The sequence below is a fragment of the Amblyomma maculatum genome, chromosome 11 (assembly GCF_055883805.1).
Source record: "Amblyomma maculatum isolate TAMU_Amacu chromosome 11, ASM5588380v1, whole genome shotgun sequence".
NCBI lineage: Eukaryota > Metazoa > Arthropoda > Arachnida > Ixodida > Ixodidae > Amblyomma > Amblyomma maculatum.
Window position 1 is genome coordinate 27254024 of NC_139354.1, and position 72089 is coordinate 27326112.

The 72089-nt window shown below is 46.0% G+C and overlaps 2 protein-coding genes and 1 non-coding gene across 3 annotated transcripts in view; 1 reads left to right on the top strand and 2 right to left on the bottom strand.

Moving 5' to 3' along the window:
- Positions 1 to 35659: 35659 nt before the first annotated feature.
- On the top strand, positions 35660 to 35733 carry TRNAT-AGU (transfer RNA threonine (anticodon AGU)). The gene has a single exon. It is a non-coding gene; the product is annotated as a tRNA-Thr (tRNA).
- A 16123-nt stretch (positions 35734 to 51856) lies between these two features.
- Positions 51857 to 58494, bottom strand: LOC146173224 (uncharacterized). Its single transcript, XM_084583222.1, has 3 exons — positions 58417 to 58494; positions 53795 to 54566; positions 51857 to 52501 (listed from the first exon to the last, which is right to left on the bottom strand). Exons 2-3 carry the CDS (start codon positions 54562 to 54564, stop codon positions 52042 to 52044), a joined length of 1230 nt encoding a protein of 409 aa, XP_084439348.1. The 5' UTR covers positions 54565 to 54566; positions 58417 to 58494; the 3' UTR covers positions 51857 to 52041.
- An 8110-nt stretch (positions 58495 to 66604) lies between these two features.
- LOC146173225 (uncharacterized) overlaps positions 66605 to 72089 on the bottom strand; it is a 6859-nt gene continuing 1374 nt past the window's right edge. Inside the window, exons 2-3 of the mRNA XM_084583368.1 lie at positions 68705 to 69486; positions 66605 to 67155 (exon numbers count right to left, since the gene is read on the bottom strand). Coding sequence (XP_084439494.1) covers positions 66687 to 67155; positions 68705 to 69474 — 1239 coding nt within the window. The 5' untranslated portion in view covers positions 69475 to 69486 and the 3' untranslated portion in view covers positions 66605 to 66686. The remainder of the gene's footprint in view (positions 67156 to 68704; positions 69487 to 72089) is intronic.

Here is a 72089-nt window from a genome sequence, read left to right on the forward strand (position 1 = left end):
CGACGAGAATTATCGCCGAATACTCGAATAGGATTTTATTTATGGCGCTGAATTTGCCACACGGCATAAAAGGTGGTGGTAGAGTCACAGGAATGTGTGGAGTGCAGCCATGTGCAAGAAGTCACACAAACTGCGTGCATAAATGTTGTTTGTTGTCCATAAGTGGAAATGAGAATCATTACTTGGGGAAAGTCCAGCTTTTTGTAAAATGGTGTTGCGCATATGCGAAGTTCCTGGGCATGTCCATATTAGATGCCGTACTGTGGTGTCGCAAGCCGGTTCATCGCAGTGTGGGCATTTGTCGGGAACTGGAATAGTAGTACTTTGCCACTGGTGTCGAACGGCGGGCGTAAGAGCCACTCCGACCCTCAGCCGTCTCAGAGATACCTCCTCCACCCTTGTTAGATTGGGGGGAAGGGGGTACGTACACGGGGGAATTAGAGCACGTGTACGCTGCCTGAGGGATGCTGATGATGTCAAATGGGTCAGAAGTGGATCCGGTGGCAAGGAATCATGAATGGGTTGTGACACATCTTTTGCATGAGGAAGCACGTCTGCTGTTATGGTATTCAAATTTTTGTTGTCTTGAACCCAGTGAATGGTTATAGTCACTGGGTAACGGTGACAAGCAGCATGTATAGTCTGTGCGACCCTAAGAGTGCCATGGACTTTCTTTAAATGTTTTAAGGCTTCTTTAGAGTGAGTCATTATGAGTACTTGTTTAAACGTAGGGTCGGCAGGTAACGCTTCTATGGCGTTTAAGATAGCTTGCAGTTCGAATGCAAGAGTTGATTTGGCGTCGGTAAGGTAACTTTGATTGGTGTTCAGGTGAGGGTGGGTTGGGCTTATAAAAGCAACTGAACCTGAAACTGAACTGAGGGTTGCAGCCCAGGTTGGAGAATGGCTGCGAAAACGCCCGTGTGCTATAAGGGTACACGTAATGGCTAAGCTTCTGTAGGACTCCACTATGGAACATTAACGAAATACTCGAATAGGAGCAAAATTTAAATTCGAGCGCTAAAGACACAGTACAACAAGTCGGGCAGACAGTACTGATATAAATAAGCCCTGCCGACTTTAAGCAACCACTTCGTGTGTATGCGTTTTCTTTTTGAAACAATATGACTAGTTTGCGACTTTTCTTATTAATACAAGCATCTGTTTTCACGTGTGTTCTGGGCTCTGCGGATTGCGAATTCGTGATAACGTTAGCCAACGCTAATAATACCGAGGCAATGCACTTTACAAGAGGCTGTCGACTGGACCTCGTATGTCAGCATTCTTGCCAGGCAGTCATCCTTTATTTTTAGACTGACTAGATTTGTTCGAATTCATTTTTTCTTCCTATTTTTGTTTCATCTCTTCTTTCTGCTAATGTGAGACTGCTAGAAATTTCGCGCCCGCGGGTTGTTACAGTCACCTCTCTCCTTTGTGCGTCTGAGACAAACGTACGTTGACCTGTTCGTCATCGTTTATGTCCTCGTTGCCTGCATATCTGTCTATGCACCTTTTTTCTCCTTCTGTCTTTTTTTTTTAATTTTTTCTTCCTTCTTTCATGCTTCGCTCTCGAGTCGCAGCAATTATAGTTGCGACGCCAAAAAGAAAGAAAGAAAGTCTCTTTGCGGATGACCACCGGGCGCGTGGTTCTAATTCCGTCTGCGAACGTCTGACATGGGATATATGCGCTATGAAACTTGATTGGCCCGTGGTAAAATGGTTCAACAAAGGCTATGCATATCGTGTCGGTTTCGAGGAAGCTTTTAAAAGTGTATCTTTGAGTTGTATGCGTGTTGCTCAAAGGTTGCAATTTATAGCGGCTATTGTATTATTACTAAAGAAATAAATTGTTTTGTAGGGTCTGCTACGGGTTTTCTTACCAGGACGCAGCTGTTACTATTCAATACAGTATGTAAGGAACTCAATGCAAATTGTTTTTCCGTTCGACTGACGTTGAATTTCCGCTAGATAAGGCGTATTAATGGAATGCAGCTGAATCTCAATTGCCGCTCTATTTGTCTTTTCTTATCTGTTTGAACACGGTGGACAATGTGTAATGGTCACTCAATTAAATAAATACTAAATAAATACCGAGTCACATTATTATCAAAGGTTTCTATCTATCTGACTGAACTGAACATTAATTTCAGCTCATAAAGAAATTTCGCAAGCGTTACGTACTGGAGCAAGTCGCAGCCTTTGTAACGGTTAGGCGCTCCACTTTGCGAAAAGACAACTGCGAACTCGCGGCTTCTTTCAACAAATCGGCTATCTTTATTTTTTTTATTTTTTGTCTTTGTTTCGTTATCCTCACTCTTTTTTTCGTTTCTATTCTTTCTATTCTACCTTTCTACCTAGATATTCTTTCCTGCTTTCTTCTTTGGTACCCGGACAAGTCGGTCTGCTTGTAAACACCCGTCCTCCTCCCAAGTTGACACGCGTCGCGTCCGCCAAGAGCCACTTAAGAGCTGTCTTTGTTTCCGTCGGTGTATCGCAGCACCTCCCCCCCCCCCCCCCCCCCCCTAACCCTCCAACACACACACACGACCGTTCTCAACAGAACAAGTATCATACAGACCTCGCTGCCAACCTCGTGTTTCAGTAGGGGGGGGGGGGGGGGGGGGGGGGATTTTCCGCAGGAACACGAGTGTTTCCCAACCACGGCACGCGACTGGGTGGAAATTCACCGCATCGATTCCGCTGTTCAAGCCCTGCCGACAATCGCTTTGCCTTCGAGTGGCCGGGGGTGTAATAAGCACCAGCTCGGTAGCTTTCCGATAGGAAACAATGAGTGCCGTTGTAACAAAGGACAGAAAGGGAATCGAAGCCCCCGTAGTGAATAAATGGGGGCTATAGTGGGCGCGTGTTTTGTTGTCACATCCGCTGCGCGAGCGAGATAGGTGACAGTCTTCGGTGACGGCGCGTTCCGAGAGATTAACCGATCAAGAGGAGGAGTCGAAAGAGTCGACAGCCGTGGACAACACGTTCTTTAATATACAAGTGGACAGACGGAGACAGGCAGATGGGGAAATTGCTGAGCTGTCAGACAGTGTGCTCGACAAACAGGAGATCTGCTGGGACAACCCGCTAATACGTGCGTCGAAGCAAACAAACTCTTGGAGAGTCCATCATGATGATTCTTTCATTTCGTCTTCATTTAGTGCCTTGCCACTCTTCAATCCCAACATTTACGCTATATCCTCTTCAGACCCCTTGTCAGAGCCGGCAACTGGCAGTGCTGGCTGGATATCAGCATTGACATTACATACGCCAGATACTAATAGCAAATGGGTGAGCAAGTATAGTTGAGTCAAACATTGGGACGCGACTGTCTTTGACACGTGCTGGAGATCACCGAAGCGAAATCCAGCGTCAAATGTCACTCCGTTAGCTGTTTGAGATTAGTTATACCATAACACGCGACTTCTCCCAATGGAACGTTAGAAAGTGCAGCGTTTAAGTCTACTAGCCAGAAGCTGTCTTAAATTCCTGTAAAACCTAGGTGGCTGAGAAGCGTATTAACATTTTTGTTCACCCCATCCGTCCCATAATAGATATGGGCTGCTATTCCTACGAAATATTTCATCATACCTTAGTACAGAAAAAGATACGCATGCTAGGCAAGCAGGTGGCTTTGTCTAGTCACTACGTATATATGTCGGTAAGAGGAAAGACGACCGGGGAAGGGGAGACGTTGGAGAATGCAGATAACAAAATAAACATTATTCGCCTCAGCAGCGAGACGCATGTGTTCGTTAATGTCGTCCGTAAATAACGGATCACTCTTGTGCCACACGCCCTCCACGTGAACGAGAAATCACATTGCAGGCACGCGGAATGGAACGCCCCTGACGAATTCAGGGCACAGAACGGCGCTACAGTGCGACTTTACACTGCGGAGTTCGGAGAATGTTCCGGGAGAAACAAATGTTGAGTTGGTCTTAAAGGACGCACTGCACGTCACAGCTTGGCTCGAGCGATTCAGTACTCCACGCAGCAGAGCCGTTGCTGGTCGCCTTTGCTGTGAGCGGAAGGAAAAAGAAAAAAGGGGTCCTTGAGCGCTAACGTATATACATTTGCGGTTTGAAACCAGATCGATGGACTGCAAGGCGCAAGGTGATTGAAAGTTGTTAGATATTACACGGGAAGTGGTTGCCGGTCACCCGGGCGTCCTTCGAGAAGTCAGCTTAAAAACGCTATCTTTGTATCTAACTATTCCATACTTCCAGTTTCTTTAAACGGTTTGCTAACGAGGAGCGAAGGTTGGTTAAGTAGCGCTATCGGTAATAAATGGAGGCTTTAAAGATCAGTTATTCGTTTTCCTGGGCATTCCGATATTTAAATCATTAACGAAGTGTCTAGAAAAGAAGGCTAACGTGGACGTCACGGCGCAGAGTCACGACGCAGGTTGGTACTTGACGCATACAGTAAAAATGTACCGTTAGCAGAGGTGGGCAACCTCATGAGGTTTCGACCTCATGAGGTCGACCTCAACCTCAAAATGACCTCAACCTCACGGAGTGAGGTGAGGTTGAGGTGAGGTCGGTGACAGCTCGAAATGTTTTGAGTGAGGTCACGAAATTGGACCTCAACCTCACGCGTGAGTTTGAGGTTGAGTGAGGTCGTCATTGTGTGAGGTCGAAATTGTGAGGTCCAGGCTTTTTGCTGTTGCCGCGGCTTTCTTCGAAGAGCGCCCCTTTTGACGTGGAGCTCGAGCGTACTGATGCGGTGTGCCAGCCGGCTCTCGGTGTTTGGTTACCCCCCGTTCGGACGACCGGATGCCGCAGCCCCTGCCCAGCTTTCGGCATTCCACCGTAACGAGGACGCTTCCCTCTATTCTTCTTGGAAGGAGATATATTTTTTTTGTTTACTTCACGAACTCCTCATGCCCCCCGCCCGCCACCCCCGTTTCCTCTGACTTGTTTTTGCCGATGCTTGCCGCCGGCTCAAACACCCAGGAGCGTGCAAAGCACATAACTCACGTTGACCCGCGGTGCTTTTGTCGGATGCCGCAAAGAAACAAGCAAACTAAAAAGTGAAGCAAACTGTCTTTGCGCAGACGGCGCGGAGCAGGACTGTTTGTCGTGTGCATGCCCGTTTCCAGGCGCTAACGTCACGGCTGCTGCCTTACATTCGATAAAGGACCCCGCTGTACATTACACGGAAACTTAACAGAAAATGGTGCAGCGAAATTGTTAGAGGACGTGATACTGACAGATAAAAAAAAAAGGAAAACATGAACAAACCAGGAAAACCGGCACAATACCATCTGAGCATTTTATCGAAGTCCTCCCTTTCGAATTATATGTCATCGTTCTATATCCAGGTCCTGTAAATTTATATTCTTGTATTCTCCAAAACAACCTCTCTTTGGTCTTGTGCTGCTTGTTCCTTCTAACAGATTCACAGGTGGCCCCGAACAACTGCAATGGGATTAAGGTGTTAGCGTTCCGTATATAACCAACATAGCGGTAAAACATGCAAGAGGATGAAACGGACGGCACAGCTTATAAGACGCAGTGGTATACAGGAAAGAAGCCTGCACATGTTAACTATTTGCCGAGATAGAAGAGAAGAAAAAAATATATGGGGCTTGCATACAGTGAAGCCCATTGAAAAAAAAAAAAATGATTTCGCTCCGCTAAGCCCCTTGTTTCTCTCTCAAATTCTAGTGAAATCAAACAATGCAGGAGAAAGGAGGAGAGTAAGGGATTCTTAACTTCATAATATCAGGTTTCTCTTGAAATCTCTCATTCAGGCGCAGAAAAAAAAAAGAGAGAAAAGCGTTCTCCTGCATGTTTTTATGAGCTAGAAAGTATTGAGGTGGTTTCCGGCTCGACATTTTGGTGTCTAGACGGACGAATTGGTGTAGCGAACTGAGCGTGTCTCTTTTGTGTGTCGTGACGCTGGGGCTACGTCGACCCGGCCTTCACTTGGTAGCGTGCAGAGACTCGGGGTTGAAGAAGGACTGAATCTTCGAAGTTGGTAAAATATGTACAAGCAGGTTTACTGGCACTTTGAGAAGACTTATTTACAATATTTACACGAAAAAGAAGGGTACATCAGCAAAATGGCAAGCGTTAAGAGTTCATAGCGAGAAGTGACTGGATGAGCCGTTTACCCAGGGCCCAGAGCGACATTTCGTGCTCTGCAGCGTCCTTAAAACCCCCTATGTCCAGCCCCTCTCTGAAGATGCTGACCAACCAAATCCAGGGCACGCCCCTCAGGTATCGGCATCCAATCGAACACATCACTGCACTGATGGTCTGAAGCACTGACTGGTCCGGCATTCATTCGTTGGGCGTGATCACTTGTTGGCGGGAAAAGCTTGGGAACGGCGAGGAGAGGAGGTACATTTCTATTCTTCAGCAAAGAAACCACAGGCTGGTTCTGACAAGTGGTTTTACTTCTCAGAAACCCGAGTGCACGTGGCGCCGCATCCGCTCCCAGCATTGTCCGTTTTCGACAATTGCAAATCTTTCCTGCATTCCTGGGAAATCACTTAATGGCTGTATGCGTCATGCTCCTTTCTTGTCCTGCACGTCAGCGGACATGTCACTCTGTCGTCTCCTTTGAAAAGTAGACATTCCTCACTGGACGATAGCCCTTCTCGACTGGAAGGGTGAACAAAAGAAAGCACTTCCTGCTATTTCCCGCAGGGGGACGTTTCTTTGTGTTTTTCCAGACGTTCTCTTGACAGGGTCAATTTGGCATTTGCAGGTTGTCCACAAAGCAAAACAGGCTTACAAAACAGGATTCCTGGAAACAGGCTCACTTAGAGCCATTGGACCATCACCACATATTCACAATACTTTTCCATGCCCACAGGCGAACAATAGAGCGCGCAAATGCGGATGCACGGTCGTAACAGCCTCCTCCCCCGCCAGAAGAGTCACGGAGGGCAGCAGTCGCCGCTGCTGCATGAAGAGACGACTTAATGGCCTGCACGTGAACGCTTGAAGCTCGCTGTTGCTTGTCGCGTTGTCTTGATTGTTGAAGGCCAAATTGCTCGAGCTGTCTGAAACTCAACCACATGTCGAAGCAAGCACTCGGCTCCCGTCTGAAGAGACCAGGTCAAAAGAAAACTGCCATTGTTGTTCGAGAAAAGCCCACTCTCAAGACGTTCAGGACCCACGTATTCCTAGAAAACCAAACGTGCTGCTTTACATAGTCACACATATACAAGCGCACGAAAAAAAAAAAAAACCTGTTTATCAATTTGGATACATGGTGAGGAACATCTCGGACCGCTTAGAAAGAGCGGCTAAGCGCGTCCGCATTCCCATTTAACTTCCCCTTTTTGTATCTTATTTCAAAATTGTACTGCTGTAAAATCAAGCTCCACCTAAGAAGGCGACTGTTCTTCGATGTCGCAGTTTGCAGCCAAGCCAGGGGACAATGGTCCGTCTCTACGGTGAATTTGGCCCCTCCAAGATAGCACTGCAATTTTTGAATGGCCCATACAATGCAAGCGCATTCTTTCTCTGACGCGCAATAAGCCCTCTCTCTAGAACTCAGTTTTCTGCTCAAGTAGAGCACGGGGTGCTCATTACCGTCGTCATCTCTCTGGCAGAGAACAGCACCTAACCCTCGATCACTGGCATCACACTGGACCGTGAATTCTCGGCCATAGTCTGGAGCTCGCAATACCGGACGGCTAATCAGCACAGCCTTCAGGTTTACGAAGGAGGCTTCCTTTTGTTCGTCCCAGACTACATTTGTCGGTTCTGTCTTGCGGAGAGCGTCGGTCAGAGGGCTAGCCAAAGCTGAATAGTTAGGGATGTAGTGATTGTAGTACCCAGTCAGACCTAGGAATGCTCGAATTTCCGTCTTCGTGCTCGGCCGCGGGTAGTCTGCTACCGCAGAAATCTTAATCTCGCTGGGTTTCCTGAAACCTTGACCTACATTGTGACCCAAGTAGTCCACGGTCGCCCTTGCCAGGCAACATTTCTCGGCCTTTACGGTTAGTCCAGCTTGACGCAAAAGGCTCAGTACAGCTCTTAGATGTACCATATGGTCCGCCCATGAGTCGGAAAAAACCGCAATGTCATCTAAATAAGGCACCGCGAATGTTTCACACCCATTTAAAACCCTATCCATGAGTCGGGAAAAACAAAATGGAGCATTTTTGAGCCCGAAACTCATCATTGTTGGCTGGTAGCTGCCCGTCGGAGTGACGAAAGCCGCGTATCTGCTGGCGCGTTCAGTGAGCGGTACTTGCCAGTATCCTCGAGTAAGGTCCAGCGTAGTCACATATGCCGCTCTACTGACCTGTTCTACTCTCTCCTCAATATTCGGAATAGGATACACTTGATCCCTGGTGAGAGAATTTAGCTTTCGGTAGTCTACCACAGGCCTAGGGTCTTTACCTGGAGCTTCTACTAAGATCATAGGCGAAGCATATCCGCTTTCCGAGGGTTTTATTACTCCCAATTCCAGCATGCGAGTTACTTCCCTATCCAGAATTTCTCTTTGCCTTGGAGAAAATCGGTAGCACCTTGATCGCACTGGCACGTCTGAAGTCAGCTCAATATCGTGCTCAGTCAAATCAGTTCTGCCTGGCCTGTCCACGAAGCAGGCCTCAAACTCTGTTATTAGCTCGCCCAGATCGGACAGCTGGGATTTCTTTAGTTCTCCTCTCTGCTCCGTCTTTTTGTGAAGCTCCTGAGCGTTGCTTCCTTTTCCGCTGAGGCAAATCAAGTTATCCCCCATCTCCTCGGGAAGGTTTAACGTTAGATTTACCACGGCTTCCTTCTGCACATAAGGCTTCATAAGATTGCAATGATAAATGCGCACTGCTTTACGCCTATCGGGGATTTTCACTGCGTAGTTAGTGTCAGAAAGCTCTGCAACGACTTTAGCAGGTCCTTCCCACTGTACTTCGAGCTTATTCTTGGGATCATTGGCTTGCTCCATAGCTAAGTCCTCTCGGGTTCCACTTAAAAGTCTCGTGAGATTACTAGACACTGGCGGCAAGAGGTTACTCTCAAGAACGTCCTCATTCCGCGTCTCATCAAGCTCACTTTCAAGTTGACATATCTGAGATGCCTCGCTCTCAAAGTTTTCTAACCTGCTATCTTCCGCATTTACCACTGTTTTAACTGCCGTTTCCTCCGCTGTGGATTTTTCTGGAATGAGCAGTGTAGCTAGTTCTCGCGCCTTTGAACGTGTTAAGGCTTGCACAACTCTGTCTCCGAAAAGGATGCCCCTCTTTCGCAGTAGCATGTCCGATTTGTTGGAGAACAAATACGGATAGCACTTAGGAAGCTTTCCTGAAACGGCAGCCTCGGTTGTTAACTTGCCGAAAGGGCCCTCGATGACCACGTTCGCGATTGGCAAGCACACACTCTGTTCCTCCACTACCTGGCGGATCCACGCACACTGTCCTGTATAGTCGGTAGGCGACACATACGCCGGATGGACAACATCCATCGTTGCGGCCGAATCGCGCAGTACCTTGCAAGGCTTCCCGTTGACTACTAGGTCATGCAGGTAGGGTTCTAAAAGCTGCATATTTTCATCGCAGTCACTGACATACGAGAAAGCAAACTTTTCTTTCCGGCAGTTGACGGCAATGTGACCCTGCTCATTACACCTAAAGCATGTGAGCGGCTTCCTAGCCTCAAGCTTATTCTTTGTGTTCATCGCATTGGTCACTTCCCCACTTTTCTCACTGCCGTCCTTTCTAGGGCGTTTGCCTGAAGAAGCCTTCCTTTCTTCGTTTGCAAATCTAGCAAAGTGCCTTTTCTGACGGTTATTCACACTCAACTTGGGATTGCGGGGCCTATCCACTGCTGGGTTGCTGAATTGTCGGCGCGAAGCATACTCCTCAATAAGTTCGGCAGCTTCAGTTGCCGACTTAATTTCGCCTCGGTCCTGTAACCAATTTCTTTCTTTTTCTGGGAGGCAGCTATAAAACTGCTCCAAAAGAATTCGCTCGACTACAGCGTCCCTATCACTGTAGGAATCAGTGCTCTTTAGCCACTCGCCCAAATTAACTCTTAAATTGTACAGGAATTCAGGGTAACTCTCGTCCCTGGACTTAGTAGCGTTCCGAAAACGTTGTCTGAACGCCTCGGCGCTAAGCCTATACTTTCTCAGAAGGCAAGCTTTGACCTTCTCGTAGTTGTCCGCGTCCTCCTTGCTTAGCCGCGCGACAACCTCCGCTGCCTCGCAGGGCAGAACCGTCAATAATCTCTGAGACCAAGTGTCTCGCTGGAAGGACAGTTTTTCGCAGGTTCGCTCAAAGTTAGCCAGATACAGACCGATATCCCCTGATATCACATATGGCTGCATGTACTTTGACATCTTGAAATCTGCCTCCTTGTTGAGACGAGGTACCGCTAGCTGGGGACAATCGCCCGACCTCTTGCTCAACTCTAGTTCTAATTTCCGGAGCTCAATTTCTTGGTCCAGCTTTTTTGCTTCTCTTTCAAGCTTCTCACGTTCATGCTCCCTTTCCTCTTTTTCCCTCTCAAGTTCACGCTCCCTTTCCTCTTTTTCCCGCTCTTTCTGCTGTCTGAGCTGTTCCTTTTTTTGCCCGATGAGGTTCCATGCTTCACTGAGCTCCTCATCATCGGTTCCCAGATCAGTGATTGCCTTTATAATCAAGGGTTTTCGTGCCAAACCACTTGTATCAATTCCCAATTCCTCACACAATAGCAACAGGTCCGGTTTCTGCAGCTTTTGTAGGTCCATGATCGCTCCGAGTGTCGGCTACTTCCAAAACAACAGTGCAAACTACCAAACCTAAAGGCGTTTCCACACTCTCTTTACCAGTTCTAAAATCTAACCCTGTTCTAGAACCTGGTCCACATCAGAAGAAAAGCCAAGCACTCACCCACACATGCGATCGATGTTCCGAGCTGCCCTCTTGTTGGCCGATTGTTGCGCCTGCTTGTTGCTTGAGATGCCACCTCCGATCACAAGATGTGGCTTGTAGATTCTGATCCACCTCGAATCACCAGATGTTGTAGCTTGTAGATCCAGATCCCACCTCCAGTCATCAGATGTTGTGGCTTGTAGATTCAGATCCCAACGCTGGTCACCAGTGTTGGGGCTTTATCCCACCGCTGCCACCAGTTGTCGTGACGCTGGGGCTACGTCGACCCGGCCTTCACTTGGTAGCGTGCAGAGACTCGGGGTTGAAGAAGGACTGAATCTTCGAAGTTGGTAAAATATGTACAAGCAGGTTTACTGGCACTTTGAGAAGACTTATTTACAATATTTACACGAAAAAGAAGGGTACATCAGCAAAATGGCAAGCGTTAAGAGTTCATAGCGAGAAGTGACTGGATGAGCCGTTTACCCAGGGCCCAGAGCGACATTTCGTGCTCTGCAGCGTCCTTAAAACCCCCTATGTCCAGCCCCTCTCTGAAGATGCTGACCAACCAAATCCAGGGCACGCCCCTCAGGTATCGGCATCCAATCGAACACATCACTGCACTGATGGTCTGAAGCACTGACTGGTCCGGCATTCATTCGTTGGGCGTGATCACTTGTTGGCGGGAAAAGCTTGGGAACGGCGAGGAGAGGAGGTACATTTCTATTCTTCAGCAAAGAAACCACAGGCTGGTTCTGACAAGTGGTTTTACTTCTCAGAAACCCGAGTGCACGTGGCGCCGCATCCGCTCCCAGCATTGTCCGTTTTCGACAATTGCAAATCTTTCCTGCATTCCTGGGAAATCACTTAATGGCTGTATGCGTCATGCTCCTTTCTTGTCCTGCACGTCAGCGGACATGTCACTCTGTCGTCTCCTTTGAAAAGTAGACATTCCTCACTGGACGATAGCCCTTCTCGACTGGAAGGGTGAACAAAAGAAAGCACTTCCTGCTATTTCCCGCAGGGGGACGTTTCTTTGTGTTTTTCCAGACGTTCTCTTGACAGGGTCAATTTGGCATTTGCAGGTTGTCCACAAAGCAAAACAGGCTTACAAAACAGGATTCCTGGAAACAGGCTCACTTAGAGCCATTGGACCATCACCACATATTCACAATACTTTTCCATGCCCACAGGCGAACAATAGAGCGCGCAAATGCGGATGCACGGTCGTAACATGTGCTCCCGTCTGCTCCAGACGGACAAATCAATCGGATGAAAATTTTTGTGGCCAGATGTCGGAATAATTTTTTCAGACATTTGTCTTTTTCTTTAAAAATCAATTTAGATATACGTGAATGAACCCAATTACATGCTAGCACTGAGGAATGCAGTACTAAGTCGATGTCTCAAACCTTCTATACGCTCTGGGAAGCGCAGTTCTCTTCTGTTTTTAGTGTGCGACATTTGTTATTACTTTCGTCAACATGGTATTTCTTTATATATATTTTCTTGTATGTCAATTAAGTTCGTACACTGTCGAAAAGAGAACAGGCTTCTTCCCTCACATTAGGCTCTTTCTTTGGCATCTTTTCAGAGGCCCATAGCACAACCCTCCTTTCCACTTACCGGCGCGGTCATTTAGTTTTTCTCTTTTTGCAAGTATTGAAAAGCGCGATGCAGTCTCTGGAAGCGGAGCCGACACACATACCCCACAGCCTTTGGTGTGTATTGGTGACAGTTCGGCATTCACTGCATGAGCAAAACCAGATGCCATGGAGACGGACGGCGAAGGGAGGAGCGCGCGCACAGCAGGGGGCGCTGTCCTTCCGGGCTGCTTGCTCGCCTCCTTTCTGTTGTTCTTGTCTTTATTTTACGTTTATGTGCTGTAACTATACGACACTAATGGGGAAACGGTTTCTCTAGACTCACGTACGGTGCATGCGGCGAAGCAGCTTCGTAGACAGCACCGTGCAATTTATTAGTTTAGTCTTCAAAGGAAAACAGAAGCTCGTCTCAGAATTGTTGGCGAAATGGCATCCAGTATTCAGTTCAGACGCAGAAGTATTTATATCATGTGTGTGTGCGCGTGTGCGTGTGCGTGTGCGTGTGCGTGTGTGTGTGTTTTAGGCGGGTGGGAGTTGGACATTTTGCTCCGGCGGAATTTGACGGGCGAGCCGATGTTCGCGACAGCAAAGTGGTTCACGTTTAACCCTTTTTCCTAGCAGTTCCGACCCTTGTATTTTTTTTTTTAATGTAAGCGTGGTGTTCGAAAAAGCAATTACGCCGATTCTTGCTATACGCCACGGGATCACAGAATTATAAACAAACGTCCAGGAGTGGCCGGTCGGGACCTCTTAAGATAAACAGCATTCCTCTTGGAAATTTTCTGAAGGTTTATTCGGCGTTGGCCGAGTTTTATGATTAATTGGTGTTTTACTGTTTTTTGCTCTTTTGTTTGTTTTGTTGAGGATTTAGTCTTCACAAGTCGTTTCATGAGTGGCTATTATGGAAAATTTGTGCCCGTTAATATGACATCCGTTAATATGGAGGACCCGAATTATGGACAGTTTTCTGGGGCGAAGGTTTTTCAATGTATTTATGCCTCGTTAATATAGAAACTCGCTCTCTGAACAATGGACAGGGGATGAATGCACACAGCCTATTCGGCCCATGTATTTTTGTCTCGTTAATATGGACATCGTTTGAAAAAACCAGGGGAGTCCGAACGCAAGTTAAAGAAGGGTGCGCAGGCCGGGAACCTATGCGACAGCCGATACGGTCGATGCCTGAACGTGTCCTGTGGAGTTGGAAAGAACCAAAGCGGGCGTGTCGTCGTTTTAGGACGAGGGGGGGGGGGGGGGGGGGGGAAGAGCGGAAAGTAAGGGAGGAGGAGGAGGAGAAAAGGAGGGTGGATGGCAGGGATCGTACACAGCAAACCGAGGGTCAGCTAACTAAGAAAGTCTCCAAAAGGAGGGAACCGGGAGATATCTGGGTGCAGCGGCAGCGCCGTAACTAAAGGCCGCGGTCGGGAAAATAGCAACATGTGGTCGCAATAAATTCTGCTGAACGTGAACAGAAGAGAGGCCCGTAAAAGCGTAAGAAAGAAATAAGAAGAAGGAAGACAAGCGCCAAAATTGGGGGTGGGAACTGAAGTTTTTCTATCCCAGAACACAAAGTGTGTTCCATGAAGCCGTTAACGCTTTTCGGTCAGGGTTAAGACACACTCACGAAGTAGAGCGACAAAAGAAAGGCGACGAGCACGCAATCAGGACCGGGCGTCGCGTCCTGGAGGCCCTTCCTTCTCATGCTCCTGGTTTTCGTCACTGTTGCGCTGCCGAACTACCACATTTTGCAACACAGCGATCCGCATGTCGGCTTCGCCTTGAGTCAACGATGCGGCCTTGACAAGGTCTGTGCTCTTCGTAGTCAGCTAGCCGTCGTTCTAAAATGTACTTCAGCTTGCAGTGTTTGTTTCATAGGAACACATACAAACGGCACTGGAAAGGGCTGTTTGATAGCCCTCTGTATAGTAGCTTGCCAACTTGACTCCCTCAATTCCTTACAGAAACAGTACAAGGCAAGAAAGAGAATCAGAAGAACGGAAAGTCAGGGAGGTTAACTAGGAAAAAAGAGTGCAAAGAAGCAGGAGCCTGTAACCCTCAACTTTAGTCTGACTTTTGGCATGGCGGGAGTTAAACGCAAAAGAATGGAGCTGAACTTAGGCGCGAAGCGGGAAATCTGTAAACACAAGCGGCAAAAGCCATCTCAGTCAATCCAAGCCATGAAAGACTGGACCCAAGTTCAACTAGGCCTCAGCCTCGCCAGGTCGACGGTATACCATCTTAAGAGAACTTCTTGTTGGGCTAGTTGGTGTCTATTCATTATAAGTTAAAGGCGCCAAAACAACACGCACACACACAAGAAAAGAAGAACGGTCGCTCTGTCCCGTTCTTTTTTTCTTGTGTGTGTGCATGTTGTTTTGGCGCCTTTATAATGTATACCATCTATATATACTACAGGACTCCGATACCTCAACGTCGGCATCGCAACGAAAGCCACAGTCCGACAGCGCCCAGTACAGTTCGAAGAAATGGAGTCAGCCTTGTTAATGTGGTTCGGGAATGTGCACGCGAATGTTGCTGTCGTGAGCGACGAAATGCTTCAAACGAAGGCTCGCTGCCTCGGCAACATTATGAGTGCTTCTTCTCCTCCGTCTTGATAGGTTTTACCTGTGATGACTTACAGAATCTTAGTTCAGTAAAAGAGAGGGATGTTTACTGAGAAATATTATTCTACGCTCTGTCTAGGCGTTACTGACTTCAGCTACTCAAGAGGATGGCTGACAAGGTTTAAGAACAGACATGACGTTTCGGGTCGACGGATCTATGGAGAAGAGGGTAGCATCGATATCTCGGCTGTGTTTATATACCCAAATTAATTGAAACAGTAGCCGTTAATTATAAATTTTTTCTCAGTTATATACTTTTCGTTTTTATTCAGAGTCGCTTTATGGACAGCTTTGGTCGGAAACCAAAGCGTCCGTACTAACGAGGCACGAATGTATTCCTATTTTTTCCTAATTTAATGTATTCTATCGCAAAACAATGTACAGTGTATTAAAAAAAAAGCTCGGCAATCATCAATTTTTTTTTCGAATTAAGAAAAAGAGCAAGGATGGAAGCTTGGGCGAGTTGGTGTCGGTTTTCTTCCCTCATAGCGCTAAACAGACAGGGACACATCCAGACATACTGGACGGGCGATAAAAAAAAGCGCCCGTCCCGTGTGTCTCGCTGTGTCCCTGTCTGTTTAGCGCTATGTGGCAAGAAAAGAAAAAGAGCATATCGTCATTGTTGTCGTCGTCACTAGGGTCAACAGCATTTGGCTTTTCAGTTTATAGTAAGAACTGGCTTGTTTTATTTCTAATACGAATCTTATTCACGTGGGTCAGATGAGATAAACTCTTTGTATTGCATTATAGGAACGTTGTACCCATATAGGCCTTAAATTGAAACCGACCACAAAAGGGTAGGCGAGGAGGGGGAGAGGATTGCCACTTTAGCTAGTGTAGAGTTGGACATGTAGTGTCCGGAGTTTTTCTGCTTTTATCCGGGATATTAATTGTTGTATAAAATTGGGAGTAAAATACAGCCTTCATACGACAAAATTCTGGCTGCCTATATGCCCTAGGATTACCGAGAAATGTATATTAGCTTTAAGTTGCGGTTTAATTTAATGATTCTTTTTTTTTGAGGTCGAGCGCCCGACCTCAACCTCACATTTTGAGTTTGAGGTGAGGTTGAGTGAGGTCGCCAATGGTCACCTGAAAAGTGAGGTGAGGTCGCCTGGGGGACCTCAACCTCAATTGATGAGGTTGAGGTTGAGTGAGGTCGCCAAATATTTTTTGAGTTTGAGGTGAGGTCGGGGTTTTTGAGGTCAAATGCCCACCTCTGACCGTTAGACGCACGTGACTTAGCGGGAGAGAGAAAAAAAAGAAAGAAATACGCGGCCTTGTGGACTATAGGACAACGTATTCAGTTCGGTATGTTGCGAGGAGGGCTTGGGGAAAACACTCTTGCATGCCTTTTCCAGTGTATATAGAAATTGTAAATTCAGGAAGTAACTTTGAAACACTTTAAATATTATTTCGGCGTCCATGTCATATAACACGACATTTATTAAGAAAGGCCGTGCTACGTAAGACCCAACCATCGCAAGAAAAAATGTCAAGTTTCTCATTGAGACTCTGAGTTGCTGTCGTCCTTGGTTGTTGTTGCTGTTGTTGTTGCTGTTGTTGTTGTTGTTGTTGTTGTGTATGCTGCGCAGAGCGCGGGTGCTTTGATTCGATCATGGTGCCAAATCTACCAGAAGCTGGGTGGTGGCTTGCGTGATGCGGTGCCCAAGCGTTGTCGTGAAGCAGGCGTACGCCACTTGGCGGATGTTTCTTCAGCTAATTTTCGGTGCGAAGTGCTCTAGCTTCCACGTTTATGGATCACACCAGTCAACGCGCTTTGGGAGCGAATAGGTTGACTTCACAACGACCAGTGTACATGCGCGCGTTTGACGGAAGCATCCAAACGCCATACTGGTTGCAGTCCTCCGCGGTGTCATCTGTACGACAGCACAGTTTAGTTTCGCTTTCGTTGACATTAAAACCATTCGCACTAACTTTATGTCTTGTTAATTCCGTTCAGGTAAATTAGGAAACAGAAGCATCCCTACGGAGTTTCGACAGTTGCAGTGCTGATCGCGGTGTCTGTGTTGCTTTGCAGTTGATGCGTGAAGTGGAGTGATCATCGGGCCATGCTGCGCGTTGTCACTCAACCATCGTGTTAAGGTTGTTTCAAGTAACAAGTAACAAAGCACTTGAGCGTTACTTTAGCTCATTTTACCAGCAAAACATTCCCACACAAAGCGATACACACGTGGGAGCGCCATCTGGCATTTTTTTTTTTTTTGCATTTTTGTCCGCCTTATATTGCCCTGTTAGTATTCGCATCATTCGTGTCTCATTCACTAGATGTGTCCCAAGAAAAGTACGTTTACTTTTTGAAGCGGAACTTTCACTACGCCAGCCAGCTCGAACCTTCAGCGTCAGTGTCGGTTTGCCCTTGAGCAACTTGAAGGTCAGTTGCCTTAGAGCGAAGTCACTTAGGCCATGAATACAACTATGGTTGACCACGTGATAGGTCAAAGGTCGACCGAAAGGTCAACTAAAAGGTCAAGGATCAACCGAAAGGTCAAGTTAAAAGTCAAAGGTCACCTACTCTGTTTGCGGCGACGGGAAATGAACAAGGGTGGAAGAATGGGCGGGACTACGTAAACAAGCCGATGGATCGTACCTTGACATCATGATTGACGTCAGGAACAGTATATAAGCGAGTACCCAACCGTGTGGTCTCAACGATGCTATCAGAAAATGGTGAAACGACGTATGTGTTTAACTGTGCGAAAGCGGTGTGGTTGTGACCGGTGTATATATCTCCCCAAGCTAGTGTTAGCACGGCTCTGGACGTTCACTCGACGGGTGCCGTCAAGAGGAGGAACTAGTGGCCGCCGTGAGTGACTACAACAAAGATCCGAACTTCTTCGTGGCAACAGTGGAAGAGGGGTTTGGAAAGTCTAGACTTGGTTCTCCAGCGCAAGACCTCCAGCTCGATTATACTGCAGATAAACCAACTAGAAACCAAGTCTCCCTATTTCACGAACCATCGCAGCATATTCGATGGCATAAATAAAGACGAAACTACCATTTCAACCAGTGCTTAACCGTGTGTTCAATCACAATTTCGGCCACAGGCGTAACTAGACAAAAGAAGCTCCCGCTTCCATCCAGGTTTCATCATCATCATCATCACCATCAGCCTAACTATACCCACTGCAGGGCGAAGGCCTCTCCCATATTTCTCCACTTAACCCGGTTCTGCGCTAGCTGCCTCCACTTGACCCCTGCGAACTTCTTAATCCAGGTTTAACCAGAGTTAAACCACAGCTGAACTTTTTACCGTGGTCTTTGTTTAAAAGCTGCTACGTAGTTATTATCCAGATAAGCATATGAATATATTCACGAAGTGCTTGTTCATTTACCAACAAGAAAGCTTATTATTAACCGCGAGCTATGCTGTTTTCTTAAATAGAGGTGCCGTAAACGCATGTGTTCAGAGTAAAATGAGAAAATAAGCAGATCAGGGATGATGTCCCCGCTAGATTAGGGCTGAATGGATTTGAACTTTGTGACCAATGTATTGGTTTCCGAAGAAATTGTTCCAACACATTTTTTTTTAAAGGGGGACTCTTATGACCCCGTCCGGCGGTTGTGCCGCCATTGATGCCGTTGCTGGTGTGACCGAGCGATATACACTCACGAATCACGACAGTGTCCCGAGCCACAGAGAGCCGAGTGATGATGATGATGATGATGTCCTAAAACAAAATGGTACATACCCACGGCGGGGGATTGGCCAGGGTGCATTGTAGATTGTAAATATATATGTTCAAGGACTGGGGTATTCAGATAAATATGGATGTTCCGAGTGCCGATCGCTCGGACTCTTCTTTCCCTTCTGAGAAATTATCTTTGGCTCCTGAGAAACATAGAGTGATCTGTAACTGCACATACATGCATACAAGCATGTATCAAATATTTTGCCTCAATAAATTACAGAAATGCTTAAACAGCTCCGCTGAAGTTTATCATTAAAGAGGGTATTGTTACCGTCCTTAGAATTTTTTGAATAATATATAATACGTGCTGCCAAGGGAGCCCTCGCACGATTTTCTTTTGTGACTGATTGACTTTCTCAGTGCGCACCTGAATACTTTTTACTGATGGGTATAAATGTTAGTAAGGCATTTTATCGCTGTCGCATATACTCACTAAGAAGTGCGGTACTATTCGGCATAAATGCAATATTGCTCATATGGCGATATTACGTATTGTTATAGAACGATGTGAAACAAGGTAATAATATTAAACATTTCTGGGTCTTTAAAGCCATTTCTTTCTCATCATGAACTTCTGAATATGAAGGTAAACTCGTTCACCTGCAACTTTACATTGGACAGGAATCGCTGAAAAGATAATTCGAAGAAGCCGCACGGTGGTTATGTGTCCGCCTCTTTTTTTTTTCTTCTCCTTTTTGGCCATTCTAGTGCCTGCATCAAAGGTTAACGGCCAGTAAAAGGCATTTTAGATCATGGCGAAGTTCTAAAATGCCTTCTTAAAGGTGTCTGCACCTTAAAACTTCACATTTGCTCATGAAAATTGAATCAAAAGAGGCAAGGCTGGGCTGAACAGTATAGTTTCTTAGCTGACTTCCATGGCTAGCTTCTATAACCTATCTTTTTTTTTCCCCTTTTACGGCAGCGAAAAATCTGGAGTCTCGTGCTTCGCGCAGCTGTGACAGCACCTAACGCCTTTCAGGTGAGCTAACTCACTCCACAAACACACCATTCATGCATAGAAACAAGGCACCGCCGACGAGAAAGCTTCTCGCGCGCGCACAGACGCACCGCGCCAAAGATTTTTTTTTTTTTTTTTTTTTTTTTTTGTACGCAAGCTTGTACGCCGAAGTTTCCGCCGGTCGGGGTTTTCCAAACTCCCAGAGCGCATTGCGGCGTTGTTGGCACAGCGCGACTGCTGGTCAAATCGGTCTATATATGCAATTCCTTTTTCGTCGTACTAATACTTAAATAAATTTCGTATTTAATTTCGCGAAGAAGGCAGTAAATGACTATAGACGTCTCCCAGCTCATTCTTATAGCCACGTGCGTTCAATATGTTTTTTTTTTTTTTATGCTTTGTAAGCCCACTGCTTCAGAGTGCTTCCGTCTTGTTTATTTCAGTGTTCAGGTTAGTAACTATGCCACCACCAACAAAGCAGAGGCGTTTGCTGTACGTGGTTGGTGTTACGACCTTAAAAGGTTTTTTAATGCTTCTATCTTCTGTCACTGTCTTCAAAGGTATACAATACCTGCTAAAAAGGGTAGTTTTAATACATGAGGGGAGAGTGCCATTTACTACCATAGGTAGTAAATTTTACTAAAGGCAGTTTCAGTTGCTACAATTTCAGACATAGTAACTGCTACTACCTCGCAGTTACTACATGGAGTTACTACCTAGGTAGTCTTATATGGGACGGACAGTTGCTACCCCAAAATGTTGTTACTACAACTGCCTTTTTTTTATATAATGCACTTCACGCCACAGTCAGTCAGTTCATAATATCTCCTCAGAAGAGTGCTAAAATATCTGTTAATCGCCGTTGGTGAATGGAATGTCGCGCGTAGCAAGCATACCAATAAAGTTTATCAATCAATCAATCGATCAATCAATCAATTAATCAATCAATATCACGGATCTCATTTGGCACTTAGCGGTAGTCTGGACCCACGCGGGTATTTTTCATGCATGCTACTCAGCCGGGCGCTGGGGCAGGACAGCAAACGGGAGGGCGGGGCGAATAAGCGTTTCAAGGTTTATGGCGTTTCGTGTCTTCGTCGGCGTCGCCATCGGCGTTGTCCCTTGTAACCAGCTCCGCAGCCGGGGCAGCGCGCTATTGATTCTAGTTACAGTCGTGCAAAAGCGTTGATTGAAATTAGTGGAAAACTTTGCCTGCCTGCCTCACTTCCCACTAGACGTGACCGCGAGAAAAAAAAAAAATTGAAAGAAGGGCCTTTGAGGTCACAACAGCCCAGATGTATATATTATGCTTTATCAAAAGGACGCCATGCAAATCTGTAAACTGATTTTGTTTTTCAATACAAGGAAGATGCAAACACGTCTTCTGAAAGCGCCTCCCCTTTCGCGGGCAACGCCAAAAAAAAAAAAAACGAATAAACAAAAATCATTTCTGAATCCGCGAATAGTCAAGCGTAACGTTGCACGTGCTTCAGTACCGCCCGTTACTATAGTTCTGCAAAGGAGGCTTTCTGAGGTAAAAATGTAACTAAATGCTAAAGATTAAACTTCTACCTGTTAAAAATAGAGACGGTAAGAGATTTGCAGTAGAACGTTAGTATAGCTGCCATATACCCGTATTTAGAATTTCGAAAACCCGTTCATCCTCGGGGCTGTGGTTGAACAAATTACAAATGCTGGCCTTGGAAATCGCGCGCCTGTTGTGTGCGTGCAGTGACGTATACACACCCAATCACGTCACTGTGGCAAACGTTCCATGTGACCTTCTCTTTCCCGCCCACGCTGCGCTCTTGCCGAGGCGGGAAGGAGGTCACATGACACCGCGCAGTGACGTTAGTTAGTAAGCGTCACTTTGAACATAACGCGTGCCGCGGCGACTTTCAAGACATGCTAAAAATGGCGAAAGTTTGCTGAACCACCACCCTAAGGGTAATCATGTTTCGGAAGAATATGATACTGTTATTACGAATGGCCAGCTGCGTATCTCCGATTCTACCTATGTGTCTCATTCTGTCACGTATCTATTTGTAATAGATAGAAGGGTAATTATTAAAATTTGCCTACCCAGCTTACAATTTAACATTATTCTCCACTTATCTGATATCTTTCGCCAACACTTGTAATACCATTGTACAAAAGATATCCGTGTTTGAAAGTCTATATTTTTTAACATGTATAGAGTCCAGCTTTCCTGAAAGAACGTTCCGTTTAACTGAACAGTTTTAATAAATTAATGCAAATAGCTACAGTAGCCTGGGAATGATTAGGCTGATTCGAGACTAAGGAAAAGTTCATACTCCACATCACGATCCGGATTATGATCATTGGTTCGAATTCCGTTGCCCGGGTTGCTCTTTGCCGGACAGTGCTTGCTGGGATGCCGTATAGTTGCCCAGAACAAGCAGTTTTCTGCAATGACCCATCAGCATGGAATATTACGATACCATTGTTGATGCAGCAGTAACGGGATACGCGTACCCTTAACAGCTGTCGCTACAAACGTCACGGCTCAGTGACGCATTACTGGACGAGTGTAGTACTTGACAACAGTTTTAATTCTAGTGCGATTGCGCATTTTTCTTCCTTTGCATTGCTAAGTAATTTTCTATTTTTCTATGCTGATTCCGAAGTGATCAGTGTTTGCCATGGCAGTTATACTGAAAGGTAGTGCAGTAACGGTACATGCTTGTTATTACAAGTCTCATTACATTTAGGAGGGGGGGGGGGGGGCATGTTTAGTAAGTAAAAAGTGTGTTGGGAATTATGCGGCTGTGGCAGCGAGCCGCACTTGAGAAAGGCAAGAAACATCGTTGTTACAAAGCCAAGTGTAGATATAAATTTGCTCGGGAGACTTTCGTTACTACTGAAGATTACCATTAAAAGCTTTGCGGCCGCAGTAATAATAATAAAAAATTGCATCTGGCAGTTTACTGAAAATTTAGGAGCATGTACTGCACTGTATAAACTAATGCGCTTTCTATGTATACGGGTATATATTCGTATTATCACGGTCACCGCAAATAACGTGCACGTTGTGTGAATTCGGCAGTAAAAGTGCTCTGCTTCCATAATGTGACAAACGCAAAGATGGTTATACTTTATGCTCAGTAAACGCATAAGAGAGAGAAAGGGGGGGGGGGGGGGGGAGGGGGTATAGCAAGAAGAACGGTCTGCATTATATATTGCTCATAGCCAAACTATAGGCATGCGTGATCGATAGATGTCAGTGTTCCGAGGAAACGGTTCGTCGGGCAGCCTCGAAATGGTGGTTTAAATTCATAACCCGGGGTCGCGGCGGAAACTAGAAAAGCAAATAAGCGCCAGTGTCTATTTCAGCTCGAACGCACACCGGAATAACGCATGCCCGAATTCTTGACGTCACCGCACTGACCTGCGTCAGCGCAGCCGCCGACTCGCGCAGTATGTTATAGCGCAGGCTTGATTTGCTTTGCCTTGCTTTTTTTTTTTTTTTTTTTTTTTTTGTTACCAGTGGTATAGGCTCTCGGCGACCTCGTATGCACGCATTGGTTTCAACACTTCGTGTCGCACGAGAGTTCTGCAGCGGGAGGAGACTGGGTCCACACGTGGGAGTGGCGACTATTGCTCTGTCTTTTTGAAACGCTCTGTTTTATGAAATCCGTGCAGTTGTCGCCAGCCAGTAAGCGGGGCAGGGGGTACACTGGTCGATGCCAATATATATTCTTTCACTCGTGCACTTAGCTGCTTTCAGACGCAATCCCCTGCGGAACTTATCCCTTTTTTTTTAGCATTTTTAACAGTTATCGATTAATCAGCCATTCGATTCATTCACAATAATCATACAAGGAGAGCTCGACACAAGCTTCTGCCCCAATTTAAATAATTTACTGTTGATATAATATTGTTTGCTATTATTCCATTGTTTTTAGCAAGAATTTTGAAATTCAAATATATACCTATCGTCGATTAATGTACGAAACCAACTGCTAAAAATTCGATGCAAATATTTGAGCTGTTCATGACGCGGTTTTTCTTTTTAGCTTCACTTGTCAGCTGCAAGTAGCGTTCATTTGCTTATTTCGATCGCGAGGTTCGTTTTCACATCATGCCTTTCATTGTTATAGTCAGGCGTTGAACTGAATCCCACAAAACTGTACTCAAGTGTGTACTCTTGCACCACTCCTCTGAAAATAAAAAAAAACAAAAAAACAAAAAAAGAAAGATTCACAATGTTTCTAAACAAATAAATGCCCGTGACTGAATTATACCCACTTCTCTATCACTGGTATAGCTTTACAATGGGGAGAAGCTACCGAAACTTGGTCATTTTTTTGTTAAATAAACATTTTCAAGTACATTTGCAAATTCTTTGTATAGCAGTATGCTTGTGACGTTCTGTTGGTGCACCCAAAGATGGCGATTATCAGCGGTGGAGCTTTCATCACAATCACAAGTTGGCCTCACCGAAAGTATGCCCGGCAATCGCTTCTCTGCACTCCCCAAATAACATTACACAGTTCTGCAAAAAACTGCTGTCGCGTGATAAGACGCGATTTGTCCGCGTCCGTCGCTCATTTGTCGTCCACTATCATTACTGAGCTCTCGCCTTAATAGCAGTCACCCGTAATCACTCACTGGTGGTCCCTCTAAACGCGTCATCATGGACAGCACGTCGAGCCGAAGAAGCGCGAAATTCCGAGCGTAATTACAGTGCACAAAGGGGTAACGGGAAAAAGGGGGGGAGGGGGGGGAGGGGGGGGTCGAAAATCGGCCTCGTCAATCCTCGCATCTGCAGTTGTGTTAAACGCGCCGCTATCTTCTCACCGTCCTTGTTCGAGCAGTTGGCTCCTCTTTGCCTCGCTGTACTGTCGACATCGCGCGAGGCAGTTAAGATACCGCCCTGCGTTCTGTGGGCTTCAAGAGTGCGTCAATACTCTCCTGGTTTGACGTCAAAGATCGGGAACCAGGGGGGAGGAAAACGCTCGCTCCCCTTCCGTTATCGCGCGACGCTAAAGGAGCCCTCGTATAACGATACCTCAGCGAGATGAGATGAGCTGAGGACGACCGTTGTAGATAACACCGATCTGAGGACGCGCACAACGGCGTAACGGGGCGTAAGCTTTTATAAATAGAACTTGACGCATACGTCTGCGCAAGCGTGTTAAAGTCCACGCTGGGGACGATCGTAGTACGGAGAATGGCAGCTGAATGACTGTCTTAACAATCAATTTTTTTCTTGCGTTATTTAATACAGTAATTACTGCGCTGGCCTACCCACATCAGTTTACGCAGTTTTTTGTATGAGGTTCCACACTGACAGTTCTATTTGAGGACGTCTTTACTACCATTCCTTGCGCATACCTGCGCAAAAAAAAAAAAAGAAAAAGAAAAAAAAAGAGGAAAGAACAAAATGTCTTCAATGAACCTTCAATAAGAAGAACTAGACTGTGACAGTTTCTCCATTAAGTGGCACTGATTGTAATCTATTGCATAATAATAATTATGTATAGTCATATTTTGGTGCAGCCAATACCCAGGAAGGATATTTCTGGAATCAAGTCAGCATAAAAATGTTGTCCAGAATATCTCCTTTCCATGCTGCGTATAATCACAGATTCATCTTGAGCGCACAACTTGAACCAGCAGCGTGGAATTCGAGTGAGGCGGCTTCAGCCAACCTCACTTTAAAATCAAACTCTAACACTTTACTCGAAGGTGGTTCGTGTGTCGTATTCCTATTACCGCGTCAGCGCGTTTGCCTGCACCGGTCATTTCGATGCGGGCATCAGTACGCTAATGGTGGATTGTTTGTAGTGAGAAAGTAGCTATCTTCTTTGTTGTGAGATGTAGATGAGTGTTTGTAGATTAAATTGCCGTCACTTTACGAAGCGAGCAAACAGATCACAGATGGGCAAGGTACCGCGGATAAGTGACCATTAGGAGCGGGAGATTAAACTGCTCCCGTTATGAACGGACTCAGCACTAAGCCGCCGTGTACTCCTTTCCAAGCTGCTTTCTGAAGCAGTAATCACTGTTCCGGATTCGGAGCTCAAGCGTTCTGTCATTTGCCTTTTTGTATTTGAACTGCCACTGCAACAGCGGATTACAAACATCGAGAGCTGCACTGATAGTTTGGTGATAGTATGCGCCAACAAACGAGGCAGCATAAGGTATTGGGACCGAGGGATTGTACCGTGGATCATAACTGGTTTATCTAGTCCGATTGCTTCGTATTTACCGTCAAGAGTATGTATGTAGGTGTGTATTACTTCTGTATAGACCTTTGCATCGGGCGAGGAGGTTGTCGAAATGCCTTCTCTCTGGACTGTTGCAAACCGGTTCTGCTGCCGCCTCTACCGTGTTGTCGTCAGGCGCATGCAACAGCCCAACGAGCAATATGGTGACGCCCAGGAGGCCTTCGTTGCAAAGGTCTATACGACGTGTTATTGTGCTGGACCATATATTATTGTTGTGCCCAGCGTATGCGTGCGAAAGAAGTGTGCTAGCCGCTTCCTTGAAGCGTTTGGACAAGAGGCCTTTGTCGGAGGAACTGATGCTGGGCGCTTGGCAGGACAAGGGGAAGGGTGTCCAGGCAGTGCGTGCTCTTTGCCGTTTTTTTTTTTTTGTGCCAGCGGGCTTGACTCGCGCTTGTGAGGCAAGCTACTTTACCTGTATATATATCTCATATACCTTCTCTCACATCGTCACCCATCATGATCTTCTTTTTTCTCCCCTTCCCCTTCCCTATAGTAGAGAGTAGCAGGCCAGATTTTAATCATTCCAGCCAACCTCTCTGTCTTTCCTTTAAATAAATCCATCTATCTATCTATCTGGTCTATGACACTAAAGAGCAGTGTGTGTAGCACACAGCAAAGTTAAAAAAAGGTCAGGTGTTAGCATCGTTTCTGCTGACTATTGTTAAAAACTCAGTTTATATCAACACCGATATCCGTTCCAATTGAGCAGCGGTAAATCCTGGAAACCACAGCGTTCTTTTTTTTTCTTTTTCTTTTTTTTTTTTTTGAGGCTTGGTCAAGCTGCACTAGCTAAAACACATCCACGGAGACGTCTTTTATAGGTTGCCATGTTGCCGCTTCGCTAAGCGCAGCCTCGCTTTTCGCATACCCAGGATTAATTAGCCGGAAATGTGAATAGGTACTCAAAACACAATTTCACACCTCTCAAAAACTGTGCCTAGCTTACTGTATTTATTCGAACATAGGTCAACGCTTCGCAGAAATATTTCTCTAAATTAAGGGGTTTGCCTCGAATACATGATCACAGGAAACTACCGCTCCGACTTATGTGCCTCGAAATGACCTATAGTGTGCAAACTTCCCTAACTTCCTGAATTTTGAGAAAACGTCATTGTGTGACATCTAACAAGTCCCTTGCAGCGCCTGTTTTTCTATTTTTGTGAAGCGCCAAGAACGCTTTTTTATATCATTTTTTTTTCTGTACAAATATATTCATGTGCATTAGAACAGTTTTATTATTATCTTTTTTTGACGCTGCGCCTTAGGGAGTGGGTATACATGCGTCCCTGGACTGCCTGTATCCGAGCAAATACGTCAGCCGCTCAACTCCTCGTAAGATAGGAAGCTCCGCAAACACTTCTCGTGTGCCGGCGACGAGCATGAGTGCAGGGCCGACACACGCAGATTCTCTCCTTGGGACAGGGCTCGGCTGACGTCATTCCAGCCAACTCGATACCGAGACCGCTGGGGACGACCGTGGAGCAAGTGGCCCTGCATTCATAGACAGCCGGGGGCTGTAAACGCTAAGTGTCGTAAAATCAGGCCCAGCTAGCTGCTTGAAAACAAAGATCTCTCGTGCATTATATCTTTTGTTTGTTCTGTCATACTGTTTTAAACTCCGCTCAAGCGTTTATGATTTGCTGATATCCGTTGTATCCCCAACTTCTATGCAGGCGTGTGTGCGACAAGAAGACGGGAAAAACAACGAATCGATCAAGACGGTCGCAATGTGCATGTGCCATGTCCTCTGAGGCAACAACAACAACAATGCACTTACTGAAGAGCAAATATTACGAGGAAGGTGACGCGAGCTTGCAAGTCGAAGCCAGAGCCATAATATATATATTTTTTCTTGAACACGCTCGGAAGCCATAATGGGTTTAGAACGCTATCGCGCCATTGTAAACGGCAGCCATCTTTTTTTTTTATTATTATCAGAAGACAAATCAACGCGTAGTGCTTGATGTTACGTTGTACAAAACGGTGTTCTCAAAACTGTTAAAATGAAATGCTACGAGGCGAAACAAAATAGGAAGCGTCACGCACGAACGATTTTTTCAGAACTATAGATTGGCGCTATTATTTAATCGCTTGTGGAAATTTCCACGTATATACCAGTACACCTTGGCCAATCCTAATATGTGGGTATGTTCCACGTTTCTAAAGGTCATGAAAAAATTAGCTGGTGCTTATACTTTGGTTAACCCTGGAGGGAGTCGATAGCTTCGTGTACCTGGCTACGCTCATTGCCAAGCATGGATTAAACACATCATGCTTTTCTCCAGACCTAAAGCCCGTTCTTGATCGGTTCCTTCGGCACGCCGCCTTTTCAGGGCCTCATTTCCGACGTGCTTTTTTGCCTTCAATCAATCAATCAATCAATCAATCAATCAATCAATCAATCAATCAATCAATCAATCAATCAATCAATCAATCAAAGTGATATTTATTTGTATGCAACGAAAATACATAAACGTGCTACTGGTGTTCGTCTTCCTCCATCTCGCGCAGTGTTGTAGCGTCCTCTACTTACACGTCACATTGACGTCACATCACGTGAGCTTCACCTTGACCATAGCCTCCTTGACAGTGGCCATGGGACACTTGGCGGCCTACGTGACTATGCCCAAAAGTCACGTCACGACCACGCGGCTTAACACAGAAGTTTGACCTCTAAATCTCCCTCAAGGTGAAAACCGTGCATACCCGACGGCTCGTACTATCTGACGTAGTGAAGCTTTCGCTTCAAAAGAAGAAGAAGAGTAATGAGTCCTACTGGTTTATTTAGCGACGAAGCAAAAAAAAAAAAAGGAATTGTTGAGAACGCCCATTCGGGTGTTTTAACGGCTTTGTGTCCGACTTCTTCCAACAGCGCAAGATGGTTGGGTTGGCGCGCCGCTGTGCAGTAGATATAGGGGTGAAAGTCGTATGGGACGCTGCACACACACACACACACACACACACACACACACACACACACACACACACACACACACACACACACACACACACACACACACACACACACACACACACACACACACACACACACACACACACACACACACACACACACACACACACACACACACACACACACACACACACACACACACACACACACACACACACACACACACACACACACACACACACACACACACACACACACACACACACACACACACACGCACGCGCGCACACACACACACACACACACACACACACACACACACATATATATATATATATATATATATATATATATATATAGAGAGAGAGAGAGAGAGAGCTGGGAATAGCGCCAGCAGGACGTGCCTAAAGTGTGCTTTTCGTGCTTCAGTTTAGAGAAAACTTGTTCTGATTTCCTGGCCTCCACAGAATGCAAATTCAGCCCGATACGACTGAGATAAATATATAGTTTAAAATGAATACATGCTTCTCGGAAGGCTCCCTGCATTACTGCATTGCCGATATGATGCGTGCCTGCAAAAACTGTAAACCACTTTACATCTTTAATGGTCATTAGTGTTGATTATGTAGGCCACATTTCGCACTTCTTAAAAGGAATTCGTTGACAATTAATTGCGCCCATACAATAGGCCGTCTATACATAATTGCTGTAAAAGGTTTCTTCAACGAATCATCACCGTTGGAAATGAGTGCATATACAATTTACGAATCCGCTTGCGCTTGCATTTGGAGTGCGTTATTTTGTATGGCATCATCTTTATTCTCTCATGAAGCCCTTTCTACACAGAAATTTTAGCAACTACTGCATGTAAAGCAACAAAAAGACGTGAAGATGTTCGTACTTTTCGCGCTAAATAAAGTTGTGATACTATCGGGCGGTGAAGCCTACATGACCGATGAAACTAGCTCCAAGAGGCCGAAGAAAGCACGGGCGCGGAGGCTGCCTGAAATCACTGGGGAAGGGAAAAGGAAATTGTATGGTATGGTGTGACACGGTACGGTAGTTACGGTATGAGGTTGTGTACTATATAGCATTTAAGATGCGGTATGGAAGGTATGATATGGCATTGTATGATGTTATATCATGACATGACATAACATGGCATGCTGTGTGCAGTACGGGGTGGTGCGGTAGATATTTCCACACTGCTGTCACTCTTCTGGCGCCACCAAGTGGCCGAACCATATCTTGGCGCGTAGGCGAACGTTGTCTTTGTCTCTCGAATGAGGGCAAGATTCATAAAGGGAGCTTCGCCTCATCAGACTCATCAGCTGACATCGCACGGCACAAGACCGAGCTTGCGTTTTTCCTCGATGGAAATGCGACTGCCGCAGCCTGGATCACACACTGTGTCTTCGGGTTCCATCATGAGCCGAAATGATATAAAAAATGAGCCTCCATGGCAGGTAAAAGGACGATACAGCAAAACGCTAGATTGTTCGGATGCGAGGTGGTGGTGTTATTATAAAAGAAGAGTGTCGAGGGCAAGCAGGCTAGCGTACATGTATCCAGCGCAGCATTAGCCGTGCAGTACATCTTGCACACTTTACTGAAACGCCCTATCAAACCTGTCCGACTCAAAAACTGCAGCATACTCATTGCTACAGGAAGTTATGTGGACGGATGAGATTAATAAAAGTGGGAGGAGGGGGGGGAGTGGATGTGTTTGATGCAGGACTGTTTTATTAGAGGGATACGGGAGGTGAGATGTTTTCGCCCTGCGATGGGCATCGTCAGGCTGACGAGTCATCTCTATACACAAATAAACTTCGGGTGACCTTTCGCCCTCTGAACGCCCTTGAGAGTGTCCCGCTGAGGGGGCGGGTGTCGAGTCGTGCAACAATAGCTTCGAGCGCAGAATGAGACTTACAGGGCTCCATAAGCATCCACTCGGGCGTTAATTGCAACCCCCCCCCCCCCCCCCCCCCCCCTTTTCCGTTGGTCGCGCGGTTCAAATCAGTGCCGACCGAACACCTGCTTTGCTATAGCCTTCGCGGTTCAGCAAGCCAGAGAACGCAAGCGACCCGTTACATCAGTGAAAGCAGCGGGAAAGCGATGGATTGTTTGCGAATCTCTCGCGTACACTCGACACTGTTGTATATCCGAAGATGGCTTCCGAGCGAATAAATTACGCCAAGGACATTCTGCATACCCGCTCACGATGCGCGCCCCGAGCCCGCGTATCGCTCGACTGCGCGCCTCAGCTGATGTATGCAGATGGCGCGCACTGCGGGCTTTGAGACGGGCAGCTGGTCTATACATACACGCATACTTTGGCGCGCACGTCATTTACACGCGTTCCGGCTCACCGGGCGTCGCGGCAGCATCGCGAAAGCTGGCAGCGTCTGGCCTGTACGAGTCCCTACTGCCGATGTTAAATGCACGCCCTCCGGGAATGCAGTGATCGCCGGCGGCGCGTGACGCCGCCAACACGCTACATTCGTTCCGGCCCGTTTAGCACGGATCTGCTGACGTCATCGTCGGCTGCCGAATACCAGCACTCGCTAAGCGGGTTGACTACGTGGGCGTGAAAGAGTGGAGCGATGCCCTCAGGTGCAGAGCAAGTCGCCCAGGGGAAAACTGCCAGGGCAAACAGGGCGTGGCCTGAACTTAAGATCGATAGCACACTTTCTAATGACAATTATGCTATAAATACACAGCAATGTGCGGCAATATATTTTTTTCAAGGCGAGGGGTTGAGGGCAGCTGGAAAGGTGCGGGAATGAAGTGGAGGGTGGTGCTATATGGCGAAGTATGCCTTCATTTTACTCTCTTTTTTCTTTTTTTGCACAAAAAAGACAAGACAAGTGATAATTCCCCGCAGCAAATCTCACTTAGGGAAGGGCGCGCAGGGGAAGACGATTGGGTTGATCACGAACGGGTTGACCTTGGCTGTTACATGGCGTAGTGAACCTTCCAGCGAATAGGGGGGGGGGGGGAGGGGGGTTGTAATTAAAATTAACGAAGGGTCCGTTGTTCATTTGCGGTGAGGCGTCCACTGCGCTGGGGCGAAATCTGCATCGTGCGGCCGATTCGACGTCGATTCTTCCGCCGAGACCCGTACTAAGAGTGCACCAAGGACTGCACTGAGCGCTGAGAGCATTAACTCCGAGAGTCGTCTAGCAGATGCTGGAGGGAGCTCTGCAGCAGCTTTGCTATCTGCGACCAGCGATTTGCGATCTTCACAAAAAAGGTATAGCTGCACACGTGTTTCACGACCACGAGAACCCGATACACGTGGCCTGTGCAACACTGCGGCGTAGTGATGGTTCAGGTGTTCCATGGACACCTGAACCGCGTCATAAAGGGAAGGAGGAAGGCGGGAGTCAAAGCGGACAGGGAGAAAGGGGCGCCGTAGTGGAGGGCTTCGGAGTAATTTCGACCACCTGGGGATCTTTAAAGTGCACTGACATTGCAATGGGGCTGGGACAGGTAGGTCACCACCGCTTGCGGCGGGGGCCAGCCTGCCACTGAATATTTATCTGTTTTAGGCCGTCATTGCACCCACCACCGCTTCGGTGGTGGACGACGTTGTTGCGGCGCGCGTCTTTCTCTCCCTCTTCTTTTAGAGCGCAGCTCTTTGGCGTCCGTTCCTGGGTTTCGCGTCGGCGTCGGCGTCGTCGTCGGCCTCGTAACCAGCTCCGTCCCTCTTTCATCCCCCCAGCGCTAGCAGCGACCGACTGATACCGCTGGATGCCGCTGACGCCGCTAGAGAGTCAAGATAACGTGACTGCATAGAACACCGTCGCCGCCATGCAGAAAGAGAAAGGGAGGGTCCCCGCCCCCCCCCCCCCCCCCCCCCTGTTCCTGTGTGGCGGATAGGGTGCTCTTCAGTTGCCGACGCGCCGGTTATTTCACGTAGGCCCCGGCATGTCGACGAATACGTGACCACCTTCCCACGGCTAGACCTGGTTCTTGGCGCTGCGTAAGCGAGGGTATCATATTGTTTGCGTCAGCATCGGCGGCGTTGTCCCTGAAACCAACTCCGCAGCTGGGGTTGACTCACTATCGGCGTCAGCAGCATCAGTCAGTCGCTGCTATCTCTTCCCTCCTCCCTTTATCGCGTTGTGCGCTTGCTGCGCGCGCTTCTGCCCCCATCGTTTGCCGCTGGGTGTACACGCCGCCCCCCCTCCCCCCTCTTCCTGCGAGTCTCCGGTTGTCAAAGCGCCGGCTCGAACTTAATTCCTTTCTTCGCTCCTCCTCCAATGCAACCCCTGTGCGGTGGCAATCAGAGAGCCAGATCGGTGGCGGCGGATCTGTATATGTGCACCGCCCGAGCCGAAATTGCCGCTGCCGTTCTTTGTTAAAGGAATACGTGTGAAAAATAAAAAAAAAATTCTGTGATAGCGCATACATGTGTTGCTCGATTTCTTTGCCTCAATCTATCGAAAAGGTGAAACAGCTTATTTGCTGCGCTCAAATTTCGCATTAGGAAGTAACGTAATCGTCGGTAATTTTTTCTTCTCTATATCTTCTCTTCTGTCTGCACGAGGCAGCGCAGGTGGCTCAGCTACATAAGCCAGTAGCAGGCCCGTGCATTTTCTTTTCCTCCTTCCTACAGCCACAACAACAACAGCACTGATATTGCACAGCACACGGACGCCTTCGTTTCACCTCTATCGAAATGCAGCCACCTGCGGTCGGGATCACACCCACCGCACCACCGCGGCGGGGCATAAAAAAATGAAAACATCAAAACTTAGGACCACTGCGGCTGCGTTTCGATGGAAGCGAGACGAAGTGGCGTCCGTGTGCTGTGCGACTGTATCTGAGCCACCTCCGCTGCCTGATTGATTTAGAGGAAGGGAAAGCCGCGGTCACTGTCTCATACTAGAAAACTATAGAGGAAGAAGAATGCGATATCCCCCACCGCACAGTTCTCTCACTAGAGAGGAAGCTGTCATTTGAAGACAATAACAGACGGGTGCATACCCAAACCTACACATACTAAACAAAATGCACCCTACCATGTTCGCTGACAGATGTCCGTGGTGCGATGAAAAACCAACACTATATCACATCACATGGGCCTGTCAAAGCATAGATGTGGTCCCCAAAATTCGAAACCCGAGTGCGGAGCAATGGGAGACTCTGCTGTCCAGCGACCGCTGCGAAGACCAGCAAGGTCTGGTACAGCGAGCCCAACGGGCGGCAGTAGCCAGCGGAGCCCTGGACTGAGGGCAACCGACCATTGTGAAAAAGTGTACGAAGTCGACGGAGAAGACTCTTGTGGATTCAACAAGCAGACATCTTTGAAGACGTCCAAAAACCGCCAAATAATATAGGGCTAAATAAAGTTTTTCCTCCTCTTCCTCCTCACTTGTTTCCTGTGGACACCTCAACCGCACCGTAAGAGAAGGTAGGAAGGTGGGAGTGAATGTGCAAAAAGAGAAGGAGGAGCCACAGTGGAGGGCTACGGAGTAATTTCGACCACCTGGTGATTTTTAACATGCGCTGACATCGCACAGCACGCGGACGCCTCTTCGTTTCTCCTCCATCGAAAAGCAGCCGCCGAGGTCGGGTTCGAACCTGGGTACTCCGGCGCAGTAGTCGGGCGTCTTATCACTGCACCACCCCGGCGGGGTACCTCCGCTGCCTGATTGAAAAAAAAAAAAAAATTACCGACGATTACGTTACTTCCTAATGCGAAATTTGAGCGCAGCAAATAAGCTGTTTCATCTTTTCGATAGATTGAGGCAAAGAAATCGAGCAACACATGTATGCGCTATCACAGAATTTTTTTTAATAATTATAGGCCTAATAGTTTGGGGAAAGGAGGGCGCAGTATACTTATATCCACACACGTCATCCCCCTCCTTGAATGTCAGTTGCTAGCCTACGCTGACATTGTAAATCGGTTTAAGGAAAGGAAAGGTAGGGTAGCTGTCAGTCACACTTTCTCCGCGGACGCCTGAATTGCATAGCAACATTTTAGCCAGAAGCTACTTGAAGGTCAAATGCTAGCCCGCGCTGATCTTGGCACCGGGTGGCGTACTCAAGCTTTCGTTTCAAAAAGCCAGGTACCTGTCGCTCAGAAGCCCTTTAAAATAAGGGACCAGTAACAGTAGTAGTCAGCAGCAGTAGTAGCAGTATCAGTAGTAGTAATATTAGTTGTAGCAGTATAAGTAGTACTACTGGTAGCAGCAGCAGTAGCAGTAGTAGTAGTAGTATTAGTACTGTTAGCAGTAGTAGTTTAATAGTAGTAATAGTAGTACTAGTAGTAGTAGTAGTAGTAGTAGTAGTAGTAGTAGTAGTAGTAGTAGTAGTAGTAGTGTGCGAAAAAAAAAAGCTCTCGAAATGGACACGAACGGCGAGGAGGCAAAAAGTCAAAGACACACACAAATGGAGGCTATATCTTTATTACTGGATGGAATACTAAACGCAAATAAACCATCTCAGCAACTCACTGAAAAGAGGCCATGGCACAGCAAAGATGAAATTTTAGTAGAACCTGTTGGGCTACTAGGTTATGTTTTTTATTTTTACATACTGTAGCATCGGCGAGGCTATTGCACACTACAAAACAATAAAAAAGCAAGCATGCAACATTATACGAACAGACTTGCAAGAATTAATCTAATTGGTACTTAAACTGCACCAACTAGCCCAATGGGGCGCTGGCACGGTAAAGCGCAGACCAGTTGTGTCTCTTTCTAAAAAAAAAAAAGGCGACGACCATTAGGAAATCATTTTTATCCAATGCGACGCCGCCTGGCGCCGTGGCTTAGTTGGTTAAAGCGCCTGTCTAGTAAACAGGAGATCGTGGGTTCGAATCCCACCGGTGCCTTTTGCACGGCCGCTAATGCATGCTTGCTTTTTAAGCACATGTCCGCCCTGCTCCATTTGTGTGCAGTTTTTTTTTTAGCAGTGCTAGGTTTATTTACTTTTTTCCTCCTTAACGACGTAGTGAGCTATATAGCGCTGTCTCATGTACGCTATTTCGCTTTTCTTGCCCTAATTGCACAGAGTATCAAGCGTGCAGCAAAAGACACGTGGGCCGACTATTTTTAACTATACGAGGGTTCCAACTTCCACCGCGAATCTGTGCCTCTGTTTCATATACAACAGCCCGAACAAGCATGATGCCTTGCTGTAGCTACCACCCTCACCTAGTTAATTGGCGCTGCCACTGACTAGCTAGATAAACGATAAGCCACGTCAACCTCTGACAAGTATTGCACATTTATCACCAGAATTTGACATGCAGCAAACAGGGCTTAAAGTAGTGTTGTCTGAGACCATCCTCGATCGAATGCATGCTCGAATATGAATAAGAAGCAGGCGACCACTTTTTATTATTTTCAGTGTCTTTCAGAAAATTTCTCCTCTGTTAATTGTTTCCGCGGCGAGTTTTAATAAGCGCCATTAAAAGATTTCCTAAAACCCAAGACGGAAAAAAATAATTTCTCCGCATGGAACCAACCGATGTTGGAAGCAGGCCACCAGCCACTTTCTCTCTCTTTATATTTCCCTTTCCACTTGGGCTCGAACCCATAGAGGCCCCGATGGAAGTCAGACTTTAAGCGTTGGCCGCAAATGATCCTGTAAGTGCATGGAAGACGCTAAGAGCAAAGATTGCGTGTACGTGTGAAAAGAAAAATAATTCCTCCGCATGGCTGAAACCGATGTTGGAAGCAGGCCATCAGCTACTTTCTCTTTCTCTCTCTTTATAGTTCCCTTTCCAGTCGGGCTCGAACCCCTAGAGACCCCGATGGAAGCCAGACTTTAAGCATTGGCCGCAAATGATCCCCGTAAGTGGATGGAAAACGCTAAGAGCAAAGATTGCGTGTACGTGTGATTCCTCGTTACCTGACGCCCGAAATGCCGCTTTCAGCTCGGACAATGAAATCGCGCCACTACCGTCTCGTAGTAGTCGTGTAGGTACGACGATCGATTCTTTCGGGCGTCGCGCCGTTCTGGGAGTGGTTACATTTCCCGCAGTCGCAGAGCGTGACAAGCTTGTGTACACTTCCACCGACTTCGTATATCGAGCAGGTGTCGAGGCTTCCGAGGCCTGCATTTGCAGACGATCAACAACGCGTCGCCGACGACCGCGTGCGCCGCTGCGACTCGCAGCAGCAGACAAAAGCAGCTGCTGTGCCGCGCAATCCTCCCTACGAAACATGGACAACTAGCGTCGCGTGGTGTGAATTGTTAGAAATCATTCGCTACCGTTGTCAGATTTGTCAGATGGGGAGGGGGACGTGACACCCGAAAGTGCCGTGCCCCAGTCTCACATAACTCATCAGCCCATCCATTATCATCCGTTCAACATCTCCGTCAGCCTCCTCCCCTCCTCAAGGCCAAGTGGGGGTCTGGGGGAGTGTTTTCGTTGAGAGCCCTACACGGACAAGGGGACCGCCGCGCGATGCCCTCACAGGAGTGGGCTGCATCAAACGCGAAAACGGCCTGCAGGGGCATCGTGGCATTGAGCCAACGAGTCGGACCTTCACGATCACACAAGTGTCACCAAGGACGACCGTTCCCTTTAGTGGAACCAATTGGTGCGTCTGATCCAGCAAAAGAGATGCGCACTACCTGTATCTAGCAACCATACTATCTGCCACACTTCTTGATGTTTCTAGGGCCACCCTGATCCATGCCGTGAGGGAAAAGTGTAAGGAGTGAGTGAAATGAGAGAAAACGGTGCCACATGAAGGCATAGGGGAAAATTTCGACAACGCAGAAATTTTTAACGTAGACAGACATATCGATAGCACAGCACACGCAAAGTCACGGACGCACCTTTCGCTCTTAGCCTCCACGGAAACACGTGCGTACGGCAGCCGGCCGCATTTCGATAAATCTCGAGAAATCCTCTTCCCGTGACCTCAATCCATTCCCCTCCCCTCTCTCCTCTTCATTTTTTTTAAAACCTACGGCCCTGAGAGTAGCTAAATAAATAAAGATGAGTGCATCCGCTTGCTGACCTCGACAACCTTCCCAATCCCATGAGACGTCTGCTGCGTTGCGCTAGCTTCTAAAAGTTTTGCGAGCGGCATGTCTGATATGAAAGTGCTGCTCAATTCTATGGATCCTGTAGAATGCTTCTCCCAACTAGCTAAACTGACTGTATTCATTTTTCATAGAAATTATAATTGGCCAGCAGTATTGTTTTATACCAGCTTTGTTTTACGTATCTATTCCTGATTTAATCAGAAGTCGGACATTCTCATATATATCATTCTATATGCGGCGAGGTCGAAACACATACTACAGGCCAATAACCAAACAATTATCGGATGGCGTCATCTTGTCTTGTTCTTATGAACCCTGTCATTGAGATTCGGCGAAAGAATTAAGCGGACGCAAATGTTTTGCGAAAAGTTTCACCACTGTCATGGATACGTCGGCCGCCCAGGTCGCCGTTGCAGCTACCGCGGCTGATGGTCATCAAACACACAATCATATGCACATGCTTCGGGCGGAATAAAGTTCCCGTTCTTTTAATGCTTTATCAAAACTACTTCTGGTAAAACTGCTCTAAATTTGTATGTCACAATAATATTCCCGAGCTCGGAACGCAACGATATGGCACCAGCGGTGACATATCACTGGGACAACGCGGATTGTTTTGCTTTGCCAACGCCACATATACGATGCGAATATCCGAGTTCTAACCGAATCAAGCAAGTCGTCAGAACTAATTTGTTATCCAAGGACGAAGTTTTCTTTAACTACGAAGTTTCTGAGAAAGCTGTATAGCTTTCCTTTGTAGCCGTATGGCTGCGCTTGGGTGGATGCAATGAGTAATTACTCACTTATTACAAATCTACTCCACCTTGGGGGATTCCCCTAAATATGACCAAAACAGGTATACGTTTATGAGCGAAATTAAACCCTATGAATTTAACGGTTTAGCTGGGAGAAACAATGATTCTTGATTGAGTTTGGCCTTAATATAGTAGTGATTTCGCTTAATCCGAGCTTTAATCTGGTTAGACTGATAGTACCCTATAAAAGCACTGTTTGAATTACCCGCGCCAGGATACACGAGTGTGAGTTTGCGATTTGGCGGGCCAATCCACAAGCAAGATCGTTGTCCAGCTGACTGTAAATTGCATCGCTCTGAAATTTGTAACACTGATAGCATACAATCGTCTATCCGTTTTTAATACCAGTTTCGATGATGCACTTGCATCAGTAAAGCATCAAGCTTGCCTCACTGCTGTGCCAAATTTCAGCGCGAATAAGCGAGCGGTTTAAACGATCGAAGCATTTGCCATTTCGCATTTAGGGTTGCAACACTTGTGGATGGCCGCTCAATGAAAGCACAATTAATGGACTTTTATTGAGAGGCCGTAGTATGTATTTTCGCACCCTATAGGCCCGTTCACACTTGCGACTAGCAGCGGTCGCGCGACCGTTTTGGTCGAAAAGCGACAGTCGCAAATGGTCGCATCGGTCGAAAAGCGACTGCCGCGGGCCGATCGGGCACTGCTCGAATTTCCAGTCGCGCGACTACTAGTCGCAAACCATTTCACCAATCAGCGAGGTCCCGGAGTACTCGATCGAGCACCTTCTCAATGCAATTAAAGAATACCCCTACCTTTTCAACAAACGGCACCCGGAATTCAAAGGCAGGGAGAAGGAATATATGGCCTGGGAGGAGATTGGAAAGATAATCAGACTATCCGGTAAGTACCATGAACTTTTGAGAAATGGGTTTTTCACGCAGGCGCAACATTTTATATTGACACCACGGTGATTGACACCGTCTATTCGTCGTCGGCGTTCTCGCCTGAAAAAGCTGAAGTGTCTGGCAAGCGGCTGCTACCGACGTTCGCTGTCATCGCCCTGCAGCTCTCCTACTCCAAACTCGTTTTTCGAGAAGGCGACAGTCGCAAGTGTGAACATCGGTAGTGGCGAGCTCCTCTCCTCTGGTTGCGCGACTGGTAGTCGCGCGTCCTCATCTAGTCACAAGTGTGAATCGACCTTATGAACGTCTTATTTCCTGATTATTTAGGTGCCTATAGGCAACGGTAGCACTACTTCGTCGAGAAAATTGCAGCTCATGATATGACATGCTTGATGTTTCAAAAGAAACAGAAATTAATAAAGATTAAACCGGATTACAATAGGACCAGATATGACGAAGCTTCCGACGTTACGTCGCTTCGTCAAGATGCTCGCTACATTCTGTCTCATCTTCCTGCTCTCTTCCCGCCGACGTCCGATATTTCCCGTCATTTCATCCGTTTGTCGGCAGATGGCGATAGTCGCTCAACCAACGCCTCTCAGTTCAAAGCGCATCGGTAGCGACACTTTTCTGGCGCGATTTTCAAAAAGGTAACTATGACGCGGATATGGAGGACGGGGAAAAGCTAAAAGCGAGCGATGACGGCACCATTAGACACCATGAGACTTAGTGTACTATAATATCGCATTACAGTGTGCCATTCTAGCGCAGTGTAATGCGACCAGGCCAACTAAGAGGCGATTTCGCTTAGCTTCCTTTGTGGTAAATTTCTGACCCAGTAAAACGGGCACAGTGTTGTCCTTCACGGCTTTCCCTCAAATGAAACTCAACGAACGGCAACAGACCATCTTTGTACGTTCCCCTCGACGCATGAAATGAAATCACCTCCTCCTCCCCCGAATAAAAAATATAAACAGAAAAATTTCCGCTCTTCATTTCTTGTGGGAATGGCACCACCTGAGCTCGGCGTTCGTGGTGCGCTTTCGTTTGTCGGTGCAGATTCGCGTTAAAGGCCTGGCGCCGTGCCGAGCATGTGTGCGTCGTGAGGGTGCCGAAGCGAATAAAATTGTCTGCGCGCGGCTTAGTTGTATGTTCTGCTTAACAGCTATTTCCGTACAATAATGCAGGTGAGTGTCGAATGAAGCACGACTGCTGGTCTGCTAACCGACCTTCAAGTGCCTGTAAGTGTATTAATCGGAATTTTTGTCTGGTCTCTTATTTGCTTGCACATATGCATGAGTCCCAGAAGATGTTCTTACCCAGTTTGAAAAAGTCCTTTGGTTCCAATTAAGATTTTTTCATTTGGAATGTAATGAAACCAATTGGAACTTGTTAGGTTTTTATACTGCTCTAACTGGGAATGGCAGTTGGCATTCTAGTTGGATTTGCTGTGAATTTTCAAAAGAAAAAAATTGATTTACTCATATTGACATCCACCTAAGTGCAGTGGTACAGCTACAAAGGAAAGCTATAAAGCTCTCCCTGATTCGTAGCTAAAAAAACTCGTCTTGGTCTGGACCTTGCGGGGTTTGAATATGGAACCACATATGGGGCAGTCGCTCTACCAACTGAGCTAACCAGAAAGGCTAGCGGATGGTAGGGTGAAGGCAAATTGATCAATAACTCAAAAGTGAGTCAGTGCTTGGTCAAAGTTCAGGGCTGAGGCTGATAAAACTTTATTCACAATAAGTGGGAGGAATAGGGGAAGTCAGCTAGCGTGCCGCAGGCCGTGGAGACGTTTGGCAACGCCTGCCCATTCGACGGCCTTGAACTGAATGCCAGGGTCATCGCTGGACCTTAGCTTGTCCCAAGCTTCTTTAGAGGGGTCAGGCAAAAGTTCTGAGGGAGGCTTATGGGCTTTGCACGCCCAGATCATATGCTCGAAGTTGTCTTTCTCCCCGCAAAACCGGCAGAAGGGATTCATATCCTTATTTATGAATTTTGATATGTAGTTTGGATTGGGGAGGGTCCCCGTCTGTAGCTGCCTCCATATTACTTGTTGTCTGGTCAGTGTTTTATGGGGTGGGGAGTGTTCTTCTTATTGCTTTGTAATGTGCAGTGAGTTCGTGGTATGATACGGCTGGTTCACCAAAGGGTTCCGGTTCCTGATTTTCCGCCACCGCTCGGCCGGCTAATTCTCGAGCATATTGGTGGGCAGCCTCATTTCCCGGATTCCCCGCATGAGCTGGGGTCCATATGAATCCCCAGGGTGGAGTAGATTTGAAATAATGAATGATATACTCCCTTATATCCACCTAAGCATGTGCACTCTGGAACTTTCTTAATCACTAGTCCCTTAACTTGTGCCTCTGTTATCTCCCACATTCTCAGCAGTATACAGCTGCAAGCTGTCATATCCTGTGAAAGACAACCGTACACAGATATAATGTCTTGCTTTACCCAGGCTGTGCGCATGAGAAACAGAGCCTTCAGTTGCTGTCGCAGTAATATATTACACGATTTAGCTGCGTTTCTTCCACATATCCTTCAAACAGCTATAATTGAAACAGGTCACCGCCTTTCACATTATAGCAGATATGCACTTATGGCTACACTTCACTGTGTCTGTCGGCTTGGTTTGTCAGTTAGCTATTTATCATGTAATCTTGTCCCAGATAGACCTTACTGCTATCTTAATTTAATTCTTTTAAGTAAATCGAAGCTTTTCGTGACGTTTCCTTTTGTGTATGTGCACATCACTGCTGTTAAGTGTAAGGAAAGTGGACTATTGAAACATCATAAAAAAAGGTCTAATTTATCATGAAGTAAGGTGTGTTTGGGAAATTAGCTTGGAAGTGGCTCAATACGAAGGTGGTCTCACATTCATTCAATAGGTAAACAGTCGTTTGCAGGCTGGATCAACATCTTCCAAGCAGTAAGTTTGAGTGCACGACTAGGATGAAACTGCTGATCCGTTTGCTTTATTCTGCTCCAAACTGCTTTCCCTGCACCATCCAACTCGAAAACAAAGTATTGCACCAAAACTATCCTGCACCGGCAGCCTCAGTGCTTTGCCGTCAAATTTAGCTGAACACGAGTTTTTTTTTTTTTTTTTCCGTATAGAGGGCCATTGTATCGCCTAGCAAAAATATGATCCGATCCAATCCTATTACGCAACTATGAGAAGCGCAGCAGCTGGTTGCATATTTTGTGAGTCGTGCAACCGTGCTTTGGGGACCGCCATAGACGAAACGATGGCTGTTAGCACACTGCTGCGGCACAGGTATAACGCATCTTGCATGGGCCCAAGGCAAATAAAACCTCCCTAAACTAGAGAATTATCAAGCATAATAAATATTTGTTTGCAAGTAAATTTGAAATTGCCACAAGCAATTGCAGGGAAGTATAATTGTGAAAAAAAAAAATGCTTGTTCATGTGACACAGTTCTTCCTCCCAGCCTTTTGTATAGTTGGTGGAAAGAAGCGAGAACAGCAAACAAAGCAGATACTGCAAACTACTGCCCGATGAAATACAATACACTATGAAATGCTGAGACATTTTTCCGAGCCTTCTGCAGAAGCACTTCTGAAATTTTTCAACTAAATGTTGATAGCAGGATAAATGGGGCCTGCAAAAGAGCCATTATAGTACCTTTCCTGAAACCTATAGTAGTACATTTCCTATAGTACCAATAGTACCTCTTCTTGCACATTCTATTTATGTTGTCTTATAAATGAGAAAGATGATCTGTCTTCAAATGAAACATCATGTCTCTTCTTTGGCAATGTTAAAGAAATGCAGTTTGAATCCCTGCTATTCCATCTTTATATATGCTGCAGTAATCATGCAAATAGATTGTTTGTTTCAGATGGACATGTACCTTAGTGAACGTCTTATCTCAATGTCCGTAGTAAAACTGTGGAGTGTAAAACTGTTTTGTGAAGCCTAATTCATATCTCTGCTAAACTTATTTGTCTAGTAGCTGGATAACAAATGACGTGCTGCCATGTCTATTATGTGTCTGTAAATTGAGCACCACAAATAAGGTGGATGAAACTGACCTCTTATTTTAGAGATTCCCTATGACAGCTATTTTAGCACTGGCCATACATCACACCTCTTTGATGAGTGTTTTTCATTTCTTTTGCATAGTTTCTACCCCAAGTTGGCAGTCGTGGTATCTTGTTCCTCTCATTTCATCCTTGTCTTTGGCATTGTTTGCTTAATTGTGGAAACAATGCTCCTCTGTAGCTGTGCCAGTTATATCAAAAGATTCTCCTCTCTTTATGGGTTCCATTGTAGTGTTATATTAGGAATAGAAAACACATGGTTAAATATGAAAATGTTTTCGTGGCTGGACTTCTTTCGGCAAGGTATTCTACTCAGAGCTTGACTCCACAATAAAAATGCCCCCACTACAAAATAAAATGTTTTCATTCTAAATCCAAAAAATAGTTTTCCTTAATGTTTGTGGGAAACGAAAGAGAATTCCAAATTACTTATGCACTCAGTCTTTGTAATATTTTAGGCCTTCGTTTATGCCTGGTGGAACCTTTTCTTTTTTATTTTACTGCAATAGTGATTCAGTTAGAAATGTCACATTATCACTAATTTGTACATTCATGATTTCAACAACTGTGTCTTTTATGCTGACATTTGTTAAATTCTAAAGTGTCATAGATGTTCAACAGATGAGCCCAAGGATGTGACAAAATCCTGACTATAGTAACCAAATATTTCTAGAGCCAAAATGAAAAAAAAAAAACACTTGAGTATGATAACACTACTCCTTAAAGAACCCCATGCATTGGAGATTACCTTCGTACTCTATTCTTTAGCACTTTTCATTGCTGACATAAAATGCCACCTATCATGCCATGTAGTTTGTTAGATTCACCTTTATTTGAGGCTTCCTGTTTGTCTATCATCTGTGATTTGCATATAAATCAGCAATTTGCTTGTTTTACATTACAGTCCGTGTGGTTTGCATGCTTTGTTCAAGGGCTCCAAGAGATATTTTGGCAAGAACCATGTCACCAAAGAACATATACAAGATAGGATGAAAATTTTAGTGTTAACAACTGCGTAGCTTCGACTGCACTTGTGAATATTGAACAATGATGTAAAGGAGTCACTGACCATGATCACAGGGTGGTGTGGCCTTCATTGCTTTGTGCATAATGAAGTTATGTATTGCTTCAGAACTGTCTTTTTGCTGCATGTTGGGCAACTCTATGTCCTTGGACCAGCAGTTGGACAGATAGTACAAATGTTGAGCCTAGAATATGTGTTTGTTTGTGGAACAATATGCTTAATTCCTTTTCCAATATTTCATAGCCTCTTGAAGCCTTGTTAGTACACCAGGTTTACTACTAGCTGTACAGCTGATAACAAATGCATGACAACTTGGAAAGCGCACTTTATGTTTGCAGATATGAAGTGTCCTGGACTTGTGAATTAAGCCACAGACTGCCCAAATTCAAGCATCATCACCAATCATTACCGCTCTTCAAAGCTTGGGCCAGCTAATATCAATGTATTGGTGCATACCTATCATATCTGCAAAACACATTCTTTACTTGATTGTGCAGGCTCGGTTGCTGATGAGGGTAGACCAGCTTTTCTCAACAAAAATCATGAATTAGGAGGCATTGGGTTGTGCGCTCTGAGTATGGCTATGCCACGACAGTTTGTACCAACTTAACGAGGCATCAGAAGACTCACACTGGAGAGTGGCCTACCAGTGCAGCTATTGCAGCGAGGCATTCAGGGTCAAAGGACACCTTACCGTGCACATCTGCATCTACACAGGTGACAAACTATACCAGTGCAATGATTGCCGCCAGAGCTTTGCTCAAGAAAGCACCCTGACCAACCACCTTTGCATCCACTTAGGTCAGAGGCCTCATGAATGCCAGCTATGTGCCATGGCATTCCCAAAGATGTCAAATTTATGTCGTCACGTGCAGACACATAAGAACGCAGCCCTAACGTAGTGCCTCTTACTCAAGCACACTCACATGCTGATTGCAGCTGAAGAACTATGAAAACAATATTTTCACCTAAATGCTTCAGGCACTCTCTAAATATGTGTGGCATTCTCTTTTCACAGCATTGTGTGGTGAAGGTTTTGGCAGTCATTGTGCATTTTGGGAGTTTAACTTATCCTATAAATTATTTACCAAAGGGATATGAAAAGGACCATGTTTACAAAATGTTACATGTCGAGTGAATGACTGTAAGTAAACTTTGCTCTCTCCAATTAGACTGTGAGTATATGTATCAAAGTCCACTGGCCATGGTCTCATGTATGGGCTGCATATTATTTTGTATCGATTGAGAATGTGTATTTAGCCGCGCTTGCAGAACTTTCTGCATTCTCACAAAAACCCAATGTCTAAAGCCGATTCGACCTTCGCAATCTGCAGAAGAAACTAATCTAAACAGGACAAGACTGTGCCAAGCCCGGGTTTCAACGATAATGAGACAACGCACCAGGAAACACATAGAAAGAAAAGAGAACAAGCGCTGACCCCCTTTCTGCCTGTGTGCTTCCTGGTGTGCTGCCTCATAATCAATGGCATATATACCAATTAGTCCAATTATCCACTTTACTTGGTTTCAAACCATGCTCAGTGCAAACAAATGAGCTTTACTGGTCTCTGTGGGAGAGCTCTTGGCTATTGCTTTTTTTTCAACATGAAGCAATGTTCTCTTCATAAACTTTATATAAGCTATTAAAACAACATGCACTGAATTAGCATAAAAATACTTTCTGCATGTGTATACAAAGTCTTTAGAAACAGATGAGATAGCTATTGACTGGATGATTGCTGAAGTTGTATCTGCAGTGTCTTAAAATCAGGCGATCCTTCCAACCCTTCCAACTTTTGTCCAGTACCCCTCACTTCTACTGCAGGTAATACTTGAGCACATTATTCTTAAGCACATTGTTATCTTTGTCAAAAAATGTAATTTATCAAATCCTAAACTACATGACTTTAAAATGAGTTTATCTACTACTATGCAAGTAATAGGAATCATTCATGATCTGTCATCAACTATCGACAAGAATGGATAAGTCGACAATCTCTCTCAATCTATCTGAAGCCTATGGCTGCGTATCTCACCCAAAACTGCAATATCAACTTGATACAACTCTGGGAATGAGATGGCATAACGAAGAAAATAAAATCTTATCTGGCCAATACCAAGTTGTCCAGTATTAATGGCAGTCCTCCAACTATTTTTAAGTTTTCTCCAGGCTACGTACCAAGGGTACTGCACTTGGGCTTCTTCTTTTCCTATTGTGCATAAATGATATTCCACATAACACATATGCCTACAGTTCATATTTGTAGATGACTGCATTATTTATAAAGAAATTAAGGACCAAAATGACTACATTCATCTAAACAACGGATTGGCTAATATAGCGCACGGGTGTCGAAATTGACAGATGATCATTAACTCAGAAAAAATAGTATGCATGCCAGTGATGAGGGAGAAAAAAGACTTAATTTCACTTATAGAATTAATCAAACAGAACTAAAATCAGTGGATGAATTTAAATATCTTGATGTATTTCTACCAAAAGTGGAGCAAGCAGGTTTGCTCTATAACCAGTAAAGCACTCAGTGCACTTTTCTCCCTGAAATGATCAATTCTGTCTGGCTTCCCTGCTGCAAAGTTACTGGATTACACATTCTTGACTCACTCGATACTTGGATATAACATTATATGGTGGTTCTTATATGTGAAACAACAAATCGAAGAGAGCCTCCAGAGGAGGGCAGTTCAATTTATAACAGCTAGGTACCAAAGACATGACTCTCCTATGGACCCCAAGTTCCTGAACCCATTTCTTATACCTGAAATTCATGAAGCTAATCTATCATTTTTTGAGTGAAGCACTGAAATTATGTTTGCCAGCACTTGTCCCCTTTACTCAAAAAAGAAAGACGCATCAAAACAGTGTAAATATTTGGCAGATTCTGTATTTCACACTGACATGTTTAGACACTTCTTGCCCACAGTCAGTTTGGGAGTATAATGCATTACCAAATGATACCATTAACAGCCCCTCACTCGATGTATTTCTATCTAAACTGAACACTACTCATGTGTTTTGGTTCTTATCGTGCAATGTCTCATATTTTTTCCAGTGAATTATTTATATTGAATGTTTGACTTGTGAAAATGTGACAGTCCACCTTTTGTTATTTTATACAGTAATAATTCCTTACATATATTGTTATACTGACGCTCTAAATGCTGACTCGTTTAGCGGCCGAAGTGACATTTATTTGCACACTGGATCCAGAACATACCGCTCTTGCATTGCTTTCTTTGGTTACTGTGCTACTACAACTCAGCCACCAATTTCGCCTTACCTTGAAGGATTAGGCTCCAAATGAAAGCAAAAACAAAAGCGACATGCTAGCACACACACATAGAATTTGGCCACTTTTGCTAAATCATCTGCAATATTGAGGTAGAAGTCTTTCTTGGGCCGGGGGTGGCATGGACAGAAGGGTTGGCAAAAGTGTTGGTTGAGAATGTGGATTGGGTGTGTCCACATGAACTGCCAATCATCATGTAGTTGGGGTAAGAGGTAGGTAGTAATGTAGGTATAATGATGAAATATACATGCTACTGGTATGATAGTGATAGTTATAGTTAATGATAGTAAATTAATAGTGAACATTAAAGTTATTAAGTTACTGTAGCAGTATACTAAAAACTAATAATAGTATATGGTCACACCATATGGTTAATGGTAGTTATGGCAGTTATTACTGGTGATTGGTATTTGTGATAATAATATTTGAGGTAAGTGATGGCAGAAAAATGTGGTAGTTGTAGTTAGTGATGGTTGTGATAGTGGCAGTCAGTGATAGCAGTGATAATGATATTTTGTAATAGTGGTAGTAAGTGATAGTTGCAGTATTATTGCTGATAATAGTGATCCAGCTAGTGATAGTGATGATAGTGGGGATGACAATGATGGTGATAGTAGCAATGAGGATAGCTGTGATAGTTGTGATGATGATAGTGGTAATGATCATTATGGTGATAATTAGGATAGTGGCAGTGATGGTGATGATAATAATGATAAAAATGATGATGCAGTTAGTGATTGTGATAAAGTGGCAATGGTGGCATATAATGATAGTGATCATAGTTGGTGCTAGTATATATATTCATAGTCGGTGATAGTAATAGTGATGATGATGATTGGTGATAGTGATGTGATAATAGTGATAGTGTGACATCATGAATTTGAGAGAGAAGAGAAAGGCTTTCAGCAGACTTGAAAGGGTATAGACATTATAGACACCAAATTTTAGTGGCATTATATGTTAATGATGGGTAAGACATTCCTGTATATGGATCACTACATGGTTTTCTCCTATCAATGCTAAAATTTTATTTGAAATTTCTTTTCTCACCAGTTTTGGTTTCAGCAACCGAGAGATGTCTGCGACGTCACAATCAAGTCTAGATGATGCGTGGAACGAAAAAAAAAGCAATATAATCCCTGTCGACTCTTCACTTGTGATTCCTGTTCTTGAGTAGGGCTGCCTTTGGCAATAACGATGTAGTGAAATCAGAGGACAGAGGACCGATATCGCTGTTTTTCATCCCTCACGTGATCTAGACTGACGTCATAACTATTGTTTGGCTGCTGAAACCGAAACTGAAACAGATTAGACAAAATTATTTATTGGTTGTAGGGGAATTCACGTGGTAATCCTTGTACAGTAAACTCTTGTCCGACATAAAATACGAGCCCAAAATTAGGTGTCTACTGCTTTAAGTGCAATCCTGTAATTTTTAGCAGCAGTCTGTTCGACTCTTGTGTGCTGCAATAAAAGCACTCAGTATAACTGCTTTAAAAAGACACAGTACAGTTGCCTTTAGGAGCAAAGTCTATGAAGGACAACTCCGGTGATTTTTTTCATCGTTTTGAGTTTTTGATTGCATTGCTTTCCAAGAAATTCCAAGTAGAACTACATTTAAAAAAAAACAGCAAACCGAAACCGAAACTTTTTTCATGGCGAGAAACGATGTTCCAGTCGATGAAAAATAGACGTCACATATAGAATTGGAAAAACACTCGCAAGCGCGTTGGGTGGTAGAATTAAAGTGTGGAAATCATGAGGGAGTACTTAAGATGTCTGAGATAGCCCAAAACAGGTCTCCAAATTTCATGATCACGCGGGGGCACTAACGCGGTAAGCCACGCGGGTGTACTATTTGTGACGTCACAAACGCAGTGTTGCCCGCAGAAGTAGTCTCAAAAGAAGCCACGAAACCTGCACATTTTAAAATCGTGTTGCGCGCGAACGAATTACAGCACGGCGCCCAAATTTGGTAGAATGCGTCAGGGCGGAGAGTACAGCCTAGAGTAAAATTTTTATCAGAATATTCGAATGTCGAAAAACCTCCGGACTTGCCCTTCAAAGGGACACTGCAGGGCATGCGCAAAAGGTTAAGAAAACGGATGATACTGAGATATAATGAATAGTCTGTAATTCCTCGCAAAATTTTTTATGAAGCATATTAAGCACAGATACCCGTGATTAAAAACGCGCTCCTCGTTTACCCTCCGCTCATACACTGGGCCGACGAACAAAAATTGCAGACATTTGTAAATAGTGTACAAGTTTTCCTGCTATCATTCCCCTCTGTATGTATCGCTATCTTCTCCCTGTCCCTTTTATTTTTGATGGCTGCAGTTCGGGTGATACGATATCCGATAGCAATCGCCACGGCTGGCGACATGCCTTCTTTTGATTAGGTTTTTGCATTAATAAACCGCGAACATCAGACCATTGCTGCGCGCCGCCCTGGAATGCATTTCTAGCAAACCAATCCAGCTCAGTTATTTATTTAGGCAATAAATACTTATACGTCCCATGAAAGCCATCGTCGTCCAGAAACAGTGACCCAGAAAACTTAGATTGGTCAAGCAGGACTGACGTCGTCACACCGGAGGCCAATCAGCAACCGGTGCTAAATATGACAGGGCGTCTTGCCCGCGTCATGGGCAAAAAAGTGATTAAAATAAAACTTGCTATATGCGATGCGATAAAAATACCACCACATATCTTAATGATTGAACTTAATAAAATAGCTGATTGGATCTATTCTCGCTTCCCGTCCCATGCGCCTTGGAGCTTGGAAAATACCTGAATCAATCAGAGTATCCAACTGTCCTAGTTTGTGTGTTCCTCCAGGCTGCTGCCTCCTGTCTGCCGAGTTCTTTGTGTGGCTTTGCGGACTGTTTTCTTCCATGATTTGAAGCATTCGATTAACGTATGTGACAGGGGTTGACGATCCTGGGGCAACTGGTGCAGGTCCCCAAAAAGTATGCCCTCGGCCTATTCAGTCGGCCACCTCGTTGCCGTCGCCTGTCTCGTGCGAGAGTATCCACAGAATTGTTTCAAGTTAATAATAATAATAATTGGTTCACGGGAAAGGAAAAGCGCAGTATCTGTCACACTTGTTTCTATGAACACCTGAACCGCACCGTAGGGGAAGGAAGGTGGGAGTGAAAGTGGATAGAGAGAAAGAGGAGCCGTAGTGGAGGGCGACGGAGTAATTTCGACCACCTGAGGATCTTTAACGTGCACGGACGCCTCTTCGTTTCGCCTCCATCGAAACGCAGCCGCCGAGGCCGGGATCGAACCAGAGTACCTGGGTTCGACCCCGACCTCGGCGGCTGCGTTTCGATGGAGGCGATACGAGGAGGCGCCCGTGTGCTGTGCCAATCTTGTTTTCCTGCTCCATTACTTGGTGCACCAGTCTGCGTACCCCCCCCCGCCCCCTCCCCCGCGTGGAAAGCTCTACAGGCCTTTTGGGATTGGCTGAGTGCTATGTTTTCTTCTTTCGTTGTTGGTGTGTTTCTCTACAAAGACGATTGCGATTTCCTCGGCATCTTCGACGTATTTATTGATCTGGACCAATGAGCTGGTCACCTCTCTTGCGTTGTGGTCAACTGTGGTGGCTATCGTCGCTTTTCTTCCCAGATAGGGAATGGCGTCGTTGTTCCTGATCGCGTTAAGAAGTCATTAATCTTAATTGGCTACCCAGCTCAAAAACACTTGACATTTTCCTCCTCTGTCAAAAATATGCACTATAGTGCTACACACGCCGTCTCAATACCTTTCAGTAAAAAAAAAAAAAAAATATTGGTCGGCTTTCTCTGAAACTCCTGGTACCATTCCAATGGTTTTAAAGTAAATCACGGTACAGCTTCCAGGAAACACGTTTCTTTATTAGTGAATGCAAAGGTGCTTACGCCTTTAAAACGAATATATCAACATCATCGCGATGTTGTCTTTGTAAAAACTTGAACGACGCTTAAAAACAGCTGCGGCCCGCGTAGCTATAGGTAAATGATGATTCTAAGATTTCCCTGCAGGAAGCATCCTTGCCGATCCAGCTCTTCATGGCTTCCAGTTGGGGAGGTCTCCGTACTTTCCTTTGCGTAGGGCGCGTTTGAAGTTCCTTGCCCACTTCCGAGCATCTTGAATGCGGGACTCGCTGATGTTCGCATACTCCCGTTTCTTCCAGAGCTGGTCTTCGGGGTTCGGCGCCAGGAACGCCAGGAGCCTCAAGGCGTAATCTAAGTTCTCGTTCAGTGCCAGCTCAGATGCGAAGCATTTGCTGGCAGCCCGGCACCAGGGAAGGGTCACGTTTGTCGGTTTCCGCGCGCATTCCAAGAACTTGCGGACCCGCTCGCTGGATGCAGAGACGGTGTCCGGTGCGTCGTCGGCGAAAATCTGGCACAGCTCGGAAGAATCGAGTCCGACCTTATCTTGCACGTCGGAGAACAGTTCCACCACTTCGAGGTGGGCGAGCCTTGCCGGTTCGATGAAGGCTTCCTCCAAAAACTTCACGTCAGCCCTGAAAAAAATATATAAAAAATAAATTTGGAGGAAAAGGCATGCGATGTAATTATCTCATTGCTCGGTGGTCGCCTGAACAAAGCCACGAGGGAAGGAATTGAGGAAAAAAAGATAGAAAGCTGCGCGCATAACATTCTGTGGCTCTACAGCGAAAGTTGAGGAAGAAAGGGAATTGACGGCCTTTGTCGCCGTCCAATGGAGCAGGGCCGCTGCTAACTTTTCCAATCCTCCCGTCACCCCACCGCACCCCTACAGCAAAAAAAAAAAAAAAAAAAAAAAAAAAAATACACGGCACGGAGCCAAAGACCTGCTTCCTTCTCTTGCCTGATGGTGATGTTCAGGCAGCGTGTCGTTTACGCAGAAATAGAACTTTGTTAATTCGAATTACACCAACAAATTACCGTTGCACCAGGTCCACTCGGCCGGATAGTCGGAATCGAGAAATATAGATTCAGAGACAACGCCAACCGACCTCCGCTCGATTTTTGTACCCTGCTAGTTTTTTTTTTATTGGGAGAGAAGTGACGTTTATTTTTAATTGGGAGAGAGTGACTACCGGCAAATGTACGACAGAACTGATGTTTACGACACAAGTAGAAAATATTTGTCATAGTTTTTTTCAACGATTCTATACCTTTTTTCTCTGTGATATATTCGTTATAAAAGGGCTTCAACGGCACCTTGGAACAGCAAGAACAAACAAGAACGCTGCAAACTGCCGGCGTCCGGCACCGCCCATTTCGACAGCAGCGAGTTCGGAGCATGTAGTTCGGCGCAATTTACAAAGGTTGGCGCACCTTTCATATATAGAACGACGCAAAGCTGGTGTCATTGCCCACGTGCCATCAAGCGTGGAATTAAGGGCGAACTGCGTCGTATTAAGTAGCACTCCGTTAGATTAATGATGGATTCCAGTAAACTACGGTCAATTAAGGGTGGATTGAGGCGGAATAATGTTTTCAGGGCACGTAAGCAGTTGCAAGCTGCCTTCCATTACATATGGCAACAAAGAGGTTTGCGTCAGTATATACCTACTGATGGAAAGTTCGACTGCTTACTCTGCAGAGCTCTGTAACTGCTTTTAGCAGCAAATATCAATCGAATAATGTTTTTTTTTTCTCGTCATGTTTACTAACCCTCTGCTGTGTGAAAATTATGACTCGCTACTAACACAAATCGCGGCCTTCCTCTGAAGTGTCAGCACGCTGATCCAGCACCCACTGAATTGACGCCAAGTGAGGCGAAGCGCTGTTGGTATAAGTAACACCCACTAACTGAGGCGCTAGACTACCTGGGCGACCTTTCCCCCGTGCTGGTGTGGTAGCTGTACTGCCCGGCGGCCAGGAGCACGATGTGGGGCTTCACTACGCCGGAGGGTGAGTCCGCCTTTTTGGCGAGCTCCGCCAGGAACCTGCTCCTGAGACAGGGAATCTCCCCGGCAAACGTGGTCGGCACCACCGCCGACGCCAGCGCCCTCTTCATCAGTCCCGCGAGGAAGTCCTGCACGTTCTTGGGCGGCTTGACTACGACCGCTGCCATGGCCAGGCTGAAAAATCCAATAATCATGCCGGCTTCGTCCAGGGCCTCTCGGTTGCCCTTCCGGATAAGGTTGGCCATGAACCTGAAGAAGTCCGAGGATTCTGGGAGAGGTTCGACGTCGTACGATTTCACCCTAAACATAGTGGGAACCCTGCGCCCCTTCAAGACGAGGTTCTCGCTCACGTGCATGTCCGACGCATCTTCGAACATGTCAGCGAAGAGCGCCGCCTCTGAGGGTTTAGACGGCGACGGCGTAGCTGCCACGCAGTTGAGCATGAGGTAGTCGAAGTCCTTCCGCCAGAGGCCCGAGGCGACCACCCGGAGCCAGGAGGCGTAGAGCGAGCGGCGTGTGGCCTCGTCTGGATACTGCGAGCCCGCGAGGATCTCCCGGCAGCCTTTGACTGTCATGACGTCACTCCAGCCGTAGTGAGTGACGGTTGTATGAGTACGGCCCGGACCGCTTTCGTCCTCCAATACCACAAGCGAGAATGCGCAGTCCAGGTTGGCAACAGTACTGTCCATGGCTATGGAGAGAACGGCGATTTAGGTTAGTTAAATGTGACAATAAAAAAAAAGAACAAAGCAATACCGCAGGAGAACAAATAAGAATGTACCGAGATCGAAATTTCAGAGAGATCTGTGAACACATTGTGCAAATTGATGTTTACAGTCGGATACAGTTCCGAACCCTCAAGACTTAAGACACGAAAGAAGTCAGAGATAACTTGTAGCGGAGGTGGCTAATGCTACAGAGCCAGTAGCAGACCCGTGCATTTTCTTTTCCTTCTTCCTACAGCCACAACAACAATGGTCTTTCGGCAACGCCGTCTGACCACGAATCTTGTATCTCCGTGGGCTTGACACTAAATTTGCCTGTCGCACTCGTATAAGACACGCGCACGCTGTTGAAAAGGCGATATGTCATGCTCAGGCCCAAGCAGTATCAGGCCTGTGAGCGCCGTACAACGCAAAAAGCGTGCAAAACGATACCAGTAAATCTAAAAGACGGGTGGTTTCCTAAAATCCGCGCATATATATATATATATATATATATATATATATATATATATATATATATATATTGCTGCATTGGCGAAATCCAGGAATTTCTTTCCGCAATATATAAACACTATAAACAGTAAATCGCAAATGCATTACACAAGGTGCGTTTTCCTGGCCAACAAACCCGCCGTAAGCTCGGAAGCAGACATACGCTACGTGCGTTTCTGCAAGCGCGCCAGCTGCCGATCCCCACTATCGGAGCGATGGTGGCGCCACCTCTATGTTGATCTCGCGGCAAATACCCCAAAGTCACATGGCGACCAGCAGGTAACGTGAGCTTGACCTTGGTCACAGGCCACTGGACTATGTGACTGCCCCAAAATCACATGGCGACCACCAGGCTTAGAAGTTTGGCCCCTAATCTCTTTCAAAGTGAAAGCCATGCATAACCGACGGCACATCTTCACCTTGGTCACGGGCCACTTGGTGGCCTACGTGACTATGCCCCGAACCCGAAGTCACATGGCGACCACCAGGTCATGTGACCTTGACAGTAGTCACGGGCCATTTGGTGGCCTACGTGACTATGTCCCAGTCACATGGCGACCACTAGGTCACGTGACATTGACAGTGGTCACGGGCCACTTGGGTGGCCTGCATGAATGTGCCCGAAAATCACATGGCAACCACCAGGCTTAACACAGAAGTTTGACCTCTAAATCTCCCTCAAGGTGAAAACTGTGCATACCCGACGGCTCGAACTACCTGGCGTATAGTGAAGCCTTTCGCTTAAAAAAAAATTGCGGATTGTAAAGGCGGTTACAAGGGCTTATCCCGGCTACTCACAAAGTTTCACTCGTATCACTAAAGGTTCAAGCCATGCTAAACCCTCACAATTTTTAAGGCCAGTTTAGCCTTGACCACCGTGGCCTCGACGCAATCCCATTTAGGCGACCTGCTCTCGAAACTGCAGTAGCAACCGTTAACCCTAGAAACCACACATATTAATTAAAATTAATGAGCCCCCCCCCCCCCCCCCCCCCCTTTCTGTAAAAAAAAAATTTCTTTTTGTCTACGGACACTGTTCATACAGAATAGAAAACGCCTCAAGCTGCAAGCAATCTCTGACCGCAAGGCGATGATGATGCTGCTGCTGCTACTATACTACTCCTACTACTGCTACAACTAAGTCTAAGGCCATCCGTAACAATTAACGCATATGGAACTGCTAAGTAGAACTCAGCAAGCACTGCGTTAGAAAACAATGCTGTACAAAACATAATACCATATGTCACAGCTGTGTGAAGTTCCCGCGTGAACATGCCATTTGTTTTTTCTTTTTTTTCTGCAACAAATACGTCTAACTCTCGAAGTAGCCAAAAAGCAGAAATCGCAGAGATATCAAGTGCAACGATATAGACTACTGCGCACAGGCACAAGCAATCCATTGCAGCGGCCATCTCGGTGAGCATTGTCCCCAGCGTCCGGCTAGTCAGCAAGAATTCATGAGATTGAAAAGTGGCAGCGCTCCAATGGAGGCTAGCTTTTAAAAAGCAGCCTTGTGCAGCGCAATGCCAAAACACATCCGGCCCCAACTACGGTGCATTTCATAATATATATGGAGCTTTGCGCAGCTCTATACACGCCACACATCGAATGTCATACCTATCGTCCCCTCCACCTTATTTTGCTTATCGGCATATTTCATGTGGTCAGCCATCATTACGCGAAAAGAACTTCCCGCCCTTCAAACGCTGTACACACGCGCGCGCGTTCAGTACACACGCGCGCGAGTTCAAGGAATAAAACCCCAATGCATGTAAAAAAAAAAACAAAAACATGCGCGAAGAAGATGACGTTACGTCGTTGTTGTTGTGGCTGTAGGAAGAAGGAAAAGAAAATGCACGGGCCTGCTACTGGCTCTGTAGCTGAGCCACCTCCGCTGCCTCCCTGGGCCGGTCCGTTCCTCCTTAGGCGACCTGGCCACCACAGGCCTCCACCCGGGCGACCATATGGACGCCTCGCTTAGCGCGGACGCCCCGTCAACATGGGACGACCGCGGCACAGAACTACCGGCGCCAGCCCGTCCAAGCAGCTGTATTACAAGAGTACGCCACGACTCCCGGTGCGGACAGAAGAAAGTAAAGAAGAAAAAGAAGAGGGAGAGAAAGACGCGCGCAGCAACAGCCGTCATCCACTTACGATGTGGTGGCGGGTGCAATGCCGGCCTATAAGAGATATTCGGTGGCAGGCTAGCCCCCGCCTCAAGCGGCGGTGACCTACCTTTCCCAGCCCCATCAGGGCCAGGACCAGCCACCTTCCGTCTCCTGAAGCGTTTCAAGGAAGCAACCCTAAACAATGAATGCGTCGAAGTGGAAAGCCTACCTGAGCAGTGGTTCTCGTGCAGTAAGTGAAAGTAACAAATGATTAACAGCGGGAGGCTTGGAGAAGCAATGTTTTGATACATCTTTCACTCTCACCTTCCTCCCCTCACGGCGCGATCAGATGTCCACCAAATATGTGCACCCTCTCCCCCTCCCACCCCTCCCCACGTCCCATCTCCCCAACCCCCGGACGCCAAGAGTGCCGCCACGACATAGGCCGGCATAACCCGCGTCCGGTATCCCCTCCCCAAGAATACGTCAAAGTACTAAACAACAGCGTGTGTGATAGAAACCGCTCCTTTCCTGTGCGCGTTATTATTATTATGATACATTTAGCCTACACCTTCTCCGCCTCGCATGCTTATTAGCGCCAAGAAATAGAAAAAAAAATTGTTCAGAACGGCGCGCCTGACGTCTAACTGCCGGTAACCAGAGTCCATAAAGCCACTTGACGAAACATCACTAGGTAACTCCAAAGCGAATTGCAAATGCATAAACGAAACCAGCAAAGGAATTATCCGAGTTGCCTCGCTGAAAAAAAAAAAAAAAAAGAAAAAGAAAAAAAAAAACGTGCCCAAAACACGAGCACCAATACGTAACGAAATCAAACAGGCACCTGAACATGACGCTCGTAACCGCTGCACGCGTGAAATGGCATGCCGCCATGGAGGCACACATACATAATGAAAATACTTCACACACTCACGTTGCATCTCAAATGGTCTACATTGTCAGTATGCACATCGTATCAACTTGTTCCGCGTCTTCTGCTGATACAATATTTACAGAGCGTATTATATCGGCTACAAAGAAAACAATGGAAACAAAAATGAACGATCGGGACCAACGCGAGGCACAATCTTTAGTTCGTCAAAAGCGTAGTCAGTCCGTTAGGTTGCTTGCGAGCACGGCGCGTGTCGAAGGCAAGTCAGGACATCATGACAAGAAAACAGGAAGAAATACCGTAAGTCTTTCGCGGTACGCTTACCTGGGCTCCTGAAACTCCGAGAGCGGGAAGCTAGCAGCGGGATCAGTGGCGGGATACGCCAAACCGCGCAGCGTACAATGGAGCAATGGCGCCGCGTCTGATGTGGGACGATCAGCGATTGGTTAGACTTTTCCGTTGTGAGTTTTGTTTTGATGTCATCTTGACAGATGGCGCAACATTAGTTTCTCCAGTGGATGGAGGAAGGAAACATCTTGCTCCAGTGTGTGGCGTTACAGTGGCTAGTGACGGTATTTGCGCGCGCGCGTGCGTGCGTGTGCGTGCGTGCGTGTTTCGCAAATTTCGACCACCTGGGGTTCCTTAACTCGCACTGATGTCGCACAGCAGACAGGCGCGCGTGCGCGCGTCTTGTGAGTTGATTGGTCACCTCACAAAGAGTGCTCAAGTTGCTCAAGTGTCCCATTGGTTTGTCGAAAAATGTTCGTGGGCGCCGCTATCAAAAAATAAGCTACACTTTTACTAGTTGAAACCTCTCCATGATTAGTGAACAGTCAGGATATTTATGAGTATCTGTGATTTCGATGTCAAAGCAGCATGTTCACTGCACTCCAAAGTTAACGCGACGACATGTAGATCTCAGAATACCTGCGGCGTCTTTTTTTTTTTTTTTTTTTTGAGACTGTTTCTGGTTTGAAACGTCTAATACGTATACGTACTCCGAACCTATCGACTCACCGTACGATCGTGTCAAAATCGCAACTTCATAGTGTCACTGGTAAATTGATTATTATAAAGTGGAGTTCACTTGGGCAGGCTGGCAGATGCGTCTGTAGACGTAAGAGTGCCTCGCCTCGCCACGGCGTCAGACACAATGAGGTGAGTACAAGCTAGTATCAGGTTGGTTCGCGACAGGATGTGAGTGCAAAATGAAACTCAGCCAGATCCTCTCGCATTCATGTACGTGCTGCTGCATACCCACCTCGCGTCAGTCTCCGGTTGCCTGCGTTTTTCGGTCGCGTGATTGAAAGGCGCTAGCGACAGCCCTCGCTTACACGGCCGTGCCTGCTCTTTCATGGGACTCTTTCTCGGGTTCTACATACTCTGGTGCAACAGCTATAAATATAGATTTTCAAACGTGGATAAGAAAAATTCGGCAGTGCTGACTCAAGCTACTTCGCACAGTTCCTGTCAGTCATGACAACGTGTGTGACTTTACGTAGTCTTTAGACAAGTTCGAGAACTGCAGGTCTTATTGTTCTCTACTCAATGAAGTGCTGCGTCATGGCTTGTAATCATGGCTATGACTGAGGCGTGATTGTGCGTAGTGTTCCTTCAGCCTCTACACCTTACTGTGCGTTACTCGGTAAGGTGTGAAGAGCTGAGTTTCCTACGTGTCCTTCTGGCGCAACAGCTATAAATATAGATTTTCAAACGTGGATAAGAAAAACTCGGCAGTGCTGACTCAAGCTACTTCGCACAGTTCCTGTGAGTCATGACAACGTGTGTGACTTTACGTAGCCTTTAGACAAGCTCGAGATCTGCAGGTCTTATTGTTCTTTACTCACTGAAGTGCTGCATCATGGCTTGTAATCATGGCTATGAGTGAGGCGTGATTGTGCGTAGTGTTCCTTCAGCCTCTACACCTTACAGTGCGTTATTCGGTATAAGGTGTGAAGAGCTGAGGTTCCTACGTGTCCTTCTGACGTGTCATGATGATGTCTTTGAAGCGCCGTAGTATGTTACGCTTCATAACTCACGGCTACTCATATCCCCTAACGAATGGCATTCCATCGTGCACCAGCGTAGTGACGTGATCCGAATTTCATGCCATGGATTGTCACTGACGGTGGACACCACCGCCTGCTTGGTGCTAATGGGTCGTATAAAGCGTTCGCATTAGAAAAAAATAATAATAAACGCATATGGCACTTACTAATAAGCGTGTCAGGCGCGATCACAACTATAGAGCTTCAGTTTATAGCGAAGGTAAAACAAGACTGATTAGCGGAAGGCACAACTTGTAACAGCAAATATTTTACTGAAATGGCTCAGTTTCTTTTCTGACGGGGGCGGGGGGTACGAGAGATTATTTCATTATTCCGGCGTGAGGAAAAAACTAAGAACTCGGTCCCGTATGTCTAACGATTCTGCTCGTTTCCACATGGACTGCGGATATTCATTTAGCCGGGGAGGGGGGGGGGGGGGGGGGGGTTGTCTAATTTATATTTTTTAGAGATTTTAACACATCGTACAAATTTTTGTTTATTTATTGACTTTAAATTGTGATTTATCACGTCTCTTTAACGGTAATAATATTTTAAAAGTATAAATCAACCATAGTAACTGTCACATATTTGCATTCTTGATTACTCTGGATTCTCATGAGTTACCGCGTCAGCAGATACATGGCGTGCGCGCAGGAGGTTCGCGGTGGCGATCATACTAAAGGCCTATTTACCCCTAAGATAAAATAAAGCAAGTAATAGTAAGTAAGTCCTGCTAAAATACTGCTGCACTTCATGCTTGTACGATACTAGCAAGATTATTCACTCAGTATCACAAACGCGCGGCAAGTTCAAGGAGTTCAATGAAATCAGTTACCTACCTTCGAATCCTTCACAGGTTGAAAGGTCGCATAGAGCATGGCAGGCGGTCCTAGTTGGTTTACCGAGGATTTCGTTGAAGAAAAGACGTATTTAAATTCGAAATAGGACCAAAAAAGTGACCTTTAACAGACACAGTTACTAAAAGGTCTTCTCACTCATAGTCACCCTTTCATTGCACTGGAAAAAGGAGAAGTGGATGAACTGTGTTCATCGATGCATCCATTACATCGGGCATCACACTATATTTGCTCTGATATATTCGGAAAATGGGCCGAGGACTCACGTAACCGCAATGCGATGAAGTAGGCAGAAGACGAAGGGCATCCTTTAGGAAGAGTAGCATACTCGAAGGGTTATTTCACAAATTCACTAAGGTTTAGAGAATACGTGCGGGCACATAAGAGATTAAGAAGGCTAAAGTCAAAATCTGCAGCGCACTCAAAGCCGCCAGTGTGCTGTTTGCGGTGAACGCAGTATATACCTAACTCGGGAACCCAACTGTTGGACGAGGCTGGCGTCTTCACTGGCTCCACCCTCACCATGCATGTGACTACGTACACAAGAATGAATCTTTTTTTCTTTTTTTTTTCGTTATAGTAGTGCCGCGTCACTATAGTTCTCCACTTCCATGCGGCGAACACCACCGTGGGAAACAAGGGGTCTGACGCGTCCCACCAGGGGATTCTTCGCCTTCGAAAGAAGAGATGCTTACGCCTATCTCCGCTTCGTTTAGACCATCAAAGGCAAGCGGTCGGTGTCGATCCCTGCCATTGCAGCCGCCGCCCGGGTGCCGTCTCCGCTGGCCGCCGCCACGCCTGCGCCTCTCGAGTTTCTCTGAACGCATGGAATGCCCAAGGAGGCTATGGTGGAATGCCTTTCTCCTGCGTGAGGTAGTCGCTTTTCCCAGGGTGTCTGGCGCGCGCTCGTGTGCGTGTGGGATTTTGCAGGTGCTTTTCCTTATGCAATTTCCGCGTCTTTTTGTTACGTGCGATGCTATGTAGTGTAGGCGTCAAATCCAGAGGCTCACAAGTGATCATCACAGTTGACATACTATTGCTGAGCAGAAAAATTCCAGCGCTAATAGTAGGGTACACGTTGACTTGCGAGAAAGCTTATCTTAAAATGTTGTTAAAGCAGAGAATAAAAAAAAAAAATGACAGCTGCAAAATGAATTTAATAATTCTTTGTGACTGTCACTTTAGATCTTTCTGCTCTGAAGCATATACTCTGAACAAACAAGGAAATTATAAATCCGGAATGAACGATACAAAATAGATTAAACCACAAACTCATGCTGCCTTGTATGCAAAACACAGGCTCACACAATATTTTTAACTATACCAATGACCAGTGAATAGAGACATGGGCAAGAAAATGCACGTTTAAAAGCCATTTAAATAATGTGAAATATAGTTTTCTAATGACATGCTTCAATTCTGCTAATCGTGTCCACGAACTGTGGTCAGCCACTCGAAAAGAGGGAGGAGGAATAAACTTTTGGAGTCCGCCGACGCTTAGCCGCTTAGCCGTGTTCCACTCTCAAGGCCTTCCTTTGCTTCATTTTTCTTTTACCTCCTTCGTATTCTGGATGGAATGAAGCCTGGCAGTCGCGGCGCCCATACGGTTCGGCGGCGGCCGCTCACGGCCCCTCGTCGGTTTAAGGTCTGGGTTGTCGGGCGCCCGCATCTGGTTAAGCCGCCGCTGCCGCCCCCCCCCCCTCCAACACACACACACACACACACACACACACACACACACACACACACACACACACACACACACACACACACACACACACACACACACACACACACACACACACACACACACACACACACACACACACACACACACACACACACACACACACACACACACACACACACACACACACACACACACACACACACACACACACACACACACACACGCACACACGCACACAGACGCACACACACACACACACACACACACACACGCGCGCGCGCGCGTCGCGCGTAAATGTGCGTTTCCTGTGGATTTAATGCTGCAATCTGTGGCTACCTAATTCCATTCAACAAATGTGTGAAGTCTATGGCTGGGTAATATGACTATAGTGATGACAAAACTTTTATTTCTTTCAATAAGAAGCATGCCCTATATGGCATGGGCCCGCAGTCAGGACTCGTGCTCCGCCTTCTGCCATCCAAGCCCAGTCCACCAGTTCGCGCTGCTGTACCCAGGTCCGATAAGGTCCGAGTGACCAATATTGTATACTTCGGGGGGGGGGGGGGGGGGGTGGCATCTATGATAGACTGAACTGCATGTCGGGTTGAATTGTAACGCATGGTGGTGTGGTATAGGAAATGGCACTTATTGGTGCAAAAGCACTTATCTACTCGTTCCTTTCCATAAGTTCGTTTGTGAGGGGCTTTCATGGCTGGTTGCCACAGCAACTGTGACGCCAGCCGCTGTAGAGCCGCCATCGAAGTGTCGAGTGGGACGACGGCGTGCCCAACAGATAGCCATGTGGAAAGCCCCTCGGCTTCGTCTCGCCTTTGGCGCGCCATAGGCTAGCACATCAATAACGGACTTTTACGTGGCGCCAACTTTTCCCTCTTTCATATCGAAATTGCTTCGCAGCTGCATATATATATATATATATATATATATATATATATATATATATATATATATATATATATATATATATATATATAGTGTCACGCACTTCCCGCGGTTGTATTTGCTCACCCGATTGTAGTGGGTGAGCCAGTCATCCACGTCTTCCCCAGGCTTGCCATAAAAGTGTCGGGGTTCCCGATAAGGCTGTGGGGTGGTCGGTTGTGCTGCTGGCATGGGCGGCGTTGGAACATCTGCTTGCGCCATCTCCGTCCGTAGGGGGGGTAGTCCAGCAATTCTTCTGCTCCGGCGAAGTAGGAGAGGTTCCGTGGTGATCTTTAGCCCGCAAACTCCACCACACTTGTTACGACGTTTATTTAGGCAGATCTTAGGCTGCGCTAAAGAATAGCACACAAGAGCGGGGCAGAACCAGCTTCCTTCTCCTCTTCTCCTTATTCCGCCAAACCTCATCTTCCTTCAATAAGGACCGCGGGAAGTGCGTGACACTATATATATATATATATATATATATATATATATATATATATATATATATATATATATATACACCTTTAATTGTATGTCTGAAATAAAGAAACAAACACTGCCAAACTCTGCATGCATGGCAAAGCTAAACCGCCAAGCAAAGCCATCAAGCGGAGTCTGCAGATCCCGAAGATGTGCCCAGGCAACAAGGAGAACTGGAGAGGAAGTGCGAGAGGCAGAAGATGGTGCGAGTTGCTGAAAGAGCAGAATATGGGACGGCGAGAATGGAGGCTGACTGTAATCGGAATTTCGTCAAACGCTTTTTTCAACTTGAACGTCGTATACCGCTTTTGCACGAGCATATTGATTTAACCGTGCTTAAAATTGTTCATTATACATTGTGTGCACATATATGCTGTGGCATAGTGTGGCGTGTATAGTAAAAAGCTCTAATTGTGGGAGGAGTCGGAGACACCGCCTACACCGTGTATGTTTATCATTATACATGCAGTGGGAAACTTCTCACTCAAGCTCTTTTTTACCGATCACGAGCAGCAGGTTTTAGGCAGTGCTGCATGTCTTAACATTTACAGTTCCTTAATTTCAAGTGTTCTTTAATTGTTTTCATTGTGACATAAGTAGGGTTTGGAGTTTTTGGTTTCTATATTCTGAGATTTCGGCTGACTTTTTTCGGTGACTATTGGCAAACACAACTTTCGGTTTTTTTTTTATGGTTAATATTAATTATTTGCCGAAGAAATATTGTTTTTTTTTTTCGGTGGGATGAGAGACATACGTGTGCAGTTAAAAGTGACGTAGAGTTAATTTTGGGGGGTTTTTTCTTGCATGTTTCTTATGCAAATTTATTTAATGTACAGTTGGTCATGTATACAGCTAATCTTTTGAAAAAAAAAAAATGCTATTGCATGATGAAAATAACGTTATGATATAACACATATGTAAAACATAAATTCACACAATAGACAAGGAGTAAATGAAATATTATTTACTACGATCAAATTTTTGCATAAACCAAATCACTTAAAAAACAAGTGCGATTCTCTCGGCTTGTGTCTGACAAGTGTTACGTGGCAAGAAATTGGCGGGGTTTGGTATTTGCGATTTCCTGGAAGCACTTGCGGTACAATCGCTCCTGTCTGTCCTTGGCCACTCGAAATGCCTGTCTTGCCGCAGGCACCCCTCCTCAGACGCTTGACATGTTTAAGAGGATCGCGAAGCACTGCGGTCTTTCTTTCCCTATTCGTGAGACCATGAACAATGCCTCAAAACACTCAACCGCTGTACTTAAACCAACGATCCCATTGCCTCACATTATGCCTCTGTATTGAACACTGTTGTAATTTTCTCCCGTCATCGATAGCTCGCATTGTGCATGGAAAGGTATTGACCTTTTTCGGTTTAAACTATTCTAGTTCACTATAGTTTAAACCGAGCCATTTAAAATGTTTTCGGCGTACCTTTACTGGTGTTTTTCGGTTTGAACCGAGAAGTCCAACCCCTAGACATAAGTCATTACGACGGTTGTGTGCCGTATTTCGTCGTCTTGATTTTCTTCAAGGTCATGAAGTGATCACGTCAAGCCAACGGTCACCGCGATGCTTAAAGAAGCTTTCTGATGACAGCTTGCAAAAATGCTCCAAAACAGTGTTGGGCACGAAATATACGAGATCCAGCAGATATTTCATTTTTCTCTGTTCGCTTGTCCTCAAGCCAACGGTCACCGCGATGCTTAAGAAGCTTTCTGATGGCAGCTTGCAAAAATGCCCCAAAACAGTGATGGGAACGAATTATACAAAATCCAGCAGATATTTAATTTTTCTCTCTTCGCTTGCCCTGGAGAACTCAGATCGCAATCGTTCATCGCACGTGCGCCTGTTAAAAAAATTGTGGTAAGTTGTCCGATGGTAGCCATACAAATGAGCGCAACTACTTTTATGACCATGATCGATTTGCACAGGCAGCCAAAACGTTTATGCCCGAGTCCATCGCCTCTGTTTTTCCGACCCGACATAGCCTAAACTAGCTACTGAAATGTGTTACTCTCGGTAGAGCCCGACTCAGAGTGTATCTTATTCTTACGCTGCCCAGATTCGGTCTCATAGTAAGCTCACATTATCGAGATGTTTGAAGATTTTAGCATGTTCTCAGGGTGCGGGTGCACCTCCATGGGACAGCCATCGATGGAGATATTTAGCACAGCTTAGACATACTAGTGCAGAAGTGGTTTACGGGAAGCCCCATGTACACTCAATTTCGCGTGCTATAGCCAGTATTGCGCACTAATTAAACTGAAATAGTATGGGCCCTCAATTTCGGCTTTGTGTTTTTCTCCTTTGTAATCGTTCGACTCGGGACGTGTAGGCCGTATTTAAATGTAGTTCTGAAAACCCTCTGTGATGTACGATTCCAAGGCACGTTTGCAAACACCGATCTCCGGGTGGTCTTAATAAATTCGGAGCAATCCGCTACGGAGCTGTTCGTGGCCTCATATGTCGCTTTTGTGCTGTAGCGCTAGTTAGTTCATGCTATACATTGGAACGGCGCAAAGGACACAAACACAAGAAAAAAGAGGGACTCTTTTTGGGCCCTTCCGCAGCATTACTGGGTGTAGCCTTTCCTGGAAGGCTCCCCGTATTTTCCTTTCCGCAGGGAACGCTTGAAGTTCCTGGCCCAGAGTCGAGCCTGCTTTGTACGTGGCCCGGAGGCATCCGTGAACTCTTTTCTCTGCCAGCGATGATCGTTGGGGTCTGGTGCGAGAAATGCCATCAGCCTCATGGCGTAGTCCACGTTCTCGTCCAAATTCAGGTCCGCGAAGAAGTAGTAGTTGGACGCGCGGCACCAAGGTATAGTCCTCTGCGTCGGCTTCTCGGCTTCTTCGATGAAGACGTCGACGCGGTCGCAAGTCTTCGAGACAGCTTTGTCGTCGCCATCTTCCTTGAGAATGCCGTTAAGTTTCGTAGCAGTGAGGCCAGTCTGCTCTTGAACCTTGTACAGAAGTTCGATCACCTCCAGATGGCCAAACTTTGCTGGCTTCAGGAACGCTTCCTCCAGGAATCTGATGTCAGCACTGCGAAATATTGTGCGAAAGAGGCCCATATATACAGGTAATGAGTTTCCCTGTTCAGCATACATTGCAATGTTTAGGGAAGTCGCACAACCTGAAGTCCAGTTTAAATTGAGAAGTATTTCATAATTAGCATCCAATGAATTGAAGCTATAGCTATATATATAGGGTAATGGGTATTCCCGAAATTTTGGACTTACATCGCATCCACTTTGAGTTGCTGACTCATATTGTGACCATATACCACATACCGGACGTCTTGGTTATCTTAATTAGTACAGCGACTGTCTTGAAAAGGCGGAGGTATCGGATTCGATTTCTTGACCAGTATGAAATTTTTAATCTACTTCGTGGTGAATCTGGAACTCCTTATTTTTCCTTAGTAGCCGTATGACTGCGTTTAGATGGATGTTAATGAACAATTACTCTTATTGCAGAGGATACTGCAAAATGATATGACTGCACTTTTGTGAGCCGGAAGCACTTAGATTTAAAAACGACTACATCTAGAACCAAGTTTTATCCATTGAAATAAGCTGAGTGCCTGTGCATAATCAAAATTTGATGATAGTGAATCAATTATGGACACATTCTGTTCACCGAAAGTTCATGTTCATGTTCACAAATTAATGAAACGGATAAAAGAGCTCTCAAGTTTTATAATACATCTCAAATAATTTCCACAAATGTCAGAACACGCACCATATAGTTTTATGCGGCGAATTTTTCAAACACAGGACCCACTTTCATGCCGTACAGCATGCTGTCGCGATCGATCAGTGCGGCATGAAGCATGAAGGATTGAACGCCACAAAGTGGACCATTGGTGCGTATTCCACGATAAAGGGCAATGTGGCACGGCTCAGACTGGTTTAGAAAACCATGTCTCGATATCCGAATTCGAAGGTCATGACTTATGCGCAGCTTCCGCTTCTTTGTTTCGAATATGTGACACTGTTTATCTGCTGTCGCAGTAGAAAAAATTGTATATATCCTATACTTATTTGAAGCCCCATTAAAGGCAATCTGATGGCTTAGACGTTTTTTAGACCTTCTTGAACACCGGGGACGTGTCAACCTGGTTAGAAGCAAAGCTGGCTGCAATGATGTGCCAACGAGAGACGCGAAAAAGCTTAAATGTGCACGAAGGGCAGAAATAAAACCAAGTGTAAGTGGGCAGCGGTATTTAGCTGTCAAGGGCTATACAGCCAGATGCATCTGAACAAAACAAGAGGCTTTCGCTCTAAAAAGGACCGCTGTGCTTACATGTCTCCACGGAGTGCCCATTTCAAACTGCCAGATTATTAGCGCAAGCTGTCGAAGATGAAAGAAGGATAACCACAGCTTAATCAGGTTAACCGCGGAGTCATGAAAATTTGTCGACGCCATTAGCCGAAGAATCTTTTTTTGACGGACATCTGTCACTTTGTTTCTTGAGTTGAATTCTACTATATATTGATTATAGATATATGAGTAAGGCCATATTGCTTTACTTTCTCTTCCCGCCTGCCTGCAGAGGGGCCTCAGTCACTCCGACAGGCATGCTATGTACCTGAGTACTCCGTCTTTCCTGTTGACGTTGTACACGTACTGACCAAGGACCAGGAGCACGATGTAAGGCTTCAGCACGCCGTAACGGCTTTTCCGAGCGAGTGCTGTCAGGAACCTTCCACTGGGGCATGTAACGTTGCCGTCGAATGTGGTCGGCACTGCTGCAGCCAACGCCTTCTTCATTCGGGTCCGGAAGAAGTCCTGCACGTCCCTCACTGGCTTGGCTACGACTACGGCCATCGCCAGGCTGTAGAAGCTGATGATCAGGCCGGCTTCGTCCAGTGCTTGTCGACTGCGTCGGCTCTTCCGAATCAGGTTGGCCAAGAAGGTGACGAACCCTGGTGACGAAGGAAGGGGTTCAACTTTTTCCTGCTTGCGTTCGAAGATGCTGGGGAGCTCTGAAACGTTGAGGACAGCTCTCCTCGGTGGGGCTCGGTCAACTGGGTCGTGAACCTTGAAGATGTCCGCGAACAGCGGCCTTTCGGGCTGCGTCGGGGACGGCGTCGCTGCAACGCACTCGAGCATGAGACCGTCGAAGGAGTCGTGCCACCCTTCGGAGGCGAACACTCGAAGCCAGGACGCGTAGAGCGAGCGGCGCGTGGCGTCGTCAGGGTACTCCACACCCATGAGGACCTCCCGGGCGCCCTTGACAGCCATGACGTCGCTCCAGTCGGAGCGGTAATAAACCTCGTCCAGGATATCCTGGACTTTCATGCGTTCTGCTATTCTCTGTAGCAATAACGACGCGAAGAGGTCCGCCGCCATCGCCATCGGTCAGAAGACCTGTGCGGGAAGAACGTCACAGGGAGGGGGGTGCCAAAAAGAGCTCGATCGCCGCAGGGGTACGATTAAGAGCTTTAGCTCGAGTTTTACAGAATTTAATCCCAAGTCATCAATTCCAGTAGCAACGTGTACACTACCAAACAACGATTCGTTTGGTACCACCCGCACCTCTCTATGATCACTGGTTCGTCCGCCACGACCCGCCGAAGGTCGCACCTTATCATGATTTCGAGGACCAAAGTTCAAAGGTCCTCTTTATGAATCCCTCGCACACGTTATAGTATACCTCGAAAAATATTTCTGTGCGCGAAATCGTGCTAAGGGACGATGCGAGGTCAAAGAGTCAAATTTTGAACTGTTGCAGCAATTTCGATAAAATGTCCAGGGCTATACTTTGCTCATGTTAGAATATATTCCAAGTTCCATTACCTTAGCACAAATAGAACAAAAGTAGTAGCTGTCATAATGAGTAATTGTGTGTCAGCTTTGGAAAACTATCATTTCCAATTATGGATTCCTTAATTATGCTATCTTTGTAAAAAATTTAAAACTTTAATGACGAACTTCATTTGGTCTGCTTTCACTATAAATTTCATATTTGATGCGTTTTTATTTTGGCGAATAAGTAGGAATCCAAAAAGTACCTTATCTTGTTCCCAACAAAAGTTTTCTCCAGAAATCACCTTGAAAGCAGCCTTTGGAGAAAGTTTTCATAATGGTTGTGCTTTTGCAAAAAGTGAGAACTGAGAAGAATGACTTTAAAGGTTTCAGAGCATGTTATTCGAATTTATTGTCTAAATTAATAGATCAAAATGACCTGGTGCGTACGCTGGGCGATTGCTTCGAGTTGCCTCTTTTTTCTTTCTCAGATTTAGAGCTGGGCAGCGCCCTTGTCAGCGCTCGTGAAATGCTTTCCTTGGTTGCTTGCTGGACGAGTCTCTTCATCTCGGCTCCACATTCTATCTCCAACTTGAGCATTTTCGTTAGCCACGCTTCCAGTGTTGCGAAAACGTAGTTCGAAGGTTACACGCTGCATTTTAGACGGTCCAAGCTTCCATTTCGATTTACCAGCCAATGCGCTCTTACCACGGCCTAAAATTTGCTTTTTCTGTCTACTTTTTCAATTTAGCTACCTGCTGATACTCTTGACAGCACGTCCTTTTTGGATAGAGAGCGCGAAAAACAAGCATTCTAATTTAGAGATACACTTCACATTTAGTTTCTTGCCCGCTATGCTTCTGCGTCTTGAAATCCTGCTGTATTTACATGAAGGCGACAGTAGCGCATCGTATCGCATCGCATTTCGTAGCGCCTCACGGTAATGCGATGCGACAGTGTTTACATGTAGCGCATCATCTCTAGCCTGGTGGTGGCGGAACGCGGTGGCGCCTATTGAGATTGAGAAGGGTAAGTCGACTTATACCCCTGTTACACGGGCACATTAACGGCCGTTAAGGAAAACGGCAGTTGGAAATCCAGCCCTACTTGGCGTATTAATGCGCTGCATTTTCCTAGCTCATTACCCCTGCTTACATGAATGCGATGCGCTAGGAACCGGTTGCGATGCGATGCGCTAGCTGTCGCATTCATGTATAAACACGGCGCTTTTGGTAGTGAGCGCCCCCCCCCCCCCCCCCTACCTCTAAAAAAAATAAAAATAAAACGTGTTTTTTTTTTTTCTGCTGCGTAGACGACAATCAAACTTGGTGAGAAGTTTCTTTAATACATGTACAATCCAAACCAATAAAAATTGAAAAGCGTTTTTTTTTTATGATAGTTGTGATTATAGCCTTAACACCCCTCAGAACACTGTACCTCAAACGGGTAGACACAATTTTGCATGACACAAGTGGTATTTAAGAAATTCTTTGTGATGCTGTAGCTATTATCACGTGACTTCGCCGCCATCTTGAACCTGAAACGACGGAGAAAGTATGGAGAAATAGACGAGAAACAAAAGCTAATGCTCTTAAAGGAGTTCGACAAATGGCCCTAATTTACGCGACTTTCACCGTGTGCTGCATTGAGCAAGCATCAAAGGTTGTTGCGGGAATTGTTAATGTTTGGCACACAATATTCACAGTCGTGCTCTTTAATACAACCCCCGTTAATATGAATGACTCGAATTAGGGACACCTCCCCCCTCCCCCCCCCCAATTCCGGGTCAAACTTCTTCAATATATTTATTAATATGGAAGCTCGCTGTCCGGACAATTGACAAGGGGAAGGTGCAGAGTGCATTGAGGACCATGCGTTTTTGTCGCGTTAATATAGATAATGCTATCAAAATTTCTTCCGCCTTTATCAGATGTTTCACATTCTGCATTTTGAGGGCAGGGCGCTATATTCGCAATTAAAAATGTGAATGACTGTATGATAAATGCTTTATCTTATGGTATCACGCATAACATTGGGGGGTTGCCCAGCATATTCACTTCTCCATTTTTCATATTTCATTATGGCTGCGAAAAAACCCTCTCTTGTGCAGCATGAAGAGCTACTTCCTGCGGAGTTATATGTAGCATCTGATTGAAGGTTGGGAAGTGTTGTAGTGGGAGTAAAGTAATTTATCTGTAGGACGCCATTAAGTGTACTACACACCA

What these genes read in the sequence shown, in the direction of transcription:
- LOC146173224 (XM_084583222.1), bottom strand. Translation starts at nt 54,564, where the DNA reads ATGGACAGTACTGTTGCCAACCTGGACTGCGCATTCTCGCTTGTGGTA. An exon ending in ACGGGGGAAAGGTCGCCCAG is followed by an intron (nt 52,502 to 53,794) that starts GTAGTCTAGCGC and finishes TATTTTTTTCAG; the next exon opens with GGCTGACGTGAAGTTTTTGG.